Here is a 60,593-nt window from a genome sequence, read left to right as displayed (position 1 = left end):
CTTCTCTTTGCTCACCTAATGTGGGAAGGTGAGCAGCCCTCCTGTCTCCCACTCTTAGCCTATTGAACACCCCCTTCTCAATCTCAGCTTAAAACACAGCCCTGTCTCCTTAAAGGTAATGATTTCAGAGGCGCCACTGCCGTTCGCTGCTGGAACAGGGAGGCTGCCAATCTCAGTCTGTCTCTGAAACTGGAGAGACCTGAGCTAAAATTAAGATTAGGAAACTGGGTGCCCAGGGCCCACTTCCCTTTTAATTAACTCCGTTGGCACCTGCACTCTCTCTCCCTTACCTTTTTAGGCCTTTCTGTCTTAATGTTTTCATATGCCTGTCAAGCAATAACAACAAAAAGATGAAGTACTTGTTGACTCTTGGAGGCTATGAGCAATTGAAAAAGAGGTGGTGTAACTCATTTGCTTGGGAAGCACAAGTGAAATCTGACCAACAAATTGAATATAGACAAAAACTGAATATATGCATCATAGAAGAAAAACAGGCGAATCAGTGTGAGTGGGGTGTGCAGCAAGCATTTTGCTCACACCTGTAGGTGTACAGCAAACACCAGCACTGCCCAGGCTGTGGTGGGCTCTGTGGCTTTCAGGGGGTGTGTAGCTCAGACTATGCAGTCAACATGGTCAGAGGTGATATTTACTGTTTGGTTGAAATAATGGCCTGAATTAGGTGTGAATTGCTTCATGGAAAGTTTTGAAACCCCGCTATTTCTGTAAACATATTTTGTGACAACAGAAATATTAAAAAGAAGATAGAGAACTTTTTAGAGCAACAACATGAAATTGACATGAGCAGAGAAAATGAGATTGATTTAAACATATTCACAAATATTTTAGGAAGGAGGAAGAAGGAAGACTAAGCTTTCATACTTACCAGCATACAAAATTTGCCCATGAATATGTAAATGGAGGAGAATCTGAAAGGTTAGGGATTATGTAGATATGGATTATATCAAAATGTAATTAACTTTTTTATTAGAAGTTATCCATGAATATCCATGAATTAATGAATTGGATTACTGACATCCATAATAGGATACTGTAGTCTTTCAAAACTAAGTCTTTCAAAAGCTAAATTTTCATGTTGTGAATTTCAACTACCCGTAACATTAGAATGAGTTATTATTAGCTCTGTGGGCTAACATTTAACATTAGCACAACAGCATATTGTCACATTTTCAATTCAAAAAAAATTCCTATGTGTCAGTGAAACTTTTCTCCTAATGTCAGAATATTTTCTTGAACTTCAACTTTGGTTTTAGAAAAAAGATACAGAGGCTTTTGGCCCAGAAATGCCTTGGAACCTCACACTGTTCACAGTGGATTAATGCTGATGGCTCAAAAGGTATTAGCAGTGCAATTCTGCTGGGCTTCCTTTCCATCCTTCATGTCTGGAGCTTTTGGTGTGTCAATAGTGGACATTTGATTTTTGAATTTTGATGGCACTGAATCTATAAATACAATATTGTCATAGAAGTTATGGATAGTCTTCAGATTCAAATGTGGTCCTCACACTTGAAAAACATTAATCAATGTCTGTATGCAGTTCATCTCAGTCTGGGATTGTCTATTATAACTTCTCCGCTGCTGCATTTCTTTAAATGAAGGTAGTTGGGATACAGAATTTGATCTTTTCAGGTGCCAAATTGTATTATTCTCCATTTCATTGACCTCAGATTTTCGTTTATCCAGCCAACTTTCTTGAATCTCATGTTCTCTTCTAAGTTGTCCTACTTTGGCCTTGTGGTCTTCCCCATAAAGCTTGTGGGCAGGCAGCAGCTGTGAGTACCATTTTCAACTTCCACACCTCACTTATTCTATCTGCATGTACGAAAGTAGGGTCTATAAGGTACTGTATACTGTTTGTACATAGTGATCAGGACAGTTTACAAGATTTCTAAGTTCAAAAGTGGGAACACCATCCCTAGTGAAACTGCAGGGGCTTTAATTGAAGAAACTAATTTTGAAAGCATGCTTTGTCTTGGGTTGTGTGACCAGCACTGGAGGAGAAATTGAAGAGATAGTGCTCATGGCTTGGCTTGTGGGAGGGTGATGAAGAGTAAAGCCAGCATTTATGCTTACTTGCCCAGACATCCTCGTATTCCTGCAGACAGCAGGTGCTCCAGAGTCTGTGGCTATGAGATATGTAGACAGTTGGTGGTGTTAGCTGAAATATATCAATAGATCTTAGATTAATTACTGGACATCACCATATCAATATTTGGGGTGTTGGAAGCTATGTAAACAGTGGGCTGGCTGTTTTCTGTTTAAAATCTGCCTCTTAAAGAGGAACTTCTGGAGGTCTATAGGAATGGAATTTTGAAGAATTGTTTCTATGGGCTAATTCTGATTTGATTTAAATTTTTTTTGAGCTCTTGTTGAAATATTCTGAATGCTGTATTGGCATTTGGCAGAAGAAAATTGTCAGCTATTTAATGAATCGTCGGTGATTCTAAAATAGTTATGTGAACTGATGAGCATGTAGATGTGAGAAGTCTGGTGGCCTTCCTGATTTGGCTGTTGGGTTTAGATATGTGACAGAGGATTACATTTAGGATAAGTAGTCAAGGGACCAGGTTGTAAACATCAATAGAATGATCACAGGCACTGCTTCCATTGATTCTATTCCCTTTGCTTTCTTATGGTAAATATTCTGTGACTGCAAATCCAGTTTGAAAGAAATTATGTGATTGCATAAGCCAGAAATTCCAGAATCACCTGAAAAATAGAAGTCTTATTCACAATAAAGATACCTTGTACTGTTCTGGGAGAGAACAGCATAACAGACATTAAAGTTGTTCTGATTGTGTAACATGACCTGGATACAACTTCTGATACTACAGCTTAACAGAATTGTTAGGGTTCATGGTATTACGTTGAGATATCCAGTTAGAATTCTGGTCAACTAGAAGTGTAAGACCTAATATAGATAGAATTTCCCTGTAGGCTAAGTCACAGGTCATCTAAAATTCTGAAAGTCAGTTGAGGACTTCTTTAGAATATTTCTATACTGCTTGATTGGGACTATTAGTATGGGAGACAATTCTAGGTTTAGTGGAAATAGTGCTCATTTCTTCAATTAAAGCATTTTTTTTTTCTTCATCCTTACAGCCTAGAGCAACACAATAGCTTCAGATTTGACACGTCAGCCCTGGGTTCCTCTGGCTCTGTCCCCATAGATCAGATGGAGAAAAGGAGTGAAAGAGAGGAAGGCAGTTGCATCACTGTTTCCAGGTTCCCAATTCAAGGACCCTATTGGAGTGGTCCCTCCTCTCTAGTAACCAATATCCTCCCTCCTCCCTTCCCTTTTGCTCCCCCACCCCTCATCTCTTTTGCAATGGCTAGTCCCCATTATTTTTCTTTCATAGTGTTTCATATCTTTTCACCTTCATTTTTGAGGCACTAGGAAATAAATAATATGAAACACATTATTTAAAAATCTACAGTGGGAATGACTATTAATTAACAATTCTAGCAAGAAATTGATTTTATTATTATCAGACTTCATTCTCGTCGTTGGCAGCCGTCTGTCTCGAGAGACGATGGTGTAGCTTCTTAAGAGTCTATCTGCACTCTCCAGTGAAGCTGAAGCTACAGAGCCTCGATGAAGCTACAGAGCCTGGGCAGGGTGATATGGAGGGTCTGCTGTTGCCCATGCAGCAGACCCCCCCTCTCTTCGCAGCTGAAGGATCCAAGGGAAAGACGGAGTCAATACAGCTTGGCTTCAGGTGCGCCGCAGGAGTTGCCGGTGTTGACTACAATGTCAAACCGCCTTAGGGACTCCGGCTCCGGATTTTCTGTCGGGGTTTACTCCCTTAGCCTTTCCCCTGAAGAGGTATGCCGCAAGGCAGCGGAGGTTTTTTGGAATCAGAGTTTTCCTTCTCTGATGTGCCCTGACTGGAAGATCGAACCAGCGACACTTAGCTCGCAGGCCGACGCTCAATCCACTGAGCCAAACCAGCCAGGGTCAGACTTCATTATATGTTTTATTTATCTGGCATTCAATACATAACATATACAGTATGTATGTTATATGTTAAAACATACACTATAGAGGTTATATTTTTCATATTTTAATAAATATAGTATTTTTCCCATAAAAGAATCATGTGTATCTCACTAACACAGAATGAGTTACTAAATGGATTCTTCTTAAAAATATATGTATTAGAATTATTTCAATGGCATTGCATTTGCATTATTTTTTAATGCCTTTAAAGACTATACTATTCTCTGGTATGCAATGCATATTTAAACCTTTCCTTTTGAAAGACATCAGGTCATTGACATCTAAAAATCTTATTATGGACTTATTTTTGACTCTCCATAGCCGTTACTTCATTATTTAGTATGTGTAATTTATGTACAGAGCAAATTTGCAGATTTGTATAATCAAACCTTTCTACGTAACTCCTAAAAACACATTTGCCAATCCTAACACATCTCTTTTCTGATATATTAGCTCACTAATTTTGCCAATATGATGACCTAAATTAATGATCTTCAATTTATTTAAGTTGCATTTTATTTGTTATCATGAGAATTTAGCATTTTTTCACATTTTAATCAATTTTGGGTTTTGTTTTGTTTGTGTGTGTTAAATGTCTATTCATGCTTTTTGTCCATTTCCCGAATTGGCTGTCATTTGTTTATTGATCTGTACATGCTCTTAATATATGGCTATACATCACCTGTTATATAAATTATAAATATCTTGTTTTTCTTTTGTATGGTCAAACATGTTATTTTGTATTTGTCTTGACCTTCCTCAAAGATTACAAATCAATTTTTTGTTTTTCTTACCTTATATATGTATTACTTAGGTTTAGTATTTCATTCACTTATAAATTTTTAGGGATAGAGAGTTTGCTTTTTTCTAAAAGTATATCAAGTTGTCTAATTCAAGTTATTGAATTTTTTAAATTTATTGTCTGATAACACTTTAAAAAATAATTTATTTATTTATTTGTTTATTTATTTATTTTTAGAGAGAAAGGAAAGGAGAAAGAGAGGGAGAGAAGCATCACTGTGTGGTTGTCTCTCACTCGCGCTCCCAACTGGGGACCTGACGTGCAACCTAGTCATGTGCCCTGACTGGGAATCGAACCAGCGACACTTGGCTCGCAGGCCGATTCTCAATCCACTGAGCCACAGCAGCCAGGGTGATAACACTTTTAAGTAGCATTTTTGGTTTGTCTACAACATGTCAAGTCATAGAATGGTAAGCAATGATGAACATAGAATCTATCCTGGTGGAACTTAAGAGTTTTCAGAAAAAAATATCTATCAAACAACCACAGAAGTTTTTTTAAAATTACAGTTTTTATTATTCTACAAAAGTAAATGTAAATTCTAATGATGTGCGATGAAAAATATAATAAGGGTAACTGACCTAGTTTAAGAGTTTCCTAAAAGTTACCTAAGGGAGTGAAAATTAATGTAGGTATTAAAATTTGAATCCTTGTTGTTAGTTAGGTAAAGAGAAGAGGGTGAAAGTACAAAACCCCAGTGATATTAATGGAAATGGCTCTTTGAGTTCGAGAAGAATGGTGTCGCAAGAGCTAAGAAATAGGAGCCAATGTGCTATCTGGTAGAGCTGCAAAGACAGGGCCAGAACAAAGGCAGACAGGCCTTGTCATTGACATAGATGTGCAGAGAATGAGGTAAGTAGGAGAACTCCAGATTTCTTTCTCCTTTAACAAGATGAAAAAATAATGACTTTTCCTATTATAAAATCATGGTTGAGAAGATGATATTGTTTACTTCGTTTTTATTTTGGAGGTGTTGGGTTTAAGTTGTTAATATTTGAAACCGTAAGAGGAAGTACTAATTGATAAGGAAAAAAGTGAGCTGAAACCTGAAGGAGAAATATTTTTCGGCACATATGCATGTATCAACACATGCTTATATGTGATGAAACAGTGAATATGAAGAGACCAAGAAAATATAGAATAAGGAAAGAAGTGTTTAAAAAGAAGGGAGTGAGTAGTGTATAATGTTGAATGCAATTAAGAGCTCAATTAAAAGAGAAATAGAAGGATCTATTTAGCAGAGTGAGATGATTTGTGACAAAAAAGAGTGCTGATGCTGTGGAGTCATTGGGGCAGGAGCCAGGTTGTAATGTCTTGAGCAGTGAGAGTAAAATGTAAGAAATGGAGATGAAATGAAGAGAGCACTTTGAGTACTTTCTGTTTTCTAAGAAAGAAAGAAAGTGAGGATAGTAGGTAAGCTGGTGGGAAGGATACCACTAAGGAAACATTGAATATTCCAAAGGAAAGAGAAATGATGAATAGTGTGTGAATCTTGGGTAGCAGGAGTGGATGGATCCAAATGCAGATGACATTGGCCTTGTGCAAGAGGAAGAGCACATCCTTCTAACAGAGGAGAAGACACATGCTTAATAAGGAGAAAGTAGAGATTTTCAGTCTGATAATCTGAGTTTGTTTCTATTTATCTGTGAAGTAGGTCATCTTCTGAGAATAAGAAAGGATGTGTAAGAGTCAGAGATTTGTTAAGAATGGAGAATGTGTGAAAAAATTAATTTCAGAGGATGTGAAAGTGTGATGACCTGAAAAAGCAAAGGGCTCATAGCAACATTAAAGCAATTTCCTTTTTCTTCTTTTTATTTTTTCATTATTTTTTTATTTTTCAATTACAGTTGATATATTGTATTAGTTTCAGTTGTACACCCTGGTGATTAGACACTACATAACTTTCTAAGTAATAATCCCATTAAATCTCTTACCCATCTGACACCATACATAGTTATTAGAATACTATTGACTAAATTTTCTGTGCAGTACTTTACATCCCCATGACTATTTTTGTAACAACCAACTTGTACTTCCTAATTCCTTCATCCATCCTCCAAACCACCCTTCCATCTGGCAAACATCAAACTGTTCTCTGTATCTATGAGTTTGTTTCTGTTCTGCTTATTTGTTTATTTTGTTTTTTAAATTCACCTGTTGATAAATATGTATTTGTTGCCATTTTATTGTTTGTATTTTATCTCTTTTTTTCTCTTTCTTAAAGAAGACCCTTTAATATTTCATAAATGCTGGTTTGATGGTGATAAACTCCTTTAGCTTTTTCTTGTCTAGGAAACTCTTTATATGTCTTTTGATTCTAAATGACAGCTTTGCTGGGTAGAGTAATCTTGGTTGTAGGTCCTTGCTTTTCATCACTTTGAATATTTCTTACCAATCCCTTCTGGCCTGCAAAGTTTCTGTAGAGAAATCAACTGGCAGTCTTATGGGAGCTCCCTTGTGGGTAACTAATTGCATTTTCTTTGCTGTTTTTAAGATTCTCTATTTGTCTTTAACTGTTTGCATTTTAATTATAATGTGTCTTGGTGTGGTTCTCTTTGGGTTCATCTTGTTTGGGCTCTCTGTGCTTCCTGGATTTGCATGTCTATTTCATTCACCAGGTTAGGGAAGTGTTTTGTCATTATTCTTGCAAATTGGTTTTCAATTTCTTGCTCTCTCTCTTCTCCTTTTGGCACTGCCCATGATGCAAATGTTGGTACACTTGAAGTTGTTTTAGAGGATTTTTACACTATCTTGATTTTTGGATTTTTTTTTCTTTTTGTTGTTCTGATTGGGTGTTTTTTGCCTTCTTGTAATCCAAATTGCTGATTTGATTTTCAGCTTTTTCTACTCTCCTATTGATTTCCTGTAAATTATACTTCATTTAAGTTAGTGTATCTTTCATTTCTGACTGATTGTTTTTTATGATTGCTGTTGAATTTCTCAGTTAGTTACCTGAAGTTCTCACTAAGTTCCTTGAATATCCTTATAACTATTTTTTTGAATTCTGTATCTGGTAGTATGCTTGCCTCCATTTCATTTAGTTTTTTTTTTTCCTGTTCTTTCATTTGGGACGTGTTTCTTTGTCTCTGCATTGTGGTTGCTTCCCTATGTTTGTTTCTATGTAATAAGAAGAGCTGCTACATCTCCCAGACTTGGTAGAATTGCTTTGTGTACTGGGTGTCATGTAGGACCCCATGGTGCAGCCTCCCTTGTCACTTGACCTGGGTACTGCAGGTACACCACAGTGTGAGCTGTTGCACTGCCCTGTTATAACTGAGTCTTGATTGCTGTTGGCATCACTGGGAAGGATTGACCCCCAGGCCAATTGGCTGTGAGAACCAGCTGTGACAACAGTGGAGGACATGTTGTGCATGAGCCAACCCTACAGATCAAGACTTGCTTCAGTGGGACTTTGGTGCTCACCCAATATGCCCCTTGAGTGTGTCACTCATGGTGGTGGTAGGGTTGTAATCCCATGAAGTTTGAAATTGACCACTGGGTACATTGGCTCTGGGGCCTCCCAGGAGGTGCAAGGTCAGTCACCTCATGTGCCCTGCTTGGGACGACCCAGCACAAACTACTGAGTGACCTAAAGATATCTGTTGCTTGTGCTGGGCTTGGAGGTACCCAGGGGAGACCAAGATGTGGACCAAGACTGTTTGTTCCTAGTGCTGGGCCTGGGGCCACTTAGCAAGAGGTACAGAGTACCCAGAGGCCAGGTGCTGCTTGTTTGAGAGACTTTAGGAGAATCTAACACATGAGGCAAGGGAAGTCATTTGCATGGAAAAGCCACTGAAAATGGTTTGGGTGGGCCTACAAGTTGGGTGCGGTGGGGTCTCAAGGAATCTCCAGGGCTGGGAGAACAGTGTGAGCCAGATTAAGGGAGACTCAGATATGGATCCTGCCTCCCAGCTCTGTGTGTGTGTGTGTGTGTGTGTGTGTGTGTGTGTGTGCCTTTTCTAGTTCTTTTGTCAGGCAGAAAGCTGCCTCCCCACCTCTTGCTCTCATGCCAGACAATTCAGTTCCTCCCTGCATGTCCCTGTTTCCTTTCAAGCTGCTGTTCCAGTGCTGGAGCTCAGAAGGAGTAAGTTCAAGCAAGTTCATGGATGGGCCCTTTACGACAGACTGTCTAGGACTCCAGGAGTCCTCCATTTCTCTTAGCCACAATCCCCACTGGTTTGCTGGTTTTTACAGCCAGGAGTTATGGGGACTTCTTCTCCTTGCATTGGAACCCTGCGCTAGGAGGCTTGGTGTCAGGTTGGGACCCTTTGATCCTCAAGGGGTATTTCCACAGCCGAGATTCCTCCCAATTTATATCTGACACATGGGTATGGGACTAGCCTGTTCTGCATCTCCTACCCTTCTACAAGCCTTAATGTGGCTTTTTCTTTAAATTTCTAGTTGTAGAACTTCCGTTAAGCTAGATTTTAGGTGGGTCTGAATGATGGTTGTTCTGTAGTTTAGTTGTAATTTTGATGTGGTTGTGGGAGGATTTGAGTACTGCATTTACTTATACCACCATCTTGACCAGACATCTAAAGCAATTTCATGTTAGTGACAATGAATTTATATTGTATTAAATCTGACCTGTTTTAAAAGTACTTGGCTTTTCGGACACTGAAAGAGAGAAACAGATAATTAATTTCATTCATAAGATAATATTATTGAACATTGGGACTAAAAGAAGTTCAAGGGAATAAGTACATTGGCAGAAGAGAAACATATTATGGAATCAAGCCAGATGGGAGAGAGGTGAAGGAAGAAGCAGATTGACATATTAGAGCAAAATGGAGTTGGAAACAGGGCTAGAGGGGCTAATGCCATCAGAGAAAGGCTAGTTCTATTTTCATGTCTAAAGTAGATGAACACGCTATAAAGGTAAAGGTATTTGTGGAAGGTAGCTTTAATAAGACAATTTTGAGTGTAATCATATGTGGGATATAAAACTGAAACTCAGAAACACAGACAACTGTATGGTGGGTAGTGGGGATAGAGAGAAGTAAAGGGTAAAGGGGGATAAATATATGGTGAAAGAAGATGATTTCAGTTTGGGTGGTGGACACAAAATGCAATGTACAGATGATGTTATCATAGAAATCTACACATGAAACCTATATAATATTAGTAACCAATGTCACCCCAATAAATTTAGTAAAAAAAAAAAACAGTTCTGAGATGAAACATTTAAAGGTATGACAAAGGTCAAGGTGTTCCCATGGGAGTGGTTGGCTGAGACACAATGGAGAAGTCATTTGGAGATGAGGAATCAAAGGGACAGAGTGGCCAGGATGTAGGAGGTTCATGAACACAGACACGTGTGAATCAGAAGGCCATGATTCATCATCACTGGTGAATAAAGAGGATGCCTGGTAGGACCTAGGCAACACTGAGTGAAGGATGCCCTCCCCATATTTTACAATATGAACACAATTTCTTAGAGGCATTTTTAAATGGACAATCTAAATGACACAGTTACAGGTGTATTTGTTCTTTCAGCTGGAGCCCAAAGTCTCCTGTATTCTGCATCTGGGTGGTGAGATAAACTGATTTCAAAATTGCCAAAGTGTGAGCATTTCCTGTTCAAACCTTAAGTGACACATTGATGAGATACTTACTTTTTCCACTATTGTTTTACTCTGAGCCTTCATAGGGCAGTCTGTGAAGGTAACAGATATTTTGGCCCTGAATTTATGTTTTTAAATCTCTCCTTTTATTACCCAACTGGACCAGTCCTCCTTTATGAGAGCCACCTGGCCTCCCCACTAAAGGATGCTCAGCTTTCTGGCTGACAGAAGGTATGTGTCACTACTCTCCTGTCTCTCTATTAGCCCATCTCATGTAGTGGGAGAAATAAAAGCCTAGATGTGAAGCAACTGAAGGTCAATTAATATACAAAAAAATCAAATGGAATAGTAGTGCTTTATTTGAATAATTCAGGGTAAAAACAACCATAAAATATGAAATACATTGAAAGATTTCTTAAAGTATTCAGATTATTACCTATAGGAAATTAATCAAATGCATACACACATGCATAACTGGGTTTGTAATCAAAATAATTTAAAGTTGAACCCATAAACATCATGAAAAGGAATAATTCATTTTGGATTTTTATAATCAGTAAAAGGGTTTTTTTTTGTTTTGGTATAGTAATATGTTAATTTATATTTTGCCTTATCTTTCTAGATAGGTGCTTAAAAAATAATTCATTGCATGATAAAAGCCAGATGCAATTTCTTATACACTTATTTATATTGAATAAAATTAATTAAATTGAATAAAATTTAATTTATACTAAAAATGAGGATGAGGTAGCTTCTGTAAAATGTTAAACTAAACTTAATTATAAAAAATCAAAATAGTTTTAAAAATTTGAACAAACTTGGCAAAAATGATATACCATACTGATTAAAGAGACCCCTGCTTATTCAATAATTTTACAGGACATAATTGAATCAAAAATAATCACATGAAAATTGGAACTAAAATAATAATTAAGATAATTAACATTTTTGAGAGTTTCTGTGTTAGGTAGAGTACTATATTTTACAGGCAATACTTCTTATACATTATTTTCACCTTAGATTAGTAAAGTAGTTTACTTGACACTAAGTAACTTTTAAAAGTCACACATTGTAAGTTTGAAAGCCAGAATTAAATTCCGTTTCTCTGACTACAGAGTCCATTGACTGAATAATTAAATTATGTTATTTGGTTTATTGCAATTGCTTAGACAACTAAAGTGCTTTCGCTGACTTTGACAACCAAAGGATTTTTCTAAAAGTTTAAACCAACAAAGTTCTCCCATAAATAACCTATACTTCATCATTTTATGGGTTTAAACCTACCCATTAAATTATCAATTATTTTTGTAAAATAATTATTTTTAATCTGTTTGGTTGTTTTATTTTCATTATTTTTTAGGTTACAGATAAGTTTAGTGTGTCATGTAACATTTTCCAGCATATAAAATATTTCTTTATATTTTTACTTATTTCTCAGAACTCATCAATCATTCAAAGTAACGAACCTTTTGGTAATCACTTCAATAAATAAATGTAAGTCACTAAATAAATATAATTCAATTCAGGAAATTCAATGTAGAGCCAACATTGCTATTTTCCATCATAAAAGCACTCAGTCTTTACTACTAGATTTTACAATTTTCATAAAGTCTCTTTTTTCTAATAAAACATTTAATTCATAAGTCAGACATTCCAAAGGTGTCAAAATATTTCTGTGGAATCCGACTTTAAATTAATGAGGATGTTATTATTCATGTACTTCTATATTCATAATTATGTCTTTTATTGCCCCAACACATAATATGGCAACAAATGTAGAGTATATTTAAAAAATACATTTTATCCTGAGACACTTGTTTAAACCTGTAAGGAATTGAGAACCAGAACTTTTGATTCCTCAACTGGGTAATGAGCCCGATACTCACCCTCTACTCCGCCCAGTTTTACTGTGAGAGGTCTCTTGATTGCATGTACTATTTATTCACAAGTACACTTAATTTAAAGCACAGTCTCTGCTACCACTCAGCTGCAGAGATGAATGACCAAAGGGTAACTTATGCAGAATTGAATCTGGTGAAGGACTCAAAGAGGCAGCAAATGAAACCTAAGGGCACTAAAAGCTCCATTCCAGTAATTGAACAGGAAATAACCTATGCAGAGTTAAATCTTCAAAATGCTTCTCAGGACCTTAAGAATGACCACTGCAAAGGTAACACATTTAACAGACACAAAGTATAACTGTTCTAGCATGTGCAGCTGGGGTGCAGAGGTGTGGGAAAGAGTCAGGAATAAGCTCACATATTTTTCATCTTAAGGATCAGAGCCTGAAGTTGGGATAGTGTATTCTAGATGAAAGCTGAAGACTAACTTTATTCAGACATTGTTGTAAGTTGTAGTCTTTGACAAGTATCTCATGGAGCATTATTTCTTGAAAATGCAGTGAAATATTCTGAGAGGAAGATTAAAGTGATAGATACAGGTTTGGGGTCCAAGTTTATTTATATGATTACCTGTGCATGGGGTTCTCTGTGTATAAACTGTCTAAACAACTGTCTCCACCTCTCCTTTATCAGTGTTTCCTTTCCTCTCCCTGCAGCCTCCTCATCCCCTCCAGAGAAGCTCATTGCTGGGGTCCTAGCAATCATTTGCATTGTCCTGATGTCTATTGTGGTAACGATAGCTGTTATTCCCTGTAAGCAAATTTTTGTAAGCATATACGGAACTTTTCACTTTTATGTTCAACAGTGCCTCTAAAAACGTCATAATTGTAGAATCTCATTTTAAAGTATGCATTTAGACTAAATGAAGAATGTTATTTTGAATTTGTTAAATACATGAATAATGTGATTATAGAGAGTATTTTATATATATTCGTATATTCTGATTTCATAACTCAAACACATGTTTTCAAAGACTGGAATATCTTCTTAGAAATATAAACGCACTTTGAGATTGGTTAAACAAAATAGTGTAAAAGATAGTAAAGTCTGGTCCTATAGTTTTTTAAAAATATTTTCCCCTAAATGTTTATTACTTTATTAACTTTTCTTGGTAAAGTAAATTTTATTTCAGATTATTCTAATCCTAAATAATATACCATATTTCAAAGTATTCTGACTTATTTAGATTATGTTTTTAAGAATTACTTTAATTTTTGTAGCTACTAAAGGACCGGAGCAGAACAGTTCTTCCCTGATAACAAAGACCCAGCAAGGTACATAATTTTCAAAATTCTGATACTTGCACAATTTATATTTTGTATCTATCTTAAGCTAGACAAAAATGATAATAGGTTCTTGGTGAGGATACAAATTATAAAATGGGTTATATATGTTCATAGATAATGATTATAGAAGAGTATTCTTTCTTATGAAACTAGGTGAAGAAATATTAATTAAGATCACCATACCCATTGTTGTTGATGGCTCTGTTATAATATGACACGAGATAAGTAAGTTTACTCCTCTTAAAGGGTGGTTTCATTCATTGATGATTGAACATGTATAGAGTGGATATTTTTGTGTGTTTGCTTTATATGGGCACATAAATTAGGGGGTGAGCGGCTGACCCTCTCTGTGAGAGCATGAGTGTGTTTTGCTTATATGTACCAGTCTGTGAGGATACACAGACATATTATGTACGTATATGTTTATACTTGTGTAATTATGTAGATTAATTTTCATTTTTAAACTTCAAGTTGTTATTGGATAATATTTCATAATCTTTTTTCAGCATCTCATTGTGGTCGTTGTCCACTGGAGTGGTTCACATATTCCAACAATTGCTATTACATTAGTGCTGAAAAGAAGACATGGTATGAGAGTTTGAAGGCCTGTGCTTCTAAGAACTCTAGTCTCCTTTACATAGATAATGAAGAAGAAAAGGTAAGATATCAAACATGTCATACACTATTAAAGGCTTGTGTTAGTCAATATTATATCTGTAGAATTTATCCATATTTTTGTACATATTTGTAGCTATTTAAAGTCTGTATAATATCACATTGCTTGACTTAATATTTTATTATATTGTATACCAGTGATGCACATATGCCTGGGTTCTAAAATAAACTTTGCTATTTAATTTTACCTTATATCAAAGACACTAAACATATCATAATTGAGCAGATTGATTACAAAGGGAGTAGAACCATGTAATTACAAATCGTTTCACAAAACGGGGTTGGCAGTCCTCCATGGCTCTGCTCCTGTGTACTCATTCTCTCACCACTTACCCACTGTACTGACTTTTAATATTGTGGAGTCTCTTTGCTTGTTTTTGAACATCATATAAATGAAATCATACAGTATACATTTTTCTTCCTGTCTCTTTTCACTCCCATATGCTATTGTTCCATTTTATCTATTATAACACTGCATTTACCTGCAGTTTGTTGCTGAGTTATGTGAATGTAACATTTTAAGATCCATTGTAATGATGTCTTTCATTGGGGATGTGAGTCTCACGCCCTCAGGGATAAAAAGCCTTGCAGGTTCCATTACCTATAAAATCCCCTTTGCTGGTCCCACCTCCAACGTTCCTACCCTGGTTTCTCTTGAGAAAGGAGGAGCATTGCTCTGATTGCTTTTAATAGCCAGTGTACTGACAGATCACCTTTTAGCTTTGCCTAGTGTTACTGGGCAGGATTCCCTCTGCAAAGTAGAGGAGGAATGGTTTCCTTCAGCCACTTGCTATTCTAGGTTGGGTATTGGGGAGCATCAGGCCTAAGTCACTTCATTCAGTTGGGTGTGGATATAACATACCCTGTCACTTTATTGTTCCCTAATCCCGGATACCAAATTGTATTCCTTTCTCTTTCCAACTTTTGGAGTTCTCTTTGACTTGTATTTTTCATTAGTTCCAGAAATTATAGTGTAGTTATTAGAGAAATGAGTCTCTGACGCATAAGATCATTGGAGTCCACCAACACAGAGACAGATCAATTCAGGGGTTATCTGGTTAAAGGATGGTGCAGGGCCTCCCAAACATATTTTTACTTTATACCCTTTATTTTCTTAATTACAATCCTTTAATGTTTTTTTTAAAACCTGATCACTGAGAAACAGTAGAAAACTACATTGATTTAGTTATGGTACCAAATACATTATATAAGTATTTAGAAACTTAAAGCTTTGCTATGTTCATTTTGTCAACATTGGTAATGACTAAACTACATGAACCAGGATTTTTCATATTAACCTAAGAAGAAAATGAAACTACTAAAAATAAATGTTTGAGTTAATTTTAAACCAAATGTACAAACATTGCTGAAAATTTCTGACGATGTAAAAATGGATTTTAATATGTCTTTAATAAAAGTCAAATATATCTTTAGCATTAGATTAGAATCAGATACTCTCATTTTGTTCTCACAATGAAGGATCCTATGACACAATATACTACTTGCATTTAAAAATATATAATGCAAACTTTCATAATTATTATTTAAATAAGATTTTTGTTTATTTTGTGGTAGAAATTTCTGATTTTTATATTACCTCCTTCATGGACTGGAGATTTTCGTAGAAGCAGTGATCATCCATGGACATCGATAAATGATTTATCTCCCACAGTACAGTAAGTTGGGTTTTTTTAGTGCTATATAAAAGGAAAATATAAATGAGAATAATTCAAAAGAATGTTATTAATACATTTGTTTAAGTTGAATTATAAACATAAAGAATGATGTTCAAAGTTAATGAAATTTTGATATAGATATTAAATAATGACTACCCAGTTTTTCTAATAGCCAACACTTACTAATAAATAAAAAATATCTTTACCTGCTTTCAAAATATTCTCCTATTACAGTTACATGAAAAATGCTGTTTATTGTTTCATGGATTGGCCTCATATAATGTAACAAAATTATGCATTTTTCTCCAATACAGGATAACAGACTTAACATCTGATAAAGATAACTGTGCTATGCTACACACATATGGCCGCACACCAAAGAGTTGCATATCTCCAAAAAAATATACTTGCAAGCATAAGCTTTAAGGTTTAAACACTTGAGTTTATGTTCTGCCAGGTAACTTTATTTTTCATGAAATGGAAATAGTATTATGATTGTGTAAAACTTTGAATGAATTATATTATTTCTTCTAATAATAAAAGAAATTCCATAACAATTATTGGAAAATAATATACACATCCAAAAGTACAGATATCATCACATTACTTTTCGTGTCTGGTGTTTTTTTTGCTCATCATTGTATTTATGGCATTCAAGTTTTCTAAAAGAGCCCATGTTGTGAGAGTGAATTTAAATGAAACGTCAAGAATAAGCAAACCCACAGAAGCACAAAGGAGTTTAGTGTTTGCCAAGGGCTGGGTGTATGTAGAATTAGGAAATGGTTGCTAATTGGTTCAGAGCTTCTTTGGGGGGGGGGTGGTTAAAACATTAAATTCTGATAGTGGTGATGGTTGCAAAGTTGGTGAGTATACTAAAAATCACCAATATACATATTCTAAGTAGGTGAATTTTATGCTTTGTAAATTACACCTAAATAAAGCTGTTAAACACTTGGAGTTATGTTTGGAACTGTAATTAACAATACTGTATACTTGTAAGTTGCCGAAAGAGTATATGTGTTTTCACCATTAAAAAAAAAACAAAACAAAAAATATAATTATGTGAGGTGATGGAGCTTCTAGCTAACATTACAGTCATAATTACATTGCAATATATAAGTGTAACAAATCAACACACTGTACACTTTAAACTTATGCAATGTTATATGCCAATTATATCTCAGTACAGCTGGAAAAATGCTAACAAGCTATAAATGAATTGCTATATAATCGCAGAAGATGATGAGATAACTTGGAGAGTGTTTGAAAAACAGAAACATTTAAAAAAATTGAACATTGAACTGGCCTTACTTGATAAATATCTGTATTATATTCTTAGTTATGAAAGAAATAGAAGCAAAGGTAAGGAGATATAAGAGTATGTTGTGGGTAACCAAAGTTAGATAATTAGGATTAGCTATAATATGGACTGTGATTTATTTTTGATTTGTTACTTAAACGTCAACACCCGTACAAGAAAAACATCATTTCAGGTTAATATTTTCCTTATCATTACATATCTATATAAATAAATGATGTGCATTCACTGTAATTTAAAAATTTTTATATTAGAGAACAATGAAATAAGACTATTCTAAAATTAGCAGGTAAACTTGTACAGTAGTCCCTCTCTATATCGCGGTTCACTTATCATGGCCTCACTGTATTGTGGGATTTTTAAAAATATTATATTTATTTATCGCGGATTTTTTGCTATATCGTGGGATTTTGTGGTACTGTATACGTATGTTGTTAAAGTTATGTAGGTTTAAGAGTGTAGAATATGTTTAAGAACATAAGTAGTGTTTATAAAAGTGTGGAAAAGGTTAATAAGGGAGTGGGAAAGGTTAATAAGGAACTGGGAATGGTTTATAAGTGTGTGGGAAGGGTTTATAAAGCCTTAAAATATATATAAATACTAAAATAAATGTAAGGTTCCTACTTCGCGTATTTTCACCTATTGCGGGGGGCTCTAGAACATAATACCTGCGATAAGTGAGGGAATAGTGTACATTTAAACTTTAGGTAATTTATAAGAACTAGCCATTTTACAATATTGACTCCTCCAATCAATATCCTGCTTTATTCTTCCATGTATTATATTAGGTTTTCTTTAATTTCTTTACTATATTTTAATTTTCCTATATTGAAGCCTTAAAGAAGTATCATTATGAATATTTTATAGTCATAATTTTGTAAATGGCATGCTTATTTAAAGTTTTTCTTTAGTAATTTTTGCTGCTTGGACAGAAATACAATTGGGGTTTACATGTTGATTTTCTGTATTCTATCATTTCAAACTTATGTTCCCTTTTAATAATATAACTTATTTAACCCAATATATCTGAAACTTTTTGAACATATAATTAATATAAAAGTATTTATGAGATATCTTTATTTATTTATTTATATTGTTTTTCTTTTAAAGTTGTCCTATTTTCCCCCCATTGCTCTCCCCTACCCCACCCCCCCAACAGTCAAACCCTACCCTGTTATCCATGTCCATGGGTTATTTATACTAGTTCCTTGACTAGACCCTTCCCCTTCTTTCCTCCTTTTTTCCCTCCCCCTCTTTCTACTAATTACTGTCAGTCTGTTCCTTGTTTCCATGCCTCTGGTTTTATTTTGCTCATTTGTTTGTTTTGTTCATCAGTTTCCTGTATTTGGTGAGATCATATGGTATTTGTCTTTCCCTGCCTGGCTTATTTCACTAAGCATATGTTCTTTTGAATAGGTTCTATAAACAGTTATTTTATTTCTTTTCCCTTGGTGCAATTTTTTTCCTTGACTTATTTTCACAGGCTAGAGTTTTATTTCCAATGTTGGATAGTATGGACAGTAAAAGTTCTATATGTATCCTTCTCTATTTTAGGGAAAAATAATCATATACTTCATCCTTAAGCATAAGGGTTTGTTTTAAAGTTGTTCATCATACCTTTCACATATTAAAGCAATTCCATCATATTACCACTTTTCTAATAGATTTTATAATCAATTGATGTTACAATTTAGTTATTTTAACATCATTTGGAATGATAAATGTTTTCTCTGTATAATGTTTATGAAGTAAATAGCCATTCTTTCTTTCTTTCTTTTGTGATAAAGGAGAGGAGTCTTTATTCAAAACTTTCACAATTTTGGAATAACAGCTTTTTACATGCACTAGTCACTTTGGCCTATCCATTAAGGCTAAATAATTTAACTCTTTACTCACAACTTTAATCATTTAAACCTATTAATTAAGGCTAAACCCTTTAGAACCTGAGTTCTCCCATCATTGCCCCTATTTTTTAAAGAATATTTTATTGATTATGCCATTACAGTTGTCCCATTTTTCCCCCCTTTGCTCCCCACCACCTTGTACCTCCCCTTCCTTCCAGAAGTTCCACCCCTCTTAGTTCTTGCCCATGGGTTGTTCCTGTATGTTCTTTGGCTTCTCCCTTTCCTATACTATTCTTAACTTCCCCCTGTCTATTTTGTACCAACAAATTATGCTTCTTAATCCCTGCACCATTTCCCCATTTTTCCCCCCTCCCCACTCCCAGCTGATAACCCTCCAAATGATCCCCGTACCTATGATTCTGTTCCTGTTCTGATTGTTTGCTTAGTTTGTTTTTGTTTCCATTCTCTAGCTTCTGTTGTTGATAGTTGTGATACTCTTTTCATTTTAATGTTCATAATTTTGATCTTCTTTTTCTTAAATAAGTCCCTTTAACATTTCAAATAATAATGACTTAGTGATGATGAACTCCTTTAGTTTTACCTTGTCTGGGAAGAACTTTATCTGCCTTTCCACTCTAAGTAATAGCTTTGCTGGATAGAGTAATCTAGGTTGTAGGTCCTTGCTTTTCATCACTTTGAATACTTCCTGCCCTTCTTGCCTGCAAAGTTTCTTTTCAGAAATCAGCTGATAGACTTACAGGGATTTTTTTGTAGGTAACTCTTTTCTCCTGCTGCTTTTAAGATTCTCTATTTATCTTTAACTTTTGGCATTTTACTTATGATGTATCTTGGTGTGGTCCTCTTTTGGTCTAGTTTGTTTGGGACTCTGTGCTTCCTGGACTTGTATGTCTATTTTCTTCACCAAACTGGAAAAGTTTTCCTTCATTGTTTTTTCAGATAAGTTTTCAATTTCTTGCTCTTCTTCGTCTCCATCTGTCACCCCTATGATTCAGATGCTGGCACATTTAAAGTTGTCCCAGGGGTTCCTAAGCCTCTCCTTGTTATTTTTTTTTTGTATGTTTTATTGATTATCCTGTTATAGTTGTCCCAATTTCTTCTCCCTTTGATCCTCTCCACCCAGCAACCCTCCTCGCTCCAGCAGTCCCCCACCCTTAGTCCATGTCCATGGGTTGTGCATAAAGCTCTTCTCAATATCCCCCTGTCCACTCCCCACCCTCCTACTATGCTTCTTAATTTCTGCACTATTTTCCTCCTTCTCCCCCTTCCCCCTCCCAACTGACCTCCTCCTACAAAGCAGCAAGAGAGAAGAGGATAATTACCTGCAAAGGGGTACGTACCTATAAGACTGTCAGCTGATTTCTCAAAAGAAACTGCAGGCAAGAAGGGACTGGCAGGAAATATCCAAAGTGATGAAAAGCAAAGCCCTACAACCAAGATTACTCTATCCAGCAAAGCTATCATTCAGAATAGGACAGAGTAAGTGCTTCCCAGACAAAGTAAAGCTGAAAGAGATCATCTCCTTGTTTTTTTGAATTATGTTTCTTCACTCTGTACTGGCTGACTATTTATTTCCTCCTTATGTTCCATCGTTGATATGAACTACGGCTTCCTTCCCTTCACCATTGGTTTCATGTGGAATTTTTTTCCATTTCACTTAGCATAGCCTTCACTTCTTCCCTTATGCATTTGTCTTCCTTAATCTTGTCTGTCAAGTCTGTGAGCATCATTATCACCATTGTTTTGAACTCTGCATATATGAGGTTGACTATCACCTCATCGCTTAGTTCTCCCACGGGACCTTGATCTGCTCCCTCTTTTGGGCCATACTTCTTTGCCTCCTCTACCTGACTGCCTCCTGTGTTTTTCTGTGCCTTAGGTAGAGCTATTGCAGCTGTTACATTGTAAGGGGTGGAGCCTTAGCTATTCATTAGTGTGAGGCAACCTGTTTCACCTCTGTCTTAGAGGGAACAATGCCACTTGCTCAGAACTCAGCCCTTTTCCAGGCATTTCTGCCACTCCCTGTCTGGGACTGGTGCCCCTCTAGCTATTGCCCTGATTGTGGTGCCCAGAGTGGATGGGTTTGCAGATATTCTAGGACCATGGGGGGCCTCTAAACAAATGGACTCTGCTGAGAGACCAGCAGTTTCTTTCTCTGCCCCAACTTCCACTGGTTTTCACAGTCAGAAACAATGAGGTTTTATTTTTCCCAGTGATGGACCTATGAGTCACGTGGTCTGGTCTGGTGCTGGGATTGCTCCCCAGGTGTCCCTCCAAGCTTTTATAAAGTGTGACTTCTCTTTATGCTGGTTGGCCACAGCCACCACCACTGTTGCTGCTACCACACCACCTCCTCTCTGCCCAAGTTCCACCTCTCCTACCTGTCTTGATAAGTATCGCTTCTTTATATCTTTATTTTGGGGCTTTAGTGCAGCTCTATTTTCTGGAACTTCTGGTTGTTTTTAGTTTTGAGGTAGTTGTATTTCTTCTTATTGTTGTGGAGGGTGGTGAGTCTCCCTTTATTTCTTTTAAATGTTAAGCCAATCTTGCATTTCTAAAATAAAACCACAATAACTATTTTGTATTGCCCTTCTTTAAAAGCCAGTGCATATATTACACTTAGATTAAGTTTTGTTTTTTTAATCCATGTTCATAAAGAGTTCAGATGTACTGACAGGTTTTAATATCAAGGATATATTGGAAAGCATTCCTTTTTTTCTATTTCTTGGAAGCCTTTTTAATAAAAGTACCATTATGTTTTTTTAAGTTGTTCATCCTTTTTATTATTTTCATCTTCTTTAACATTATTTTTATAATTTACACTATTACAGATGTCTCATTTCCCTCCTTTGAGAAACTAGAAAGAACAAATTGAGCACAAAGTCAGCAGAAGAAGAACATAAATGTTAGAACAGAAATAAATGAATGAAAACAAATAGAAAAGATCAACCAAACTAAGATTTGCTTCTTTGAAAAATAAACAAAATTGACAAACCCTTAGCTAAACTAACCAAGTGAAAAAGAGATAGGACCCAAGTCAACAAAGCTATGAGTGAAAAGAAGACATTATAGCTGAAACCACAGGAATTTAAAAAATTATAAAAGGCTACTGTGAATAATTATGTGCCAACTACAAGGCAATTGGGAAAAAGTGAAGTATTTTAGGAACATACACTTATCAAGGCTTATCAGCAAGAAATAGAAATGCAAATAGACCAATTACTTATAAGTATATTAAATCAGTAGTCAAAAATTCACAATGAAGGTAAGTCCAGGACCATAGGGCTTCTCTGGAAAATTTTAGCAAATATTTAAAAGAGAGTTATCACTAATTTTTCTCAAACTCTTCCAAAAATGTTGAAGAGGAGTGAACACTTCTGTAGTCATTTTATGAGGCCAACAGTATCCTGAAACCAAAACCATAAAAAGGCACTACTAGAATAGAAAAATGCAGGCCAATATCCCCAATAAATTTAGAAGCAAAAATTCACAATAAAATATTAACAAACCAAATTTAGCCGTGCATTAAGAGGATCATTTATGATGATCAAATGGAATTTATACTTGGGATGCAAGGATGATTTATCATAGACAAATTAATTGATGTAATACATCACACTAATAGAATGAAAGAAAATAATTATATGATTATCACAATAAATGCAGAAAAAGCATTTGACAAAATTCAACATTTACCATGATAAAAACTCAAAACATTGGGCATAGAAATGACATATTTCAACATAATCAGTGGCATTTCTATACAGTAACAACTAAACTTTTCACAAAGAAATAAAGAACTTAATTCCACTTACTTTACAATAGAATCAAAACAATAAAATACTAGGAATGCGTTTAACTAAGGAGGTAAAATATCTCTATGCAGAAAACTAAAGATATCAATGAAAGAAATTGAAGGCACAAATAAATGGAAAGGTATTCCATGTTCATATATTGGGAGAATAATATTGTTAAATTTCCAGTATTACCAAAAACCATCTATAGGTTCAATGCAATCCCTGCCAAGATTCCAATGACATATTTTACAGAAGTAGACAAAGCACTCCTATTTCTATGCAACCACAAAAGATCTTGAATAGTCAAATAAAGCTGAAGAAAAAGAACAAAGCAGGGGGTAGCACATTTCCTGATTTTAAGCTATACTATAAAGCTATAGTCATCAAATACTGTATGATCCCATATGTAGACTCTAAAAAAAAGCAATGACAACAAAAAACAAGCTCATAGAAAAAGAGATCAGACTTGCGATTTCCCAAGGTGGGGGTTGAGAGGTGGGAAGGAATTAAAGGAAGGTGGTCAAAAAGTACAAAGTTCAGTTATAAAATAAATAAGTACTAAGGATGTAAAGTACAACATGACTATAGCTAACATTGCTGTAAGATATACAGTAGTTTCCCCAATGTCTGCAGGGTATATATACATTACAAGACTCCCAATAGATGACAAAAACCACGAAAAGTACTGAACCCTGTTAAGTACTGTTTTTCATATATATATATATATATATATATGTATATATATATATACATATATATATACCTATGATAAAGTTTATATATTAGACACAGTAAGAGATTAACAATAACTAACAATAAAGTAGGATAATTGTAACAATAAAATGTAATAAAAGTTTTGTGAATGTGGTCTCTCTCTCTCTCAAAATATCTCATAATACTGTACTCACCCTCCTTTTACTTGTGAAGATGAGAGATGATAAAATGCCTGTGTGATAACATGAAGTGAGATGAATGACATAGGTATTGTGATGTAGCATTAGGCTACTGTTGACCTCATGTCAGTACCTCAGATGGAGGGTTATCTATAATGATGTTAGATCATCAAGTCATGACAATGTTAATGGTTGAGTGTCAGGAGAAGACCATGTCCATGGCTAGGGATAGATAGTTAAAAGTTTTTTTGCTGAATATTTTTGAAGAACATTGTTATTGGAAGTTGCTGCGTCTTTCTTTTCATCTCATGAACATGTTGCTGCAAAGGTTGTAATCCTTTGGTGATCATATGGGCAATTGTAATGCTGCATTCCATGCAATGATTTCATTCCATAAGGTTTATAAAATAAGGGAGAATTAAAAACAAGCACTAGGATACCACAACAGCTTTTCTCAGTGATTTTCAACAGGTGTGCCATAAGAATTTATAAAACATGTAATACTTGACCATTTAGTCAGTTACACTGACCTCTTTTCCCTTAGACTGTCAAATTGAAAAATGACAGCAGCCAACACAATAGCCATCCTGTGTGAATGCCCATTCTTCAACCATAAATGCACAGGTCATGTAATAGAGTTGAATCTTATTGGCCACATTGCATAATAAGCTTGTGTCCAATTTGTTAATTCTTGGTACAAGAAATCCAGAAAGTATCCAGCCATGTAATATAAAAAATAAAGACATTTATTGAAGAAGATATAAGATATGAGAAACATTGTACAACGGAAAATGACACCTCAGTCCCCTTCAAAGTAGGCACCTTGGGACCTCACACAGTTCTCCCAGCATCTTTTCCACTGTTCAAAACACTCTGCAGAATCCTTTGTTGGAATCGCCATCAGCTGCCCCATCGAATTTTCCTGAATCAAAGGTGATTTTAGTTTCAGGAAAAGCCACATGGGTCAGGGCACCAAATCTGGGATGTAGGAAGGCTGTGTCACATGGGTGATTTGATGTTTCACCAAAAAACTCTGCATGCATGAGCAAGCACATTGTCATGATGAAACTGCCAGTCACCAGTTGCCAGTAGTTGCAGCAATTTTTGTGGTATTGCATCTCTCAACCAGTGAGGAACATTGAGGTAGTACTTCTTATTAATTGTTTGACCTGGAGGAGCATACTCATGATGGACAACACCTTCCAGATCACAAAACATGACTAACATAGTCCTGATCTTGCTGCGACTTTGCTGAGCCTTCTTCAGGCATGGAGATGAAAAAAGGTTGAAAATTGCTGGTGTATCTAATAACCTAGACAGCTACTATGTGATTAATAGGTGGGTAACATTTACAGTGTAAATACTGTATTCACATGGTATATTCTTTATTTTCTTTTTTTGTATCTATATGGAAGATGAATGTTAGCTGAACCTATCGTGAACATATTTTGCAATATATGTAAATCGAACATCATGCAGTATGGTTTTGTTTCTTTTGATGTTCATGTGTCATTTAACTTGTCTTTTAGAAGTCTACTTTTTCTGCCCTTCCTATTTTTTTAATAAGGGAAAATATTTTAAATTACCTCTGTTTTCTTACTACATAGACTTGTACTTTTGTTATTTACAATAAATATTCCTATTAAATTAGGGACAATTAGTAATGATTTGAAAATGAATCAACAAAAATATAATTGGTAGTTATATAATAATTTAATATTGGCCATGGTGATATAGTTTAATATTGTTTAATGTTTTATCCTTCACAGAGATATTATTTTTACCAAGGGAAATCCAAGTAACATTTAATAATCATAAAATGAATGAAGGAATTTTAAGAACTAGGGCAGAGAAAGTGAGAAGATAAGTTTGGGATTAGTGATTGTTGTGACAGTTACCATAGAGAGGAAAATGTAGTAATTTTTCAGACTACTGGTGACAACTATCATTAAATAACTATTGTTTATGGAATTATGATGTTAGAATTGTCTCTATTGTAATAGAAATGCCATAATGAGAGTATAAGAAAAATAATATGTAATGCCAGGATTAAGTAACCCTGTCTAGGAGTAGAATTTAAACATCTAAGGTACTCTAACCAGGCCCGAGATTTCAGAGTTGTGATTAAGATGGAAGTAAGTTCGCAGCATGGGTGGTCAAGTCTTTTGCTCCATGATATCTTTTAGAATAAGAAAGCAATTTCCCAGATGCATTTCCCAATGGACAAACTGAATGACACTAGCAGCCCAAAGTATCCTATATTCTGGAGGTGTGTGATGAGATAAACAGTCTTCAAAATAGCCCAAGTGTAAGAATTTCCTGTTCGAACTTTAAGTGACACATTAATGAGAAATCTACTTTTTCCACTCACGCTTCACTCTGAGCCTTCACAGGGCACTCTGTGAAGACCACAGATACTGTTTGTCTACTAGAGTTACCTAGTCTCCCACTAAAGGATGCAGGACTTTATGGCTGACAGAAGGTAAGTGTCTTTACTCCCCTGTCTCTCTCTTAGCCCATCTCATGCAGTGAGAGATTACAAATGCTAGGTGTGATACAAGTGAGGTATGATATATATGCAGTCAAATCGAAGAGAACATTGGTATCTTTATTTAAATAATTTAGGGTAAAAAATCAAGAATAAAATGTGAAATGTGTTGGAGGATATCTTGAAGTAGTCAAATTCTTGCCAGTGGAGAATAGTCAAGTGCATACATGCATGCATAATGAAGTGTGTTAATCAAAACAACTTAAAGTAAAATCCTGTAAGAATCATGAAAAAAAGTTATTTTTAAATTTTATAATCAATATAGATATAATTACATATATTACTTTATATTTAGCCCAGCCTTTAAAAAGATTTTAAAAATAAATTAGTTGAATTATGGAAGTCAAACATAATATCTTATACACTTCATTAGATTAAATAAAAGTAATGGGCTTTTAATAAAAATTAGGATGAAGTACTCACATAAAACGTTAATTTAAGCTTAATTATAAACAATCAGAAGACTTCAAAAATTGAGCAACCACTGTGAGAAAACATATCACACTGATAGACTTTGTCTAATGAATTAAGCTACAACATTCATCTGATATTAACCAGGAATAACATGAAAAATATGTTCAAATAATAATTAACATAACTAAAATATTATTGAGAGCTTATAAACAAGATGAAATATTAAATATTTACATGCATTATATCTACATGTTTTTATTCCCACTCTATATTACTAAACCAAGTTGCTAGACACTAAGTAACTTTGTAAAGGTCATACATTGCAAATTTTAAAGACAAAATTAATTCTAGAACTTACTGGCCACAGAGCCCGTTGACTGAATTATTACATTATTATTTGATTCATTACTATTGCTTACATAACTGAAGCTACCCTCACTGACTTTAACATCCATAGAATCTTTTTGGAAGTTTGAAACAACAGTGTTCTAATATGATCTACACATTTATTTATCACTTCATGGTTTTATTACTTTGCCATTAACTCATTTTCCAATTTTTTGTGTAACAAAAGTATTTACAAAATTTTATTGTTGTTGTCAATATTGGTTAGATTTTGAATAAATTTAGTGTGACTAAGGTTTTAGGTTTTTCAACATACAAAACATTTTTTATTTGTAATAATTTCTCAAACATTCAAAAGAAAAGATCACAATAACAACTCATTCTCTTTATATAAAATTAATTTAGTTCAGAAAATTACTATATATGCCAACATGCCTAATGCCCCATCTTTAGAGCAGTCTTTAATCATTAAATTTCAAATTTATCTTAAATATTGTGAATCCTTTTTCTATTATAGCATTTTAATTTTTAATACAAGCAATCTAATGGTGTTAAGATATTTCTGTGGAATATGATTTTGAATGGATGAGGATGTTATTATTTATGAAATTCTCTATTCCTCATTAATTTATTGCTTTTTACTGCTCAAACAAATAATGTCAAATGTAGAATATCTTAAAAATTGTATCTACTATGGGGTACTTATTCAAAGATGTAGTAAATTTATAACTAGAACATTAGTTTCTTCAACTGGGAAATGAGCCTGATACCTTCTACCCCACCCAGTTCTGCTGTGAGAGATCTCTTCACTGTATGTACTGTTTATTCATAGGTACACATATTGTAGAGCACAGTCTCAGACACAACTCAGCGGCAGAGATGAATGACCAAAGAGTAACCTACACAGACCTGAGTCTGGTTAAGGTCTCAAATAGGCAGCAAATGAAACCTAAAGGCACTGGAAGCTCCATTCCAGTAACCGAGCAGGAAATAACCTATGCAGAATTAAATCTTCAAAATGCTTCTCAGGATCTTCAAGGGGATGACAGGAAAGACCACTGCAAAGGTAACACAGTTAACAGACATATAGTATAACTGTTGTGGGATGTGCTGCTGGGGTACAGAGGTATAGAAAAACATGGGCAATAAACTCATGTTTTTCATCTTAAGGATCAGAGCCTGAAGTTGGGATATGGTATTCTAAGATGAGAGTTGAGGGCTAATTTTATACAGACATTGTTGTAAGTTGTAGTCTTTGACCAGTAACTCATAAAGCATTATATTTAGTGAAAATTCAATGACATATTCTGAGAGTAAGATTACAGTGGTAGATATGGGTTTCGGGTCCAAGTTTATGTATATGATTTTCTGTGTGTAAAACTAGCCAAACAACTGTTTCCACCTCTCCTTTATCAGTGTTTACATTTCCTTCCCTGAAGCCTCCCCAACCCCTCCAGAGAAACTCATTGCTGAGGTCCTAGCAGTCATCTGCATTGTCCTGATGTCCACTGTGGTAGTGATAGCTGTTATTCCCTGTAAGTAAGTTTTCATAAGATTATATGGAACTTTTACTTTCATGTTCATCAGTCCACTAAACACTTCATAATATAGAATAGAACTCTCATTTTAAAATGTCTTTAGACTAAGTGCAAAATTGTTATCCTGCATTTGTGCAAGGTATAAATATCTGAACAATTTTAAAAAGTAGTTTGTGGGGAATGGAGCAGAGGAACGCAACAGGGGAAAATTAGGACAACTATAATTAAACAATAAAATTAAATTATAAAAGTTAAAAAAAGAAAGTATAAAAATGTAGTTTAAAATATATACACATATATATCTCATATGTCCATATATATTCTTGTATTATAATCCAAGGCATGCTGTAAGATACTTTATTGGGAAGTACAAACTAATTTCTTAATTTTACTAATCCAAATACTGTAAGAGATGGTGAAGTTTGGTTCTCAAGACTTTTGAAATATTTTCCCCAAGTTATCAGTGCTTCATTAATTTTTCTTGGTAAAATCAAATGTATTTCAGGTTATTTTAATCTTACACAATATATCTCATTTCAAAATAAAAATAAAAAGTATTGTTTTATTTAGATCAACATTAATTTTTTACAATAATTTTTTTTCTAGCTAATGTGATACTGGTGCAGGATAATCCTTCTTTGGTAACAGAGATTCAGAAAGGTACATAATTATTTTCAAAGTTATGATATTAATACAGTTCATATTTTGTTTTAACATAATCAAAATTTATAGGTTTTTTTGGTGGGGGAACATAAATTATCATACCAGGCAATAAATATTCATAAATAATGGGTATAGAAGTGTTTTTCTTATGCAAAATATGAAGAAATATTCATTTAAAATCATCATACCCATTGTTGCCAAGTGGCTCAAAGATATTTGGTATTTAACAAAAGTGGTTTAATTCATTAACATTCAGGACAAATAGAAAGCGAATATTTTTATTTGTGTGATTGCTTAATATGGGCACATAAATTAAGGAATGAGTGGATGACCCTTCTCTGTGAGTGTGTGTGTGTATATGAGTGCGTTTTGCTTATATGTAACAGTCTGTAAGGGTACATACATATGCTATGCACAAATGTATCTATACTTATGCAAATATCTAAATTAATTTTCATTTTTTAAATTTACATTGTTCTTGAATAGCAATACATAATCTTTCTTCAGCATATCATTGTGGTCCTTGTCCACCAGAGTGGCTAATCTATTCCAACAATTGCTATTACATTAGTACTGAACAAAAAACATGGAATGAGAGTTTGATGGCCTGTGATTCTAAGAACTCTAACCTGCTCTATATAGAAAATAAAGAAGAAATGGTAAGATTTTTAATGTTTCCAACATTTTACTTAAAATATTATTTATTTTATATTTTTATAGAATTCATTCATATTTTGTATATATTTGTAGTTTATTTTAAATATTGTTAATATTTTATTGTTTGACTCTATAATATTTTATTTATACTTTATGTCATTAGTATGGATTTGAAAATTTCCAGTTCTTGCTTTTCATAGACAACCATGCTTCTATAAATGCTTTTTTTCCTAAAGTAAACTTGGCTACTTAATTTTACCATGCATATGGAAACTAAAGATATCATGATTGTGCACGTTACATACTGAAATTGGATCATGAAATAGATGTTGCCAGTCTGCTCCTGTGTACTCTCTAACTTCCCTTCTCTGCCCACTTAACCTCTATCCTCCTATTTTATAGTACAAATTATCTTTGCTTAATTTTGAATTTTATATAATGGGAGTCATTCATTATGCATTTTGTGTGTCTCCTTTAACTCCCACATGACAGTTTTCCAATTTATCCATATTATTGCATTTACCTGTAATTTGTTAATTTTCACTGTTATAATGTATATACATAATAATTTAACTTATTCTACTCAGAAGAGTTGTTTTTTAATATGTGGTAATTATGAATTATTATTTAATAAAAATCCTTGTGTATGTCTTTTCTCCAAATATCATATTATATTTAAAACAATTTATATTACATAAAAATAATACACATACTTATACACAATAAATGTTATAGTTATAATAATATAAAAATAATTTATAAATATAACTATATTATTATAAATGCATATGTGTATAATTATAATTTATTGTCCTTTTTGCATCAGATTGAAATTGTAAGGCTGTAAATTTATGTATATGCCAAATTTATTAAATTATCCCAACATTTTTTAGTTTGTTGTGTACATACACATTTTATCCAATAGTTCCATGATCTAAAACTTAGCATTGGCAAGAATTTTAATGCCATCAATTCTGATATTATATAAAAGTATCATTATGACATTTATAAGCATTTTCCTGATTAATGATAGATTGAATACACCTTATGGAGCACTAGTCGTTATGAAATTCTCTATTTGAGAATGAGAAGTGCTCGTTCATGTCTCTTGGCCATTTGTCCTGTATCTTACCTGTTATTATCCTTCTTAGAAGTTGTTATATTTAGGATATGAGCTCTTTTTTGAATTTGTAAGATGCAAATGGATTTTTTGACTCTTAATTAGATTCTTCTTCTCATATTGGAGTCTTTTAATAACCAGAATTTATTAATGTTATCATAGTCCAATATCTCATTTTGGGTGTTTGTGATTATTTGGGACATATTTCAGAAGTAAGTCAAAGTTCATGAAGATAATCTACTGCATTACTCTGTATGGTTTATCTTTTTTCTTTATTGACTGGCTTTTACATTTAGGTCTATAATAGTTTGGGAGTTTATATTTTTGTGATGCTGTTTTTGTGATGCTGTGTGATAGAAGTGAAGTTTATCCTTTTCCATATCATTATCTCATTGATGTGGCATAATTTATAGCAAATCATGTTTTCTTAATAAACAACTTTATATACATGGGTCTACATATTTTAACATAAAATTTAGGAAGTTGTTCATTCTTTTTGTCTCAAAAATTATTTTTCTGTCGTTTTCTGTCTCTTTTTTATTCTCAAGCAATAATTGCACCTATATCGGTTTTACTGATAAGAGTTGCAAACGTCTCTGAGGCTCCATTAATTTTTCTCTCTTTTTCTCTTTACCCTCAGGAATTAATTATTTCTATTCTCCACCTTTAATTTCATCAATTCTTTTCTCTGCATCTCTAAATTTATGTAAATGTATTGAAATTTTTAATGTAGATTATTATCTTCATTTTTCAACACAGAATTTTTATTTGATTCATTCATATCGTTTTCATGTCTCTAATTGTTTTGTCACTGCCATCAAATTTTCATATAGTCATTTGAACATAGATTTAAAAATTGTTTTTGTAAATACATACTTATAATAATTACTATAAAATATTTTTATAATAAATCCAACATCTTATCCCAGTAAAAGTTAGATTTTCTGGCTGATTTTTCCCTCTGAATATGGAAGATAATTTTCAGTTTCTTTGCATGTTTTTAAAAGTTTTATAAGTACATATTTCAATAATATAGTATAATAATAATAGATTCTCCTTCATCCTTCTTAGCTTTATATTTTTGTAACTTCAGTAAACTAGTACTGTAAAATCTTCTCTTTTAAAGTGTGCTTACTCCATTTTTAATACTCTCATTATTATTATTTTTTAGCTTGGATTACTAGGGATTCCCCTTGGTTATGCATAACTTAGATGACAATCAATGATATTTTTAAATGTATTTAAATACCTCAAGTCTATATGTATTCCACCCTCTGCTATTTGATGTAGTTGTGTGTGTGTGTGTGTAGAGAAGTGCTCATAACTTTATAGTCAGTTCTCACGTCCCCCTTGGCTTTCTTTTTTTACTGGATCATCCTTGTTTCTTCTATACAGTGCAAATGCTTTCCCATCAGCCAAGCACGTGCAGAGAGTTACTATCTCTTCTGTCACGCTCTCACTTTGAGTGCTCGCCTGTTACAGTTATGGCTGGTGCTGTGCTTGGCACAAACGAGAACAACCTCGGACTAGAAAAAGGATGGTTTCCATCAATTTTAACCTCATAAATTCAGCACTTTGAGCTGAAAAGTTGTGGGTGATTTAACAACCCCTTGCACTGCTGATCGAGCTTGCTCCTGTGGCAATAACACCATTGCTCTCTGCAGCATTCCCCAGATAGTAAACATTACAGTTCTTACCCACGGAGCTGAGATGGGGATCAGAGGAGACATGGGAGCAGTCCTAGACAGGAAGACTACAAGTTTTCTCTATTCTTACTTGAATCTCTAGCTGTTTTCCTATAATAAATACTCATGCTATTATTATTCTTTGATCAACTTTCAGGAGTGTAAATTTGTTATGTTGTTTTTTTCACCTAATCATACTAATACATTTTCTTAAGGTGTCCAGTGTGTGACAACATATTATAAACTGAAAAACCATAACTTAGAAAACGTAGTTTTACTTGGTTTTTCATTTTTTAAATCATCTTTATTTTGGTTGCATATATTCAATTTACTTAGTTACTTAATATTTTATTTGTTTCCATTTGAAGTCTCATAGCTTGCCATATAAAACATTACCTTTATCAAGCTGCTATATAAGAACATTATAAAATACAAACTATAAAATAGTTCTCTTTACAGTATTCAGATTTATGCAATAAAACAACAGTGATATACGTCCTGGCTGGGTAGGACAGCTGGTTAGAGCATCGTACGAAAACACTAAGGTTTCCAGTTAGATCTCCCATCAAGGCACATATAAGAAACAACTAAGTAATGCATAAATAAGTGGGACAACAAATTGTGTGCTCTCTCTCTCAAATCAATAAAAATAAAGTAAAAAAAAAACATAACAATAACATTGATTTTAAAAGGCAAATGAATTAATTGGTAAATATCTAGTTCCTTTTTAAATGAAGAATGGTAAAAAATGGTTACCTGTGTATGAAAATTAAGAACAGCTTAAAAGCTTATACTTTTTGAAATAACCATGCATGGTGTCAGATGGACCTCAGACCCACTGGGGAAGTCACCTCTCAAGGTATACACGCGTCCAAAACAATATTGAATGTCGACTGTAACCAAAAACAATTTTTTTAAAAGTTGCTGTTCAAAATGAATTCTCTGGAAATAACAATGTCACATTTTTTCTAAGGCAAATTTATTAGTGTGCAAGATTATTCTCATTGTTTAATATTAACAAAAACTGCACTCAAAATCTCATTATACAAATAAAAACCAGAGGCAAAGGTTTGTTTGGGTATCGTTTTGCAAAGGGAAATGTCAGTGGTTCGATTCCCAGTCAGGGCACATGCCTGTGTTGTTCTAGGATTAGTCCCCGGTTGAGCGTAGGAGAGGCAACCAACCCGTTTCTCTTTCTTTTTCCCTCCCTTCCTCTCTCTCTAAAAATAAATAAATTAAATCTTTAAATGAATGAATAAAATAAAATATAAAAGTTAAGAGTTTTGTTCCATTCTTCAATGTTAGCCCAGTTTTAGATTTCTATATTTCTTTAATGGCTTCATGTGTCTCAGCAAGATCAAAGATTCTTTTTCTGATATTCTCCTGCCTTTGACAGCTGCTAGTTGGCTTGTAGGACATGCACCCCTACATTTTCAACTTTGGCTTCTATGCTATCATAACTCTTTGCTCATGAATTATCATTCTTAGATCTTTAAGAAGTTCATTAATATCAATAATATCAGCTTTAAGTTGCCTAATAGAAGACTCTCATGAAGAAGGCGGAGGTCATCCTCTGTAATTCCCTCATCCTGCACCAGACCTTGAGGGTGAATTTGCCTTTTCCAGGATACACAATTCCTTTCTTTTGAGGTCTCCTGAGGAATTCCACCAGATACTCTGGAACTGGCTCTCCACTTGAGCAACCAACTCTTTCTCTTTCTCGACAGCTTTCATTTGGACCTTTAGAAAGATGGTCAGTGATGATGTGAATTCAGCCACTAGGAATGTACTATGTTTTTTTTTTTGACACTGTTCACTGAGGGTGGTAGGAAGAGATCCAAAGTGTTTAATGTCCCTACTGTTTCTTTGGCCAGTTGGTTAAGATGCTGCTGCTTCTGTCGGAGCTGTTGCCTCACTTCAGGTGAATCTTGAGGTGTTCCGTGTTGATTCAGAGTCTTCTGTATTTCCACAAATGTTGTGTTATCTTCCTGATGGTGGATATTCTGGGCCAGCTGGGTGACATCACCAACAATTCCTGGAGTTCAGGATGTGGTTGACTTGCTTACTCACTAATTTCATCAGATGTTGGTGGGCTGTGCACTTCACTTAGCCGTCACCTCCTCCTCCAGCTGAGGGCTGACTTTATTTATTTTGTACAAATGCAAATTAGTATACAAGGTTTTTTACTTAATTTCTCATAAAATTTGTTTTCTTGTAGAATTTTTTGAACATTTTCCAAAAATTACCATGGATTGGACTTTCCCACAAAAAAAATAATTATTCGGTGTGGAAAAATGACCCAACTTTCTCTTCCGAACTGTAAGTTTCTTTAGAACACATATATTTCATTACCTCATGCTTTCAAATCAGGAATTAATTCTAGAAATAAAAAGCAATGTATGAGCCCTGGCTGCTGTGGCTCAGTGGATTGAGCATTGCCCTGCGAGGCAAGTGTCGCTGGTTTGACTCCCAGTCAGGGCACATGACTAGGTTGCATGTGAGGTCCCCAGTTAGGGGCGCGAGTGAGAGGCAACCACACAGTGATGTTTCTCTCCCTCTCTTTCTCCTTTCTCCTCTCTCTAAAAATAAAACAAACAAATAAATAAATTTTTTAAAAAAGCAATGTATGAACAATTGTATGAATAAACCACTTAAGTGTTTTCATAGAAAATTTTAAAGAAATATTCAGATTTCATATGTAACTATTACTCTAAATACATTATTTATTAAAATATTAAGTTATATATTACTAGATTAATGACTTTTTATCTCTGTATTTCAGATTTTCAAAAACTTCGGAGTTGGACAAGAACTGTGCATTTGCGAATTTTGGCACACACAACCTCTATTCTGAATCCTGTTTAGAAAAAAACACATATGCTTGTAAGCACCAGGCACCTTAGCTTACCTAAATTTGATATAATGTTACTTTCACCATCTCTAAAGAAAAGATTTCTAGTTTCTTCAAGAATGTTGCAATTATTTTTGTAAAACTGTTCTGTAAGAAATTATTTTGAGACCAGTTGTAGTTTCACAGCAAATTAAGAGGAAGGTACCGAGATTTTCCATATTCCCCTTCCCCCCTGCATGCAGACCATCTCCCTTATCAATGTCACACACTGAAGTGGCACATTTGTTACTGAGCATGAGTCTACATTGACACATCGTAGTCACTTAAAGTCCATAGTTTATCTGGTGCTTCACCCTTGGCATTGAAGAATTATTTAAAAATCTATATTTATCTTGGTCTTTAAAAATACATATCCAGGTACATATTAAAGCTTCTGTTATTGCAATAAATCATGTATAATTTTGAAATTTGATATTAAAAGCTGTTATTTTAAAGTCTATAATACATGAATAATTTCACATACATTTTCAAATTAATTGATATGACCTAGCTCTAATGATAAAAACAAGGACTGAACATCTCATGGTGGCAAGGTGTGTAAGTCAGTCGAGTCAGGACAGAAAAACCAGAGAATGTTTAAATTAAAGAATTATTAAGTAGTTGTCAGTGATAGCCTGCAGAGGTTAGAAGAAAATTACAAAATGTACCAAAAGGCTACAGAAGGGTACCAAAAGAAGAGTTGTATGCGAGCCAGGTCTACTTCCTCGGGGAAGAGTTTCAGACTTTATGGAAGACAGTGTCCCTGCAGAAAAATTTAGGTCCGACCTGTCCACTGTACTGCTCTAGCACAGAGCAGTTCCGTGTCTGCAGGCTGATATTGGTGAGGACGAATCTCACGCTATGAGTGGAAAGCAGGAAGATCTCCTCGCCAAAATGTCAGCAGGCAGAGGCTGAAGAAGAGGAAACTGTGGCTGTGACTAGCCACAAAAACTTGCTGGAGGGTGAATAATACCACAGGAGCTTCCTGCACGCATGCGGCGGACAACCACACCCCAGTAGCCAAAGGAGAGAAAATGCCATGAAACCAGGAAAAGGAGTCCTTTCTCTCCAGTGCCCTTTACTGACAAAGCATCGAGTGAGCTGACTGGAGAAAATGGTATAGGATCTGGCGCCATTATCTCAGAAAGAGCAATACATATATATTTGGAGCTGAGAATACTAAATTCGTAATTGGCACTCAAGGTTATATGCAACAACCCCAAGGTTTCTATGGAAACTCCATGTGAATGTGGCTCACTTGCTCAGAGAAGGAAACCAACAGATACTTTTTGAATCTACTTTGGTGCAACATTACCAATGATTAGAGTCATTTTTGTTTTTTTATAAAGACTGGTGGTTTCATTGAGAAATAAGCAGTGTCCTTTGACATTTTTTATGTCTATTTTTTTCCTCTACTGGATTTTAGTTATTTTGGAGAGTATCTTGTTTTATTAAACTCTCTGCCTCCCTGTTTTGACACTCTTAGATACTGTGCTTAGAAGCATACTTTGATGGAAGAAAATAAAGTGTTAAATAATGAAGAAAAAATTTAAAGGATAAAATATCCATGTGAATCAAACAGTCAGTTATTGACCAAATGTGGAATAAACTTTAGTAATTTGACAATCATTCTGAGATAATTTTACTATAATTCAATTACAAGTGAGAGAGAGATCCTATACCTTTTTAGTATTTGCAAAATAAATTAATAGTTCCTCTACAGTTATCTCTTTGAATATAAGCATATTTATATTTTTATATTTATTCCTTATATTCATATAGAGAAAATAGTGAATATTTCAAATTAATTTTATATTATATGTATATTGTAGCTGTATCTAATTGCTGAAGTTGTGTTACAAACAACCCAATTGACATTTACAAAAAAGCATTTATTTTACTAAATTATTTCTCAGTTACCCATTTGTGGTTTGGTTGGCTTTCAGTTGATATAAGCTGGGCCCCTATGGGCTTAGCTCCAAACCACATATTCAGTTCAGATCTTTTAAATATATTTTATTCTCTGAACAGTGAGCTACCTAGTATGTGACCTTCTCAAAACAGTGACTAGCAACTCTCAGCAATTGTAGCAGAGATACATCTCTTAATAGCTGTGCTCAGAACTCATAAACTGGTACTTTCACAATCAAATTATATTATCAAAATAGGTCACATTGCCAACCTTATTAATTTTCTGCAAAGTATACTCTTCTTATAGTGATCAGAGAAGAGAAATGTAGATTCACTGAAAAATAATGTAATCTACAACAATAATCTAGAAACATGTGCAGAAGAGAGTAGTATAGCAGCATTTATGATCACCTGTAGGAGTTATGGAAACCCCAGAAGTCAGAATATAAAATATCCACATACATTGTAGAAATACATAGTTCCTCATGTCATTGCAATACTCCCATATATGTTTCTTTGTATTTTAACTAAATTAATAAATTAATAGAAATATCACAAAATGAAGTGATCAGAAGAATGTCTAAATAGGAAAATAACTGATCAAAGACAATATTTCCAAAAATAGTAGTCAGACTTCCTGGGTTGATCTTGGAAACATGGTTACTTTTGTGTATATAGTTAAAACCCCATTCATCTCAATAACTACTTCTCTGATATAAAATGACTGTGACAAGTGGCATCACAGTGATTGAAGAGTCAGTCTGAACTGCTCTGCCCTTCACAGATGTTCAGAACAAATAGCTAAAAGAGAAATAAACAATGTATGGGAATGGAAAATCTTGAGACCATAAGGAAGACTGGTATTTTATGAGGAGGAGGGACGGATTTATTGACATTGCTAGTTTCCACACCAACTTCATGTCTTTGTCCAAATATTACATTCCCAGTGGATTCCAATGGAACTGCAGTTTTGTCTCAAGATGGCACTCCCAGTTCTTTATTCAAAATGTTTTCAATCAGCATTTATACACCCTAACATCATATATTATAATGTTTTCTTTCTTACGCCAAAAATGTTTATTCTGTCATAGTTCTGGAAGCTTGACCTTTGAAATCAAGGTGTCAGCAGAGCTATCTTTACTATGAAGATCCAAGGAAGACTTCGGACCATGAGTTTCGCTTAGTTTTGGGTGTAGCCCTGAGTCTTTGGCATCCCTTGGCTTACAGACATCTTACTCCAATTCTCTACCTCTGTCATCTCATCTCATTGTTCTCATCATGTGTCTCTGTCTCTGTGTCAAATGCCCCTTTTCTTGTAAGATATCATATGTATCAATTAAGGGCCTTCCTACACCAGTATAACCTTATCTTAACTTGATTACATTTGCAAAGACCCTATTCCCCAAAAAGGTCATATTTTCTGGTTCTAGCAGTCATTGATTTTAGAGTTGGAGCTATGTAGACATGTGATACTAGAATATGACTAAAATAAGAAGGTTAATGTCTAAATCTTTTGTCTGGGTATCATTGTAACTGGAAACCATATTTGGTTTGTTGTTTCTGAACACTCAATTCCAACCATGTACACATTAAAGACTGGTGGTGTGATGTGAAGGCTCTCAGAAGAGAGGGGGAAAATGTCCTTTCATAAAATCAGAAGCACAGTTCACTGAAAATTCATGTCCCCATGAACATTTCAAATCTTTCACCATTCTTAACACTTTAAAATGTAACAACCAAACCCCAAATAAACTGGTTTTATTAGAGAGTAATGATAATTACTTCAGAGTATTTACCGATGTACATGTGCACATTTATAACGTTTTGCATGACACCTAAATTTCTTAATTTTATCAACACTGTATTTTTTTCTACAAATTAAACTCTTTGATTCTTTTAGGGGCCAATAAGACACATCACATAATATTTAAGTTACACAAACCAATATATAAAAGGATCACAAAAGAAGAATGGTAATAGAGACCAATTAACTAGAATTTCTACAATAAAGTTGTGGGAAAATCCACAAGCTATCTGATGGTGTTAAATTACAGGATCTCATCTGCATGTAGGTTATACAGCTTTTTATGGTTAATACAAAAGACTGCAGGATGAATTTCCTTAAGCAGACTGTGATTTCCTTAACTTGAGTCAATCTCATATCAAAAATTGTCAATATTTTAATTTGACCTAGAGACAAATCTATCTTTAATATACTTTATATTTCAAAGATATAGACTCACAATTTATATAGTATATAATATGTTTGTTTTATTACTTGTTTAAGATGACCTACTCTTTTTGTAGTTTCTTCATAACATTCAGCACCTGTCAATGGTAAGATTTGTTTAAAAGAATCTTTTTCAAAACAAGTGGTGATTCTTTGTCTACTTATGCTTCAGAGTAAAAGGCCTTGTTTTCACTATCTTATAATATTTACTGATTCTGACAGTTTGGGGACAGAGTGAAAATCAAAGGAGAAAATAACTACAGAAAGAATAGCAACATACCTCGTACCTCATACTACATAATTTTATAATTTTCATTTGAGTGAATATTTCCCAGGTAAATCTCACAGCTAAGTCAATTGCTTACAAAGTAAAAAGATCAATCAGATTATTGTTTCTATCTCCAATGCTGTAATGGAAATTATCTCCTTGATTCCATAAACATATTTCTTTATTTTATTAAGAAAATTAAAAACTGATGGCTTGAAATGGGAACAGGCTCATAGATAGAGAGCAGAATGACAGCTAGTGCAAGGGGGATGTGAGGGGGTGGAGGGATTGAGCAAAAAGGAAAAAGGACTCATGGACATGGACAACGGGGTGGTGATTGCTGGGGGGAGGTAGGTATAAGGGAGTTAAAAGGTAATGTAAAAAAACACAATAAAGATTTTTAAAACTTTAAATAATTTAGCCTTTTTCTCTCAAAATAGAAAAACTGCTAACCTGTTTTCCCCCAATGAGCAGGCATATCATATTCTTAAGGAAAGCTTTTTGTGTTAGCTTTCTATTCTTTTTGTGTTAATCAACTGCTTGTTTTTAAGACCATACTTTCATCAGTTAATTTTCTAACCTCAATTATACTTCTCAGAATATAACAGGTAATAAGTAATGAAATTATTCACAAGACTTTCAAAAGTTGCACTTGGAGAATGAGATAAAATCATATTATATAATTTCATTTCTATCTTTTATAAATGCAATATTATTTTATGACATTTAATGTTATTTTATATTGGTTTCAAGTGTCTAGCATAGTGGTTAGACATTTATGTAACTTTTGAAGTGATCCCCAAATAAGTCTAGCACCCACCAGGCACTATATATAGTTATTTCAATATTATCGTCATATTATCTTTGTTTTACTTACATACCCATGACAATTTTGTAACTACCAACTTATAGAATTTTCTTTTATAATTTCTCATTTTCAGAAAGGTTGCATAACAATTGTATTTTTGTTCTAATATGAAATCTGAGGACTAACTTCCTGGGCAAATCACCGGAAGCAGCTTCATTCATTGACATCAAAGGCATTAGAGATGGATCTTTTTTGTGTTTATGTTTTTTATATGGGCATATAAATTAGGTGATGAGAAGTGACCCTTCTCCCTGAGTGGTTGTATGAGTGTTTTTTGTTTTATATGTATCATCCTGTGAGTGTGCATATATATTATGCACATATATATATCGTCGTCGTCGGCAGCCGTCCGTCTCGAGAGACGATGGTGTAGCTTCTTAAGAGTCTATCTGCACCGCCGAGAATGGCTGTGCAGTCCGACTCGGGAGTGACACGGTATCTGTCTCCTCCCGTGTTGAATCGACATCTTACGATGACGCTGGAGTGTTCTCTCCAGTGAAGCTGAGGCTACAGAGTCTGGGCAGGGTGATATGGAGGGTCTGCTGTTGCCCATGCAGCAGACCCCCCTTCTCTTCGCAGCTGAAGGGTCCAAGGGAAAGACGGAGTCAATACAACTTGGCTTCAGGTGCGCCACAGGAGTTGCCGGTGTTGACTACAACGTCGAACCGCCTTAGGGACTCCGGCTCCGGATTTTCTGTCGGGGTTTACTCCCTTAGCCTTTCCCCTGAAGAGGTATGCCGCAAGGCAGCGGAGGTTTTTTGGAGTCAGAGTTTTCCTTCTCTGATGTGCCCTGACTGGAAGATCGAACCAGCGACACAGCTCGCAGGCCGACGCTCAATCCACTGAGCCAAACCAGCCAGGGTCATGCACACATATATATATATATATGCATATATGTAGGATCACTTTTGCTTTTTTTTAATTCAAATTGTGTTCAGTTAAAATTTTATTATTTTTCTTTAGCATGTCATTGTGGTTGTTTTCCACCAGAGTGTTTCACATATTCCAACAATTACTATTACATTAGTACCGAAGAGAAGGCATGGGATGAGGGTTTGATGATCTATGCTTCTAAGAGCTCTAGCCTGCTTTATATAGATAATGAAGAAGAAAAGGTAAGATATCAAACATGTCGTACACTATTAAAGATTTGCTTCAGTCAATATTATATTTGTGGAATTCATCCATATTTTTGTACATATTTATAGCTATTTAAAGCCTGTATAATATGCCATTGTCTTTATAATTTTTTATATTTTTATACCACTAATGCACATTTGCTAATTCCTAGTCTTGCTTTTCATAGAAAACTGTGCTTTGGGTAGTATGGCCATTTTAATGATGTTGATTCTTCCCATCCATGAACATGGTATTTGCTTCCATTTATTTGTATCTTCCTTAATTTCTTTCTTCAGTGTTATTTAATTTTCAGAGTACAGGTCTCTTTGGTTAAGTTTATTCCTAGGTACTTTATTTTTCTTGTTGCTGTAGTAAATGGTATTTTCTTTTTTGTTTCTGTCTTTGATATTTTATTCTTGATGTACAGAAATGCCTTAGATTTCTGTATATTTATTTTGTACCCTGCTATTTTGCCAAATTCGCTTATTATATTGAGTAGTTTTTTAGTGGAGTCTACAGGGTTTTCTATGTATACTATCATGTCATCTGCATATAATGATAGTTTTACTTCCTCTTTCCCAATTTGGATGCCCTTTATTTCTTTTCAGGTTTCTCGTAAATAGCCTTAATTATGTTAAGGTATGCTCCCTCTAGTCCCATTTTGCTGAGTGTTTTCATCATAACTGGGTGTTGTACTTTATCAAATGCTTTTTTCTGCATCTATTATATATAATCATGTGATTTTTGTCTTTCATTTTGTTTAGATGGTGTATTATATTTATTGATTTGTGAATATTAAACCATCCTTGCACCCCTGGGATGAATCCCACTTGATCATGGTGTATGATCTTTTTTTTAAAATGTGTTTTATTGATTATAATGTTACATTTGTCCCAATTTCCCTTCTCTCTTCTCCCCTCCACCCAGTGGCCCCCCTCCCTCCAGTTGTCCCCCCCTTTTAGACCATGTCCATTAGTTGTGCATATAGTTCTTCTCAACCTCTCTCTGTCTATTCCATTCCCTCCTACCATGATCCTTAATTCCTATATCATCTCCCTCCCTCTCCCCCTTTCCCCTCCCTGCTGACCTCCCCCCAATATGTTCCCCATACCTATAGTTCTTTTTCCACTCTCGTTGCCTGTTTAGTTTGCTTTTGTTTCAATTCCCTAGCTTCTGTTGTTGTTTCTTATGATGCAGTTTTCATTTTAGATTTTATAGTTTTGATCCTCCTTTTTCTAAGCCAGTCCCTTTAACATCTCATATAACAGTGGTTTGGATCTAATGAACTCTTTCAGTTTTGTTTTGTCCTGGAAACACTTTCTCTGCCCTTCTATTCTGAATGACAATTTCGCTGGATAGAGTATTCGTGGTTGTAGGTTTTGGATTTTCATTACTTTGAATATTTCTTGCCAGTCCTTTCTTACCTACAGGGTCTGCCTTGAGAAGTCAGCTGATAGTCTAATTGGAACCCCTTTGTACATGATTCTTTTCTTCTCTCTTGCTGCTTTTAAGATTCTCTCTTTATCTTTAATTTTTGACATTTTGATTATAATGTGTCTTGGAGTGGTTCTCCCTGGGTCCAGTCTCTTGGGAACTCTCCTTGCTTCCTGGACCTGCAAGTCTATTCCCTTCCCCAAGTCTGGGAAGTTCTCCTTTATTATATTTTCACTCAATTTTTCAAGCTCTAGTTCATCTTCCTCATTCTCTGGCAAACCAATGATTCTTATGTTGGGCCTTTTATAGCTGTCCCAGAGGTTTCTGATCCTCTCATCATTTTCCTTGCTTCCCGTTTTTTCTCTCTGCACTGGTTGACTGTTTGTTCCTTCTCTGTGTTCTGGTTTGTTGATTTGAACTCTGGATTTTATTTCCTCACCATCTGTCTCATATGTGGTTTTGTTCCTTTCATTATGAGTGTTTTTTGATTCTTTCTCATCTTTTTCCATATCTTTTGTTAATTCTGTAAGCCACCTGATAACAATGGCCCTGAACTGAGCCTCTGACAGGTTTCTTATTTGTTTATCTGTCAGATTCTTCATCTGTTGCCTGGTGAGCTGTGCCACCGGGATTTCTATAGTTGTCTGCCTCATTTTGACAGATGCGTTTTGTTTTCTTGGGCTGGCTATAGGGGCTGTATGATCTTTTTAATGTGTTGCTTGATCCAGTTTGCCATTATTTTGTTGAGGATTTTAGCATCTATGTTCATCAGCGATATTGGCCTGTAGTTTTCTTTCTTTGTTGTGTCTTGATCTGGTTTTGGAATTAGGGTAATACTGGCTTCATAAAAAGAGTTTGGGAGTTTTCCCTCTTGTTGGATTTTTTGGAATAGTTTGAGAAGGGTAGGTGTTAGTTCTTCCCTAAATGTTTTGTAAAATTCACCTCTGAAGCCATCTGGTCTGGGGCTTTTGTGTGCCGGGAGATTTTTGATTCCTGTTTCATTTTCCTTTTTTGTTATTGGTCTGTTGAGACTTTCTACTTCTTCTTGGCCCAGTTTTGGAAGGTTATATGTTTCTAGAAATTTGTCCATTTCATCTAGGTTGTCAAGTTTCTTGTCGTACAGTTGTTTGTAGTAATTTCTTACAATCCTTTGTATTTCTTTGGTATTGGTTGTGATTTCTCCTCTTTTGTTTCTGATTTTGCTTATTTGGGTCTTCTCTCTTTTTTTTTTTCTTGATGAGCCTGGTTACAGGCTTGTTGATTTTGTTTATTTTTTCAAAGAACTAGCTCCTGGTTTTATCAATCTTTTGATACCCCATCTGCTGAGCTGTTTCTCAGCCCCTTCAGCTGCCACCTGTGGGAGCCCAGCCAGCCCTTTTGCATCTCCACACTTCCTACCAGTCACATTGTGATGAAGCGGCATTTTCTGTCTCTCCATGGTTTTAAGACTTCTCTCCAGCTAGTGTTCAGTTGGTTATTCCAGGTGATTTCTCCACAGTTAATTTGTAATTCTAGATGGGTCCTGGGAGGAGGTTAGTGTAGCTTCCACTTACTCCTCCGCCACCTTGGATCTCTCCATATTCTTTTAACCAGTACTCACCTCTCTACTCCCCTCTTACAGCTGTGAGTGTATTCCCTGTTTCTGTGCCTTTGGTTCTGTTTTGCTCATTAGCTTATTTTGTTCATTCTTACATTTTCTGACATCATGGATTGACGAAGAGACTATTTTGCTATGTGAAATAAGCCAGTTGGTGAAAGACAAATACCATATGATCTCACTTATAAGTGGAATCTAATGGACAGATTTTCTTTTTTATTTTTCTGTTTTTGGTGATTAAAAGGACGATTGCTAATCACATTATTCAGCACAATGAGTTTTGCACAATGCAATACTGCCCAAAGATATCACAAATTATTCTTAAGCATAGTGTGAAAGAAACAATTGCTCCTTTATCTACCCACAAAAAGAATCCAGGGGAAACATGACAAATTTTGCCCCTAATCTCTAAGGTACATACAGATTTTCAAAAACATTGCTAATGTTTTGGATAATCAGTCTATTATTACGAAACTTGTTTCATCATTTCTAATATAGCTGTTGTCTTATACTATGACAATACACTAACTGTAGCCATTTTCTATTTGTTTATGTTGCATTGTAATTTTTTTTCATTTTTTACTGTGATATTTATGCTTATGTTAAAAGAGTGCCTCATTAAGGCAGCCAACAGTTATTTCAAATATAAGCATTCTTCAAAAGTAAATTGAAAATATTCTATTTATGTTTAATATAGTTACTAAATTTTAGGAGACCACTCTTTGTGCTTTTGGAAATTATAGCCCAAGACATGAGCCAGGCCCCATTAGGAGACATCTAAGACTCAATGGAAAACTGGAAGGCTAAGAGGCAAACAGGACCAAAGGCCAATTAGAGGGTTCCCATGGGAATTGGATTTAAAGAATGCATATTATGCTTTAGAACTTGTTCTGTTTTTCTTATCTCTTAGTTAACTATAAACAATCTGTAGCAACAAATGTATGAAGCTTTGCACCTAATGCCAGTGTGATGTCAAGATGTTTAATAGACCCTGACAGGCTGGTCACTGTGTCCTCTATATTGATATCTGTAATTGGTAACTGTCAACTGTAACCCAACTGTTTGAAAGCTTATTGGTGATTCATAAGTCTTGACTTTGTATCTCTCGAATCCCCTCCTCAATAAAAGGCACAGGAAACAGGAATTCTGTGCACTTCTCCACTAGAGAGATTTGCTGCCTCCCATCCCCCCAGACAAAATACAGTGTACTGGATAACTTTGTTTTTTCCGCCATGGTCCTGAAACCTCTGCAGGACAGGAAGTTTCCAACCAAGCTGGGGTGTTGGAGGCAACCCACCTCACTAAATTACTATATAATATATTATTATATTTATATATAATTACTATTTATTTTATTTACCTGTATTGATATGTTACTATAATTAATTATTAAGTATAATACATCTATTTAATTTGTGATGAACACTACCATGTCTTTGAAATCGATTTTTTCTTTGTTTTCTTATCTTTCAAAATAAATATTTTTATTTCAACTTCCTTTTAGGAACTTGCTCACCTAACATGCTTTAAATATTTTCAGTAGTGCCTATATTTTATAGCATATAACCTTTACTCATTAAAGTCTAACAAATTAGTAGTTTTACTTTTTCTCAAACAATGAAGAGACCTAATATCTACTTTTATTTCCTTATGCTATATTTACTCTCTTGAATTCTAATGTAAACATGTATGTTAAAATTTGAAACTTTACCACTAATATTTTGTCCATTCTATATCTATTTAAATACATCCACATAATTTTTTTCTTCCCTTTTTTCAAAATCAACTTTTCAGTTAGAATAAGTGTTTCATCTTAGAAGACCCTTAAATATTTCCTTTAGTCAAAGTCACTTGGTATATAATTCCCTCCATTTAGAAAAATTCCTTCAGTATGACTGGAAAAGAAAACTGTGGTACATTGACTCAGCTGTAAAAAAGAAGGAAATCTTACCTCTTGCGACAACATGGATAATCCTGGGGAATATTTTAAAAGTAAAACTTTCTTTTTTTTTTTTATGGCCAAGTAGTATTCAATTGTGTAAATGTACCATCATTGTTTTATCTACTCATCTACTGATGGGCACTATATGATTTTTTTTCTTTATTTTGTTAATATGGTACAACACATTGATTGTTTTCATATGTTGAACCATTCTTGCATTACAGAGATAAATCTGACTTGATTGTAGTATATAATGTTTTTGAAGTACTGTTGAATTTTTTGCTAATATTTTGTTAAAGATTTTGCATTTATTTTTATCAGAGATATTGGCCTATAATTTTCTTTTCTTATAGTATTTTCCTGCTTTTGGTATTAAGGTAATGGGAGCTTCATAAAATAATTTCGGAAATGTTTTCTTCTCTTCAATTTTTTGGGGAGTATTAATTCATCTTTAAATATTTGGTAGAATTCACCTATCAAGATGTTTTTCTCCACTGCTCAAAACAGTTTTTGAGCTCATCGATTTTGGTGCCTTTTAGTGCTTCTGCGGCTTTTTGTTTCACCTCTTCCACATTGGCAAAACGATTCCCTTTGAGGACATTTTTCATACGTGGAAACAAAAGAAAGTCACTTGGGGTGAAATCAGGTGAATAGGGAGGGTGGGGAATGGGGGTCATGCCATTTTTCATCAAAGAATGCTGAACACTCGGTGAGATGTGGGCAGGTGTACTTGTAAATTACCCATCATGAGATGGGCAAACATGTTGAAAGAGTCTTCAGAAAAATTCCCTGAAGCCAAATGCAGCCTCTCACAACAACACCATCTGGTACACTGATATAGATGGGTTCCTAGTACACTCACCTAGTGGGGGAAGCCTGTACTACAAGAGGCTCACCCTCCAGAAGGCAGTTCCAGATTTATTTGGGTCTCTCCTCATATAGATATGTAATCTGTTAGGTTTGTTTGGTCTAATGTATAGTTCAAGTCTATACTGTTTTCTTTATTTTATTGAATTAGCTATCTTTTTTCTTGTAGCTCATTCAGCTTCCTTAAACTAGCTATTTTTAATTCTTTATTGGTTAAAATAGAAATCTCCATATTTTGGGGGTGGGTTACTGGAAATTATTGTGATTGTTTGGTGGTGTCATTTTTCATGCTCTTGAAGTTTGTGTTGTTGCTCTCTTTGTATTTGTGTATTCCAGTAGCAGTCACCTCCTCCAGTCTTTTAAAAAAAAACAACAACAGATCCTGCCTTAGGTTTATTTGTACAAAAACCACAGGAGACACCAGCCCCTTGCAGACAGCAGTCCAGGGTCACACCAGTCCTTCTGTCCTCACATTGACGAAAAAGGCTTCTATTGTGAAGACTTCATGGGAGCCTGGGGACCTTTGGGAGCCTGAGCCTGAGCTTAAACCTCAGTTTGAACCTGAACTTCAGCTGCAGTCACAGCCTGGGCTTTGGTTTGAGCCTTGGTCTTGGACTTTGGCTGGCAGATCCTGAGCCCCTTGGTGATGCGGGCACAAGCATATTTCTTATGCTTGGGGTGAGCAATGTAGACCAGTCAACTGAGCTTGAAGCTGCCACTCTTTGGGATCTTAAGCTTGACCTGAGTTTTACTAAGGCCTTGATAGCCTTGGCACGTGCGCTCATGGCCTTGGTGTCACTGGCCTGCATTTTCTTCAGGTCTTTCTTGTACTTCTTGGCAAAATGCATGTTCCTCAAGAACTTGGGGTCTACCCTCCTAAGACATTTATATGTTTGTGATCAGGGTTTCTTGATGCCATTTCTCTGCCATTTTGGGGACTGGTTGTGTGTAGTGTGGTTCTTAGAACCAGCCATATCTGTACTGAAGCCTGCAGCTCCCAAAACTCCTGGAACCAGAAGAGCTTCTCTGGTCTTCACTAACTGCTTTTGGGGGAAGATTCTCTTCCATCACTCCTGCTGTAACAGATAATGAAAAGCATATAATCTTTATACAATATTGTACTAACCAGAATTAATTGTACTAACAATTAATTGTACTAACAAGTCTGCTGGTACAAAAACAGGAACCAGATTTTTTGCTCACAACCTCTCTTTTATCCTCTATTGTGGTACATTCCAGGGATCAGCAATTCCAGTTTCTGTCCAGATGGAAGCTGACCAGCCACAGGAACTTGGAAGATACAGAAGGATTCAACAGCAAGATTTTGGTTGGAACCAGCAAGAACACTGCCTGCACGTCCCTGATTCCCTTACCTCTCCTGACAAAAGCCACCCAGCTTGATCAAAGATGTTAAGATGGTTCTTAGGACAGAGGTCCACCCTCCTCTCAGGTTGCCAGAACCTGAATGAACCTCTTTCCTTTTCATCAGCACCTGTCTCAGGAGTATTGGCTTTCATGGTGTCAAGCAGCCGAACCTGCATTTGGTAACTGCTAGCTAGTGATTCTGAGGCTTTCTAAGACTGTCTATGAGTGCACCTGCTGAACGCTTCTTGCTCCCTCTTCTGGAAGAATTCTTAAGCTTGTTTACCTTACCTCAATCCTGCAACGCACCAGGCTGGGTGTTGAAAGACTTCCTTTTGTTTTCCCCAGTGTCGTGCTGAAGATCAAGTTTGTGATTTCTCCTTGGTTTGCAGAGTCAGGCGGGGTTTCTGCATTTGCTCACTGGCCATCTGCTCAAATTCTCTCTCTTTACTGCTGTTGTGAGCACGCACAGGGAGGCGGCTACAGGATGTGGGTGTGTTGAAGTGAGTGCGCTGAGTACTGGCGGTGCCCACGGACTAGCTGTGTTGATCCACAGTGAGACACTCTCAGCAGCACATGAGCAGGCTTCCTAATGGAGTTCGGGATGCAGGTAGTAAGATCTGCATCTCTTCAATGCCCTCTGGGAGTCGTTAACTGTTGCTTTCTCAGACTCCACCTGCCCCCCCATTCAGGCACCTCACAATTCAGGAGTAAGAATGGGATCAGAGAGAAGTGAGCCATTTTTTCCCCATAGCATCTGGGGAAGTAGGGTGCTCACTCACACTCTAATTTTTCCCAGTGAGAGAAATCATGGGTGGTGAAGATCCTATTGACTGTAGTTGTGTTCCTTCAGGAAAAGGGGTGAAGTCAAACTGTTCCTTTTACCCTCTCTACTTCATCCAAAGTCATTTTCTTTTCTGCTCGGATGGTGTGTTGGAACTTCTGCTCTGGAGATCTGGACTTCCACATGGGCTGTCTTGTCCATGAGTGACTGCTATGACAGTGTTTTCAAAGACTCCCTGATCACAGTGGAGAGGGACTGAAGCTGGTTCACAGACAACAACTGGGGTTGAGTTCTCAATTCCAAACTGTGTAATATGACAAACACAAGAAATAGTCAAGACAATGTTGATGAGGGATATGATAATATATTTTGGTATTGGCTCAAGGAACTGAAAAACATTTTGATTATAAAAAATTGCCTACAGAAATATTGAGCAATAAATATGTGATGGCAGAGGTGGCATTGCAGACCCTGAGAAAAGAATGGGTAATTCAATAAAGGTGGCAGGAAAAATCATTTCCCTGCAGAAAAATATTGACTGTCAAAGATCTAATCATGAAAGAAGTCCTCACAGGTTTAATAGAAAATATAGTTCCTCAAGACCTTTAGTTAAGAATATATTTCTCAATAAAGTTCCCAAATTAACAGATTATAAAAGAAAATAATGCTATAAAGGAATGATTGAATAAATACTTTTATTTTCTTGACAATAAAAAATATTAAAATTGGAAAGCTACACCCAGACTAGCACAAGTTATACAGTCAGTGAATGGTGTGCTAGATCACACTCACAGCTGATCATAAGAGATTACTGTTGAATGTTCAGGAATTTTTGAGGACCAGCTGTTAAACATGGTTATTATTAAAATTCAATTATTTAAACAGAAAACATTATACATTATATAACAATAAAAGAAATAAATACTCAAAACTCATGACTTTTTACTTTGTTAAATTTACTAATGAAGTTATTTACATCTTTCATATCTGAGTTGTGGAAATACTATATTCATGTAATACTACAAATCTCTTGCCTTCCCAATTCTGTATTCACTGATAAAATGTTAGTAGCTTTTAATTGACTCTGGTCAGAGTATTTACCTGACTAATATTGGCAAACACTACAAGTAAATTTTTCCCCCACCAGAGAGCTGGTTAGTAAACATTTACTAACCTAGTCTGGATGTGCTTGAGAATAGATTCTATCTGGAATATGTAAATTGTAATCAATTCAATAAAAAAGCAAACAACTAAATGTAAAATGAGAAAATATGTAGAGAGAATTCAGATAGATTAGAATATTCCATAAAGATATTATTATAAAAGGTAAATATGAGTAATCATCATGGAAAGACAAACTAAAAAACTCCTAGACAATTTGGTATCCATGATATTAGGAAAATTAAAAGATTTTAGATTTCAAATCATGGGAATTATGTGGAAAAATAGATCTTATATACCTCTCTTTGTGGTAACAGTAATACAAAAATTTTGGATAGCAATTTGTCAATATTTAAGACATTTGAAATATATCTATCCAATACCCAATAAATGCACTTCTAAGTACTTATTCTAGAGATACTCTCCTGTACTTGTGATTAAGGAGTAGTATTAAAGAATACTCAAGACAGAGTGATATTAAAAAGAAAAATAATAGAAGAATCTAAAATATCCTTAAATAGTAGATAAAATATTATACTATATTCAAGAATAGACTATATTCCATGTCAAGTAAATAATTAAAAATATAGGAAACTCATACTAATATTTGTTCTGCACTTACACATTATTCTATGTGCTAAAGATACATGAGCGAACAGGACAAACCTCCTCTCTTTTCAGTGTTTATATTCTGATGACAGAGAAGTATAAAAAAACAAAATAAGCATGATAGCATAAGTGATACAAGTAAAAATAAACTAAAATGAGAAAACAACATAATAAAATAAACAGTGTATTTAAGAAAACAACTTTAAAATATATTTAAACAGAATTTGAAGAAATAATGCATTTATTGAGGAAATGAAAATGATGAGTAGAAAAACAAAGGTCTTGAATTAGAAATAATAGTGTTACTGAGGAACTATAATTAAAACAAAAGAGGCTAGAAAGATAGAAATGATGTGAGTTGATAGTCAAGGGGGAAGAAATATTGTTATTGACTATTTGACCATTTCAGAATTTTTTAATTTAATTTAATTTTTTTTTTAATTTTGGTTTTTCAATTACAGTTGTCCCCTTTTCCCCTAATTTCTCTCCCCCACCCAACCCACCCCCTCTCCCGCAATCATATCCCTCCCCATTGTCCATGTCCATGAGTCTTTCATACAGGCTCTTTAATTAAACCCTTCCCTTACTTATCCCCCTTCTCTCCCTCTCCCTTCCCCCCTATTGACTGCTATTCTGCTCTTTGTTCTATTTAGTTCCTTTGTTTGTGTTGTTCTTTAGTTTCCTGTATTAGGTGATATCATATGGTATTTTTCTTTCTTTGCCTGGCTTATTTCACTAAGCATAATTCTCTCTAGTTCCATCCATGTTGTTGCAAATGGCAGGAGTTCCTTCTTTCTTTCTGCTACATAGTATTCCATTGTGTAAATGTACCACAGTTTTTTTTTTCCACTCATCTACAGATGGGCACTTAGGTTGTTTCCAGCACTTACTTATTGTAAACAGTGCTGCAATGAACTCAGAATATTTTTTAGAAAAACAAAATATGCACAGATTTTGAAAGGTGTTTTCAGGTGGTTTGCATTTTTTTACTGCATCACCCTCTGACTATAAATATGAGTCACTGCTACAAAAAAAAGTACAAACATATGTCTTTAATAATTTAAAACTACAAATAATTACAAGGAAATATTTTGACTTCTGTTTTTTTAAATCATATTTAGGGACAACCACCTGAACACTACTCTATGCTCTCTGTCTATAAGTCTGTCTCTATTTTGCTTGCTAGTTCAGTTTGTCTTTCTCTGACTGGTTTATTTCACTTAGCATAATGTTCTCCAGGTCCATCCATGCTGTCACAAAAGGTAAAACTTTCTTCCTTTTTATGACCGAGTAGTATTCCATTGTGTAAATGTTCTAGATTTGTTTTATTCACTCATCTACTGATGGACACTTGAGCTACTTGGTGATTGTAAATAACACTGCAGTGAACTTTAGGGCACTTGTATTCCTTCAAATTAGTGTTTTGGATTCCTTTAGACATATTTGAGAAGTGGTATTGCTGAGTCAAAAGAAAAATCCATTTTTAATTTTTGAGGTATCTCTATACTGCTTTCTACAGTGGCTGCACCAATCTGCATTCCCACCAACAGTGCAAAAGGGTTCCCCTTTCTCCATATCCACAGCACTTGTTGTTTGTTGATTTATTAATGATAGCCATTCTGACAGGTGATATCTCATGGTAATTTTAATTTGCATCTCTCATGGCTAGTAATGTTGAACAATTTTTTCATATGTCTATTGGCCATCTGTATGTCCTCTTTGGAGAAGTGTTTATTCAGGTCCTTTGCCCATTTTTTAATTGAGTTGCTTTTTGGTGTTAATTTTGTAAGTTCTTTATAAATTTTGGATATTAACCCATTATCAGATAAATCTGTTGTCCTTTGAGCAGGTCAAATGCCTACCCAAAACATGGAAACCTGTCCATGTCAATCCTTGCTTAAAACTTTTCAAAGGGTTTTTATTCAAGCAACATAGCTTAGTTTATTAATCTTTCGTCTTCTCACTCATACCCATTTCTTGTGATTCTAGACTGTTCTAAGCTCCATCTTCATAACCCCACCTAACAAACCAGCACTACTAGACTGCATATAACTGTCTTTATTCATATTCTTGCCTCTTTATTCTATGTCTTTGACAGTTGTATCTGCAGTTCTTGGTATGTTTTAATCCCATTCACCTTGATATCTAACATATTTTTAAAAACAATCCCCCCAAATCACCTGATCAAGGATACCTTCCCTAACACCATTTTCTTATAGTTGACATTGGCAATCCGTTGTGAAATTATCATCTATGATCTCATCTTCTGTATTAACCAGTAATTGTATCTACCACTGCAAATTACATATTTATTTAAAATCATATGTTTATATCTGTACCTTAGCTAAATTATGAACAATTCGATGACAGAGACTGTGCTTTATACTTTATTCAACTACGTATATCCATTGCGAGGCAATGTGCTTGCCACACAGTTCTCAATAACTACTAACTCAAAGAGTAGATAGAAAATAGTCTTCAAAAAAATTCACTAAGTTTTAAAATTTATTTACATATTTTCTTGTGTTATGGTGTTGTTATGTCTGTGTATAATAATAGAAAAAAAAATAATGCTGTACAGAAGGAATCCAGGAGATTGGCTAAAGCCACAGAGGAAATACTGTAAACTTTCAGTGGGTTAGTCTTGTGTTCTCCATGAGGGTAATGTAAGAATTGCAGAGCTTAAAGCACATGCATTTTTATTCCTGTGTATGCAAATGAATGTAATAGCAATAAAGTATGAAATGATAGGTCAATTAGAATTACACCAAGTGCTATTAGGTGAATTTTTTTAAAGGAAGTTGTGACTTGGGAGGTCTTAATTCTACCCAGATCTGCAACTAGTGAGCCTTTTCCCTTTGGGAACATGCTATCTGATATTTGGGTCTATCTCTCTAGCCACCTGGGATAAACAATGTTCAAATTTTATGATATCTACAAAATTCTATGATTCTTTAATATTTAAAGTACTGAAGTGAGGACAAAATCTATTTGCATGCAAGATGCAGAAATTGTAAATGGCATCCCTCTTTTCATGAATAAATGGCATCCCTCTTTTCATGAATGTGCACATTACCACTGTGGTAGGAAAGAGAAGGTTAAGTGCAAGGAAATAAATAGAGAAAAATAGCCATGACGCTAATGGAAATTTGAAGCAATCTGACTTGTAAGTCATGCATGTAATTTACTTCAAAGCAATTTTGAAAAGGTTTACTATTTATATGACTGATTCTTTACAAATTCTAAGCTCATACCACAGGGGAAAAACCTTTTCTGTTCCATTATATGATGTAGATTGCTATTAAACAAACAAAAAATAAAATCTTCCCACATGGGTTATGTTAAAATAATGAAAACATTTCTTTTTGAAAGAAATGACACCTCAATAGAATTGCTTGTTTTTAGAATTATAGAAAGTTTCATTGGAGATGGGACCAAGAAATTACTTCTCTATTATTGGTTCATGAAATCATGCCAGGCAATATTAGTTCTTCCTGTTCTTCCTCCTGTCCCAACAAAGTATACATTCAAGATTTATGGGATCTCTGTCATGTGTTCATCCTAGTACAATGTTGTAGTTGACATGGTATTGCCTAACCCAGTACATCATACTTAGCTGGGTGTTCTGAATAAATATTTTAGGTTCTGAATAAATATGTTCTAAATAAATATTTCTTAAAATGTGTTTGCAGACTTTTTTAAAGTTACATTGCTCTGCATGTTGCTTCAGCTCCCGTATGCCCATGCACATCCAGACTCAGCTTATTTCTTCCAGAACCTTTTTCTTACTTAAATGCTCATATGAATCTTAGAATTTGTATTTTGACATGCCTTTTACTAATTCAAACACATTCACAGAAAAGTCTAGACTACAACAGTTTAACTTTGTCGTAACCACACATCATATGCTTTCATTTCTGGACACTTCTAAGCACATAGTTTTCATGTCACAATTTGAAGTGAGCATCCTGCCAAGAAGACGTTTCTTACCACAAAGGTACAGTGTGGTCTCGTCATCTTTTCCCCTTGTGGTAGTATGTACACAGGAAGGACTTAACACGTGTTCAGTCATGTAGGTTAACCCACATCTTATTTGCCAAGAAGTTCAATTGATTAAGCCTTGGCAGTATTCTCACTTAACAAATGTAATTTCTAAATATTTCATTGAGGTTATGGTAGTTGTTCTCAAATTACTTGAAACCAGGCTGTCTGCAAAACATTATAACTTTCTTCCCCCAGTAGTTTGAAGAGGTCAGAAAATATTTACATATAAGGCCCATACATGTATTTTTGTAGTCAAATTACTTTCTTACACAAATTAATTTTGTTGGTTTTATTGTACTTATTAGAAAGCATGTTCTCTGAGAGAAATGTCATGCCTTTTTTGCAATTTCACGTATCACTGAAGCATCACTCATGTTCAGCAAATCCTCAGCATATGTAACATCATGACAGATGCAGAGTGAGTATATGTTCACCAGTAAGAATGAAATTAGAATTTCTTTGTATATAGTATTTATTTATACAAGTAAGGTTTATTTTGAATTCCATCTGTCCCTTTTAATGTTTTTAAACTCAACATCTTGGACTCAGAACATGCCTCTCACATAATCCTTAAAGCTTGATATTAATTGGAATTATTGCAGTGATCATTTCTCAATATATACAAATATTGATTCATTATTTTGTAAATCTAAAACTAGTATGATGTTACTTGGTGTTAATATGTAAAGGGTAAAGGGGGTCACATATATCGTGATGGGAGGTGATTTGACTTTGGATGGTGGGCACACAATGCAATATACAGATCATGTAACATAGTAATGTACACTTGATACCTATATAGTCTTATTAACCCATGTCACCCCAGTAAATTTAATTTTAACATAAAATAAAGTAAAAAACACTAAAAAAATAGATGTTTATATAGATCAGCGATTTTCAATTGGTGTGTCACGCAGGCCTACTTGTGTGCCACAAGAGTTTTTAAAACATGCAATACCTGATTATTATAGCCATCCAGAGTGGATGAATCAAAACCATAACTATTTTTTTGGCAAATTGGAAAAAAATGTAATATAATTTTTGGTGTGCTATGGAATTTTAGTAATTAGTTTATGTGTGCTATAAGACTAAAATGATTGAAAACTGCCAATATAGGTCATAGAGTGCTAAAGATTGTTTTTATTACAAAAGGGTATTGAATTATGGCAAATTTGCTTACAATCTTGATGTAATTTTTTTCTATATTTCAATTGTTTACTGCAAGTTACATTTAACAATTTTTCTTTCAAAGGAAAATTATTATTCCAATCCTGAAATAAACTCTATTTTGTCATCTATATTAGTTTTCTATGCACTAATTTGGTTTGGCATTGTTTTGAGACTTTGCAACAGTTTCTGTAAATGAGATTGACTTTTCCCTTTCCTTTCTGAACACATTCTCATCTAAAATGGCTAGTCCTCCCAACCCCTCCCTTCTGAGATCCATCAGTCTGTTCTGTGTATCTATGCCTCTGGTTTTATTTTGTCAGTTTATTTTGTTCATTATATCCCACATATGTATGAGATCATATGGCATTTGTCAAGGCCAAGTGGGGCAGGAGCTGGGTGGAGCGGGGTATGTATTGCTGAGGCCTAAAAGTGAACTGGGGACATGATTTCAGACACGACCCCAGAAGGGAGAAGCACCATCAGCTATCATATAAGCATCCCCCAAAACAAGACTGTACCAACCTAGAACGCTAGAAAGTAGGGGGGGCGTGGCTCCGTGTACTATGGGAATCTGGCCGCTTCCTGAGGGCCAGGGACCCACCAGGTGTTTCTTGTCAGGCAAAGAGCAATTATCTTCATATAATTATTGTTAGTAAAATCTATATGAGCTAGGGAGTGGGAATCGGTTCTCTGAAGCCTCACCCGTGGAGTGGACGCACTGCCTGGGACCCCTGGTGTTCCCACAGGGGCTCCGGAGGACCGCTGCCCTGGGGCTTCCCCGTGTGTCGCTCTGTGAATTTGGATGCTGATAGCTAGTTGGTGATGTATTCCCCTCCGTCTTTCCCTGTGTCTTACTATTGATGTATACTCTTCCCCTAATGAAGCATTTCTTTTTCACCACCCAGAGTGCCTGTGCTTTCGTTCTCGGGTCCCTTTCAGCAGTGCTGCGCACTCCAGGGCAACTATGAAAAAAAAAGTATGAAATCACACCTTACATTTAGGGAAAGGCAGTGGCTGGGAGTAGCTAAAGCATAAGAAACAAATAAAAATGTTTGGACCCAGAATTGGGTGTTATTCTAACTTCCAGTTTATTCAAGATAATAGAAAGTGTAATTCAAGGTTAACTTAAAATGTGGTATCTCTGATTACTCCCTTTTATTACTAATGTTACCAAACGAAAAAGGGGATTTGGCTGCCTCCCACCATAAAACACAAACCTGTGAGGCAGATGCTGGTCAAAGGAAAGAGGTTTTATTCAGGTGCTGCGTGATCTGGGAGAACGGCGGAGTCTCAGTCTCAAAGCCCAGCTCAGCAAATCCAAAACAAAGGCAGTGTTCGCAGTTCCTGCTCCAATTTAAAGCAGAGTCCTTTGAAGCCTGCAGGTGGCTACTAAGCAGTTCCAGGCCCCACCCAGGTAGGGTAGCTTTTTCCCTGATGCTGCTGTTCATTTCAGGCTCCTTCCTGGAGCTTGCATGTGGAGCCTTCGGGCCATGGGTCATGTGGCTGCGAAGGGCACATGGCCCATGGAGAGAGCAACCTGCACCATGTGATCCTAGGTCATGTGGAAGAGAGCGAGAGGACATTTCTTTGTTTCCCTGGGGTTATATTAGCTTGTGTGTGTGATACGCCAAGTGCTTTTTCAAAATGACGAATCAACTTCCCAAAGTTTTGCATGCTTCTGGTGGGTCCATCCCCTTCAATCTCTCTCCTCAGGCTGGACTGACAGACTTCTTTGGTCCCACACCTCCCCCTGCCGCCATTTTGACTTCTATGATGCCTGTGCCTGTGTCCCTTGGTTCCCACGCCCAATCTGGTACCAAAGGGGGAAGGAGGACATTTTCCTATATCCAATTATCTTGCTAGCTTTGTGGGCTATGACTGTAAGAACTACCTCCCCCTGCCACCTTCTTGGCAGATGAGGGAAACTCACCTGGCTCCAACTGACCTTCCACCAGTAAAACTAATGCTATTTATTATTCATCTACTAAAATCCTCTATCAACTTATGTACTAAATCTTGATTTTTTTTCCTCATTAAGTTTGAGAGAACTCTTTGGGTATTACAGATATTAACCCTTAGTCAAACTTGATACAAGCATTTCCCCCAGTCTATTGTATTATGTCTTCATTATGAATAAATCTTAAATTTTATATAGTAAAAAAAAAAAACATAAATAAAATGGGTATCAAGGTAATTCTATTTTTAGTGAAAGAAATAGGAGCAATTCCTTTCCCCCCTACTGTGTAGAAGATTTTGTATAAGTTATAATGATTTCTTTTCTGAAAATGCATTATCTCCTGTGAATACTATTTGGCTTTCACCTTATCAATATATGAAAATTTTAAATAACCTGATCTCATAAAAAGTATTGTAGCTTTATCAAACTTTGCAGAATCTCACATATAATCATTCATAGTAAATATAGTGTCTGTCTGTTTTGTGAGCTGAAGATTATTGCCCCAGTTATCTCATTGATTAAATAAAATGTGGATTACTGATTTAAGTTTTGTTTTCATGTGCATGTTTAGTGAGAGTTAATATGAGTAATTTTGTTTTATAGCTGTTTCTCTCTAGAGTTTTCTTTTGTTTTCTATATGTATTTATTATAATTATTTTATAGTAACATACAAAAGAAACTCCAACTACTTATTTTGTAAATAAATGTTTTATTTTGGAATATTTTTAAATTTAAGAAAAAACTATAAAGGTAGTACAGAGAGTTCTCACATACCCTATATATCCAGTTTCCCTTATTATTAGCAATATTAGTATGGTACATTAGTCACAGCAAATGAATTGATATTGATACACTTTTGTTAAACAAAGAATGTACTTTATTAAGATTTTCTTAATTTTTACCTAATGTCCTTTTTCTGTCCATTATCCCATTTATTACATTTAGTCATTGTATAGCTATATGTTCCTTTGGCTGTGAGTTTCCTTGTCATTTTTTAATGCAACAGAAATTATTAGTAGTTAGAAATCAGAACTTTAAGACATTAGTTGATTATATTGCTATTCTGACATAAGATTTGGTGGCATGGTTTTGACTAATTAAGGGGGAATAATATATTAAGTAATGTTCACAAGAAAAAAGGAAAAAATGACCCTATTTAAGAGCAGAGAGTCATCTGAGACATCACACATTTCTAAAATGAAATAATACTGGCCATAACTTAATCATTATTTAAGCTAAACATATGATGGTTTATCACAGAATTTTTAGTACACTCTTTATATATTCATACTTAAAAGATTATATATCAATACATATATAGACATACATACATATGTCTATGTGTGCATATATATGTTCATAAACATAAAATATATCTGTAGTTTCAAATTACATGATACAGTATACTTGATGCCACTCAAACTTATAACAGCATGTGCACAGCATGATCAAAAAGTTTAATTTTCTTCTCTTTTTTCACACAGTACTTACAACCATTTTTTTGTTTTATTACTCATTTATTGCTAATCATGTTGTTCATGCAACACCTCTATAAGTAACAATCCCTTTGAACTGTACTGTTATATTGACCTAAATACTGCCATTCAAAACGATTGTC

At 34.9% G+C, this 60,593-nt stretch overlaps 2 protein-coding genes and 3 pseudogenes across 2 annotated transcripts; 2 read left to right on the top strand and 3 right to left on the bottom strand.

The window, feature by feature from the left end:
- Positions 1–1,235: 1,235 nt before the first annotated feature.
- Positions 1,236–8,972, bottom strand: LOC150011380 (TGF-beta-activated kinase 1 and MAP3K7-binding protein 2 pseudogene; annotated as a pseudogene).
- A 3,377-nt stretch (positions 8,973–12,349) lies between these two features.
- On the top strand, positions 12,350–16,414 carry LOC150011379 (NKG2-A/NKG2-B type II integral membrane protein-like). Its single transcript, XM_090275433.1, has 6 exons — positions 12,350–12,554; positions 12,942–13,037; positions 13,506–13,559; positions 14,078–14,229; positions 15,822–15,922; positions 16,237–16,414. Exons 1-6 carry the CDS (start codon positions 12,380–12,382, stop codon positions 16,346–16,348), a joined length of 690 nt encoding a protein of 229 aa, XP_090131559.1. The 5' UTR covers positions 12,350–12,379; the 3' UTR covers positions 16,349–16,414.
- A 9,781-nt stretch (positions 16,415–26,195) lies between these two features.
- On the top strand, positions 26,196–36,080 carry LOC150011377 (NKG2-A/NKG2-B type II integral membrane protein-like). Its single transcript, XM_090275432.1, has 7 exons — positions 26,196–26,274; positions 27,932–28,165; positions 28,539–28,634; positions 29,244–29,297; positions 29,787–29,959; positions 34,981–35,081; positions 35,545–36,080. The coding sequence occupies exons 2-7, from the start codon at positions 27,979–27,981 to the stop codon at positions 35,663–35,665; spliced, it is 732 nt and encodes a 243-aa protein (XP_090131558.1). The 5' UTR covers positions 26,196–26,274; positions 27,932–27,978; the 3' UTR covers positions 35,666–36,080.
- On the bottom strand, positions 34,120–34,804 carry LOC150011378 (syntaxin-7 pseudogene; annotated as a pseudogene).
- A 12,227-nt stretch (positions 36,081–48,307) lies between the features above and the next one.
- Positions 48,308–48,960, bottom strand: LOC150011376 (large ribosomal subunit protein eL29 pseudogene; annotated as a pseudogene).
- Between the last annotated feature and the right edge of the window lie 11,633 nt (positions 48,961–60,593).

This window comes from Furipterus horrens, unplaced genomic scaffold (assembly GCF_987537825.1).
Source record: "Furipterus horrens unplaced genomic scaffold, mFurHor1.1.pri manual_scaffold_4, whole genome shotgun sequence".
NCBI classification, from domain to species: domain Eukaryota; kingdom Metazoa; phylum Chordata; class Mammalia; order Chiroptera; family Furipteridae; genus Furipterus; species Furipterus horrens.
The sequence above is the reverse complement of the archived record's forward strand: the minus strand, read 5'-3'. Positions and strand labels throughout refer to the sequence as shown.

What these genes read in the sequence shown, in the direction of transcription:
- LOC150011379 (XM_090275433.1), top strand. Translation starts at nt 12,380, where the DNA reads ATGAATGACCAAAGGGTAACTTATGCAGAATTGAATCTGGTGAAGGAC. An exon ending in TAAGAATGACCACTGCAAAG is followed by an intron (nt 12,555 to 12,941) that starts GTAACACATTTA and finishes CTCTCCCTGCAG; the next exon opens with CCTCCTCATCCCCTCCAGAG. An exon ending in GATTTATCTCCCACAGTACA is followed by an intron (nt 15,923 to 16,236) that starts GTAAGTTGGGTT and finishes TCTCCAATACAG; the next exon opens with GATAACAGACTTAACATCTG.
- LOC150011377 (XM_090275432.1), top strand. Translation starts at nt 27,979, where the DNA reads ATGAATGACCAAAGAGTAACCTACACAGACCTGAGTCTGGTTAAGGTC. An exon ending in AGTGATAGCTGTTATTCCCT is followed by an intron (nt 28,635 to 29,243) that starts GTAAGTAAGTTT and finishes TTTTTTTTCTAG; the next exon opens with CTAATGTGATACTGGTGCAG. An exon ending in GGTAACAGAGATTCAGAAAG is followed by an intron (nt 29,298 to 29,786) that starts GTACATAATTAT and finishes GTTCTTGAATAG; the next exon opens with CAATACATAATCTTTCTTCA.